The sequence below is a fragment of the Scomber scombrus genome, chromosome 7, assembly GCF_963691925.1.
Source record: "Scomber scombrus chromosome 7, fScoSco1.1, whole genome shotgun sequence".
Taxonomy (NCBI): Eukaryota; Metazoa; Chordata; class Actinopteri; order Scombriformes; family Scombridae; genus Scomber; species Scomber scombrus.
The window spans coordinates 1340499-1412587 of NC_084976.1; the positions used below are offsets into that span (position 1 = coordinate 1340499).

Consider the following 72089-nt stretch of genomic DNA (forward strand, 5'->3'; position numbering starts at 1 on the left):
TGCAGCTGTTTCACAAATGATTTCCTTTTTTGGACATATTTGTGGAACACTTGCAGCCCCTGAGTGGGTGTTTCCCCTTCACGCTGATTGAGTGACAGCCAGTCCACATAGCATTAGCAATCACACATAACACATTTATGCTGTCTGTCCCTTTACAACATTCAATATTTGCAAGGACCCACCAATATTTCCAAGTAGAAGCTAGTTTACTGATGTGTAATGTTGTATAGCACTGTACTGTTCATGCTGATTCCCATGAGACATCACTTTGTGGTCATGTTTGTTTCTGCTGAGTCATCAGTTTGTCTCTCGCATTAGCTGTTTGTCTTTCATGGGTCCAGACGATAGACTGTATATATATATCTATATATATCTTTATATGCAGTCAGTGATCCAGATGTGCTGATGTCATATACAGACCAAACTTATAGACATAGTTCATTCTGTGACCTCATCACACTCCATATGTTAGTCCGTGATGTCTCCCTTTGTTTCTTTATGATACTAGCTTGTTTTTGTTGTTTTTTTTAGAAAATGTATTCATAATATTCAAATTTTAAATATTAAAATATAAAATGCCACAGAATATGAAATAAATGTTATAAGAGCAAAATGAAGACAATGTAGTAAATGAGTGAATGGAAGAACAAAACAAAAAAAAAGTCAAATTATAATTTATAAAAACTTGACCAAACCTTACCTCCACTGGAGAACACACACTCACATTGGTGCCGTTATTACTGCAGAAAAATGATTACAATTTAAATGTCTACTTTTGTGGTAATTACAAATTTGACCGAATAAAATGTTTGACTTTAATATATGTAAGATGTTTCCAGATGTGGTGGAACAGCTGTAATGGAACATGTGCCAGAGGAGAAAGTGTGGACTAAATGTGTTATTAAATGTGTAGGTGTTGGACATACAGCATGGCCAGGCTGTTTTCTTCATGTGTCTACAAAGCTGCCTGAACATATTGGACCATCCCTGGAGCATAAACAGCATGTCCTGTAGTTTACTGTGTGAAATTCTTTGTCATTTTTTGAAGTGAGTATTTCGCTGTCATCTGTAGCTGTGCTTCTGCATCTGTTGTCATAAATAGCAATCTTTTTTTTAGTGATGGCATCCTGTTTGTATTTCTGTTTATTGATTTCTGGAGCAATATGAGATATCTACATGACAAATGTTTGGCTCGCTGTGCCAAAAAAGTAAAAGCTGGAATCCTTTTTAAATACCTTTTTGTATTTTTGCCTACACAAGCATATTTTTATTCAAAAAGGGACGGGGATCGTGTCATGAATGTATCACAGAAACAGCTACTTTGGGTTTCTTTCCATTTGTAAAGGAGTGTACATAATCATTAAATATTTCATATTATCTATCAGTATTGTTTTGAATGCCTCGCCTGGAATGCTTTTGTAAACAGATGTTAATGTTTATTGACAACAGAGCCTTTATACATATTTCTGTAAATGTCATATGTATCAAATGATGTATTTTACCATAAATACCATATGTTGTGCTTTGAGATTTTACCCAATAAATCTTGTTTTGACAATCCAACCTTGTTTTGCCAGTGAGCTGCTGAGGAAAAAATGGATCCAAAAACAAGAGACATTCAGAGAGAAGAGAGGGTATGAGCAGCCCGTGTGTGTTTGTGTTACCTAATTGGGACCTGTTCCATAAACACTGACCTTGGTGGGACCAGTAGTCTTCGTAGAGGCCAAAGCCCGGGTCCTAATGTGGCAAAACATCATTTCTGAGGTCCTGGGTGAGGTCAGTTTTGGGTTTGCATTAGGCTGTCAACAATGAATGGAATGTCCCAGCGAGGATAGCTGCACAAATGTGTGTGTGTGGGTCTGTCATTGGCTACTATCAGAGGCAACTTTCAGACTAAAGACCAGTTAATTGGGAACTGCTTGTCCTATTAGGGACAAAAGTCATATCTCCAATAGGGTAAAAAGCTGAATTTTGTGTCAGTGTTATGTTAGGGTGGTAGGTTGTTTTGGTTAGGATTAGTTTAAGTCTCCAGGAAATGAATGCGAGTCTATGTCTATGAGAGTCCCCAAAAGTGACCTAAGACCACTTGTCGTGTGTGTGTGTGTCCACAGCATGAGCACTGTGTTGGGTCACCAGTTCAGAGCAGCAGGTCTACTGCTGCTAAATGGCCCCTAACCAGCATTCATGGAGTCCAACATCTGCTGCAGCTCTGTGCTAACAGCACATTACACTGACTGCAACCTCTGCCTCTCTCCTTCACCCTGTTCATGATTAGACCAGTGTGGCTTTGTGAGGCCTGATCCTGACACCAAGCACGAAATATCATCACCAAGTCACAGAAATGTGCAAGACAAAATATTATTATCGTTTATTTTGGAATGCTTAACAGGAAATGGAGTAAATTATAATTTTAGTAGGAAAATTGAAGCAGACATACTGTCTATCGCTTTAAATGGATGAAGCATCAAGGAACTTATAATATGATTTTTGAACCCTTACATGCTACTGTTACATACATACATATTCTGACTCATAATTAGTCTCCACCAATTAAAACAAAATGTTTGATTAATCTTATGGAAAAAAGACATTCACAATCACTATTTTATGGTCCAGGAGAATAATTAATAAAATATGATGAACACAGCCACATGTTTAAATGCTGATTTTTGAATTTTGTTATAAATACAGATCAAATTTGTACATTTGCATATAGACAACAAAACAATGAATGCATTTTATTTCCATTGTTGTATATTCGGGGTCACTAGGTCTGATTAAAAGAAATGTGTAGTGTTTTTACAGCTCTTAAATTTATAAATGGGCCAAATTAGACTCCCTGACCAGTATGTAAGGGTTAAAATCATGACAGCTGTTTAAATACTGTTTCTAAACTTTACTTATTTATGCTGCTTTTATCAGCTTTTGACTGATGTGCTTGTTTAGTTGTGTGTGCTGGTACATGTCTTCATGAAAGAAGTTCCTATCAGAAAAATGAGCTCAAATGATTAGAACTAGAATCTGTAGACTTTATAAAACTGCAGTTTTGAAAGAAGGTGAAAAGGTTAATCTTAATTCCTTTATAATTGCATTGATTAAACATGTTGCCTTCTACAGTATACCTAGTAAGTTAGAAATGGTTCATTTCATATAAAATAGATAAGGAGAGACATTTTTTCACAATCTCAAGTCAGGGTCATATAGTACTATTTACTACTGGGTTTGTTAATAGCTGCAGGGACTGTGTTGCTACCTCCTAAGGACTCTTCAGCAGGATGAAAGTGGAAGCATACCAACCTTCACAGCTATTATTGTTTTCCAGGAACTAATTAAGACTTTATTGAGTCAGACTCTGGCATAGTTTTCCCCACTATAAAACAAAATATTCTATTAATGTGATGGTAATTTAAAGGTAATTGCAGTACTGTACATTCCGGTCTGATTTTCATGCAAGAAAATTCAAAATATGACCAAAATTGCACTGTACCCCCCCCCCCCCCCCTAACAGAAAAATCTCTCTGGAGCCTCATTTAAACACAACACTGAAGTTCTTTGAAAACCATTTAGTTTGTGCAATAAACTACCAAGCATCCTCGGGAAGGTTATTATTGGTGGTAGGTTTCATTCTACAGCCTATCTCCCTCAAAGCAGTTAAGTAAAAGAAAAAAGCATTGATGCATGCTTGTTTGGAATAGAATCTGATCATATTACTAGACTTCAAATGTAGGATCAACATGGTGATGGACACAGAAAAATCACCATGGACAATATTTGATTTCTATTCGAAGGCTGTTCTACTGGCAAACCCATCCACTGTATCTGTCTAACCTTATTCTTCAACACAGTACCTGGTCCCCATGGCAACCCTTCCCCCTCACCAATAATGGACTGCACTCTACTTTAAACACAGGATGCTTGCCATGGCAACAACTTCCTCACAACATTAGTCTGGTATTGCCATGGTCACAGCTTTTCAAGTGCTACCTGTTTCCTGCTGGCAGGCCTGAAAGGAGAGACAAAACACACAGAAGTCAGGTTTCACTGAGGTCTGATCTTTAATATCAGCTTTGTGGCTCTCTCTAATAGTACACTACAATTTTATACATATGATTCTAATATTCTACTGTATAATCTATTACCTATGTTCTATATATGATTCAATGTACAGTACACAGTATACACATTACACAGTACATTGGTTTGTTTGTAAGGTTTAAGATAAGAGTTAACCCTTACATACTGTTCATATTCTACACCCCCGCAGTATGTTCTTGGTCAGTTTTGACCCGGTCTAAGAATCCTCTCATAAAAAGTGTTTATACCAAATGTTGAACCACAGATGTGTTTAGAAAGCATCAATAGTGGATCTGACTGATCAATAAATGTGTGATTAACCTTGATTCATGTTTCAGAGAGCAGAGAGAGTTTTAGGTTTTACATCACTCATTTTTGGAGAAAAAAAAGCTACTATCACGCAATATCATGTCCTATTTTACCTAAGACATGAAAATATAACATAGCAATAATGATGTAAATGTATTTTATGTAAAGTGAAAAAAACAAGAACTTTATGGAAGTGTGGGGTTTATTGTATAACCATTAGAGCCATCAGTCTTCACTGCTACATCATAAAAACTACTATCTTATTAAAACTATTAACTATTTATTTAACTAAAAGACATATCAATAGATTAGAAAAAAATGTGTAGCACCTGTACAAAAGTATAACATTTTAAAATATTTCATTTTTGTGCATTTTGAGCCACTTTAGGAAAAGACATTTGGAGGGGTTTTTACAGCTGTCAAATGTCAGATGACCTAGACAGTCTGTAAGGGTTAAGTGGTTGCATTTGATGATGGTTGGTAATGTGAGTGGGAAGGATGGATCAGCAAGCAGGTGTTTATTTTTCAGAATAAAATACTGTATTCAGACCAGCCATACAAATAAGAGACATAAATGAATTTGGTGTGTAGTGGTTTTAGGGGTTGATTGTGCTATCATCCCCTTTGTAGGGCTGTGGTTGTTTATACATTTTAAATATTCAGATGAAGACTCTGACTGGCAGCCCAGCTCAGCAGCCATTGACCAAGCTACAAACGTTTGTGTTTTGAAATGAAACCTCTCTGGTCTTAAAATGTTTGCTTTTCATCAGTTGTAGGTTTATGTAGGTAGTACACTGTATTAAATGTGTGTAGTAGTGTTAGTTTCAAGTCACTTAATTCAATTTGAAATGTAAAAAGACTTACTTTCTGACGATAGAGCATAGATTATCAGTTATTTACTTACTGGCTGGATAGGACAACCTCAGGCCTCCATCACTACATACCCTTTCCACTGGTGCACTGGTGGCAGGAACCACGAACACTCTCTCAGAAATCCAGGAAATCCACTTCTTCTTCATCAGAGGTTACCTGGACGTATTGAATGAGCTCAGCCTTGACAGATGAGCCAGGGTTTACATTGCTCTTGTTGTTTTTCTTCCAATAGCCAGAGAACAGGTGTGAAGTTTTAACAAGTGGCTCCTCCTGACCGTTTTCTCCATTGCTGCTCTCAGCATGACTTTCCAAGATCTGAAAAAGTTTGACAAAAATCCTGGTCAGTTACAATATTGTGACATTGATAAAGACTACACACAGTGGTGGTGAAGTTAATGAATCAGTGCCTAACTAAGATTATTATTATTATGATAAAATTATGTTATTTAGTGATGTAAGTTAGTGATGCATAATGTGATTAGAAGTTTGGAAATAAGGTGTACATCTACCTATCATCATCTCCTTCACCTCACTCTTCACTTCATCTGGTGTGAGGACATCTTGCTCTAGCCAAAAGAGGCAGAGTGACGTTTATTTCTGTGTAGAGTCTAACTCTTATTAATGTTGAGAAAGGACCTTTCATCAGTCTTCCTTCAAATGAGGACTAATGGTCATGTTAACACTGAAGTAAATGCTATGTTTTGTTGAAGGTAGAACAAATATCACCATACATTGATTAGGATCTACTATTTTGTTGCTATGTGATATATGAAGTATGAGTACACTTTAAATATTAAAGTCCAGAAATTGTTAATTCACTGTATGACCAGAACATATGGCCCTTTGTCACTGGTGACAGGTAACATCTAGGGCAATTGTTTTGTTCCAGATAAAAGGGGGTATCATTTTATCCAGTATTTGTTGGATCTTGTCTGGTCTGATCAATTAAAGGATTAAAATTAGGTTTAAACAATGCTTTGAAAGTATGTGTAATCTGCACCCCAAACACACTGAAAACACACTCTACTTTATCTATAACTAATATCCATGGCTAGTTGGTTAACAGGAAAAGGCAAGCTTTTTGTCAGGTGCAATTTATAGCCTGGAAAACTGCCAAATGTTTGTAGCACTTCAAAGAGTTTAGGGAGGGACTCCTCTGAATTAGAGATACATAAAAGGAGGTCATCTGCAAACAACAACAATTTTTGGGTGATGCCATCTCTCAATTAATCAATCAATCTTTATTTATATAGCGCCAAATCACAACAAAGTCATCTCAAGGCACTTTACACATAGAGCAGGTCTAAACCGTACTCTTCAGGTTTTCAGCAAGCACTTAGCGACAATGGCAAGAAAAAACTCCCTTTTAACAGGAAGAAACCTCAGACAGAACCAGGCTCAAAGTGGGAGAACATCTGCCTCGACCGGTTGGGGTAGAGAGGAGAGAGAGGAAGAATAGGAGAGAGAGAGAAGCACATAGAAAATAAACATTGAAGCTAGAAGGTCCGGGACTGGAATCTGTCATCCAGACGTCTACAGGCCCAGATTGCCTGTGAGATGAGAAAGCACAGACAACTCCGGGGAAGAAGTTTAGGTTATTGAATGCATTAATAGTACATGAATGTTAATGGATATAGATGGATGGATAGAGAGAGAGGAGGAGGAGAGAGGAGCTCAGTGCATCATGGGAGTAGGAGTCCCCCGGCAGTCTAAGCCTATAGCAGCATAAACTAAGAGCTGGTCCAGGACAAGCCTGGCCGGCTCTAACTATAAGCTTTATCAAAAAGGAAAGTTTTAAGCCTACTCTTAAAAGTAGAGAGGGTGTCTGTACTCTGGACCGAGTCTGGGAGATGGTTCCACAGGAGAGGAGCCTGATAACTGAAGGCTCTGCCTCCCATTCTACTTTTAGAGATACTAGGAACCACAAGTAGGCCTGCGTTCTGGGAGCGCAGTGTTCTAGTAGGTACATAAGGTACTATAAGCTCTTTAAGGTATGATGGAGCCTGACCATTAAGAGCTTTAAAAGTGAGGAGAAGGATTTTAAATTCTATTCTAGATTTTACAGGAAGTCAATGCAGTGAAGCTAAAATAGGAGTAATGTGATCTCTCTTTCTAGTTTTTGTCAGAACGCGTGCAGCTGCATTCTGGACCAGCTGGAGAGTCTTTAGAGACTTGTTAGGACAGCCTGATAATAATGAATTACAATAATCCAGTCTAGAACTAACAAATGAATGGATTAGTTTTTCAGCATCATTTTGAGACAGAATGTGTCTGATTTTTGAAATGTTACGCAGATGAAAAAAGGCAGACCTTGAAATTAGTTTTATATGGGAATTAAAGGACAGATCCTGGTCAAATATAACTCCTAGGTTCCTTACAGTAGTGCTGGAGGCCAAAGTAATGCCATCCAGAGTAGTTATGTCAGTTATGTACCTTGGTCACAGAGTGGGTAGGGCAAGCATCTACCTCAAAATGTTCCTTCATCCCTAGAATTCAGATGTTGCACCGGCACTGCCTTCCTTCCAGGTCTTCAGTTTTCTGGTTGAGCTCAGTTACTTCTTCCAGTCAGCAGACAGAGAGTCAAGCCGTTCAGACTCTGAAACAACCTTTTGAAGTGATTCATGTAAAAATCAAAAGTTTATTTAGAAAGATGTAGGAGTCTCAGCAGCTTGCACCATGATAACTGTTCTGCACTATCTTTGTGAACATCCTTTAGTGAATTGTTGGAACATTTTTTTACATCCTGGTCACATTTTGAAACAATACACAGAGTATGATCAGCCCCGACTGTGAATCCAACTCAGGTGATCCTCTTCCTGAAACATGCAGTGCCTGAAGTCTAAACTCCTGCTTCTCTATCTGCTGGCTGAGTTTTTTCCTGATTGCTCCATGTCTTCATGACAGAGATAGATTCACTTCTGTGACTTTCCCCTGTGGAGTTATTACCTCTGCATCCACACGCGCCGATTACATCTGTTCAACCCCGTGCTCTCTCACACACCGGAACATACTCAGGCTGCTCCTCTCCTGTACAACAACACCCAGTTTCATTCAAACCCCCCCCCCCCCCTTTCCCTATCATTTTAGTATCTCTTTCCTCCTCTCCTCATCATTTTACAGGACACACACACACACACACACACTCGATATTCAGCCCACATGCTCAGAGTCTCACTCACACCAGCTACTCATTGCACACATATGTTCCCTTTGCTGGGAACAGTACAGGGCAATGAGGCTGAAAATGTGCTTGTGTACAATGTAGCTCCCCTGTCCCAGTGGCAAGACCGTGGCATATTTCACAAAGACCTAACAGCAGGAGAGCAGTTTGACTAGAGCTGTGTTAAGGGTGTAATAGATAAATGTATGAAGCTGCATGTAGTCAATATATAGTATTCTATTCATTCATATACTATATATTATATATCATATATCATATATCTTAAAAAAACACATTTCATATTGACTTCCAGAAGTATTCAGAGTTTTGGCCAAAATGTTATTCTTGGTGTTGTTATATTCATTTTAGTATGATTTTTTTGTATTACTAGATTTACTAGACTACTTTTGTAGTCTAAAATCACAACTTTACCTTGGACCTGTTCACACAGATGGAAAAGAGACAAGACACAATACACACAAAGGGAGAAGAGACAATATGCACATGGAAGAAGACACATGGACACTGTTCACACAAATGGAAACAAGGATACAATACACAAAAGGAGAGGAGACCAGAACACCAATCACACAGAAGAAGAAGAGATAAGGACACTGCTCACATAGACGGAAAGAGTCAAGGACACCGTTCACAGAAAAGGAGAGGGCACAAGGACACAATACACAAAAGGAAAAGAGACATGGACACTGTTCACACAGAAGAAGAAGAGATATGTCGTTCACACAGATGAAGAAGAGACATGGACACCATTCACACAGAAGAAGAGATATGCCGTTCACACAGAAGGAGAAGAGACATGGACACTGTTCACACAGAAGCAGAAGAGACATGGACACCGTTCACACAGAAGAAAAAGAGATATGTCGTTCACACAGAAGAAGAAGAGACATGGACACTCTTCACACAGAAGAAGAAGAGATATGCCGTTCACACAGAAGAAGAAGAGACATGGACACCGTTCACACAGAAGAAAAAGAGACATGGACACTGTTCACACAGAAGAAGAAGAGACATGGACACACCGTTCACACAGAAGAAGAAGTCACATGGACACTCTTCACACAGAAGAAGAGATATGATGTTCACACAGAAGCAGAAGAGACATGGACACCGTTCACACAGAAGAAAAAGAGATATGTCGTTCACACAGAAGAAGAAGAGACATGGACACTCTTCACACAGAAGAAGAAGAGATATGCCGTTCACACAGAAGAAGAAGAGACATGGACACCGTTCACACAGAAGAAGAAGAGACATGGACACTCTTCACACAGAAGAAGAAGAGATATGCCGTTCACACAGAAGAAGAAGAGACATGGACACCGTTCACACAGAAGAAGAAGAGACATGGACACTCTTCACACAGAAGAAGAAGAGATATGATGTTCACACAGAAGAAGAAGAGACATGGACAATGTTCACACAGAAGAAGAAGAAGAGACATGGATACCGTTCACACAGAAGAAGAAGAGACATGGACAATGTTCACACAGAAGAAGAAGTCACATGGACACTCTTCACACAGAAGAAGAAGAGATATGATGTTCACACAGAAGAAGAAGAGACATGGACAATGTTCACACAGAAGAAGAAGAAGAGACATGGATACCGTTCACACAGAAGAAGAAGAGACATGGACAATGTTCACACAGAAGAAGAAAAAGAGACATGGATACCGTTCACACAGAAGAAGAAGAGACATGGACAATGTTCACACAGAAGAAGAAGAGACATGGACACCGTTCACACAGAAGGAGACGAGACAACCGGTACAGACTTTGGTGATTTTGACAACATTGATGTGAAGCACATTCATGAAGTATAGACCCATATGAAGGAGACTATCCTCCTAAGAAAAAAACATGTACCCTAAAAACCTTTAGTGGGCATGGTTATCATTGTAACCATGACAACAAAGACACACTAACTAGTTAAGCCAGAAGGTGGTTGACTCCATGGACATCCAGTAGAAGATGGTGGAGATGGGAGGAGGGTAAATTGAGTAAATAACAATTATCAATTATCGCCTATAAATGTGATTCCTTTATCCTATCCTACTGCTATAATTGGAGAGCAGGAAGTTTGTCGTTCCGTCCGTCTGTCTGTCCGTCCACCTTTCTGCAACCCTCTCCAACTGTTCCTGAACAAGCCTCTGCCTGCTCGGTGAACTGAGCAGGCTCCTCCTCAGGTGCTTGCTCCTGAGAGTCTGGAGAGAAGCGAGGTCTCAGCTGGTCTCCATGACGTCTGTATATTTGGTAAGTTTTTTCACCTTGCACCTTGTATGAGACCGGGCCAGTCTGATGCTTTACTACTCCTGGAATCCACCTTGGATTTTCTCCTGCAGTATTGCGCAGATAAACTTGCTCATCCACCTCAATCTGCCTCTCTGAATCTTTGTTGTCGTGTTCTTCCATCTGTCGATACTGCTTCCTCCTCACTGCTTCCGTAATGCTTGGTTTCAGGAAGTCCAATCTAGTTCGCACATGCCTCTTTAAGAACAGATCAGCCGGTGACTCACCAGTCATGCTGTTGGGAGTCGTGCAATATCGTAGCAGGAAGTGTGAGACTTTATCATCAATGCTCAGGTCGTCCTTTGCCAGCTTTTTCATGCCTGCCTTAAAAGTTGCAACATATCTCTCGGCTAGGCTGTTGGTAGCCGGGTGTCTCGGAGCACCAGTTGTGTGCAGGATTCCATTCCTTTTCACAAACTGCTGGAACTCGTCTGATGTGAAAGTTGTTGCATTGTCAGTGACTATTTGCTCTGGAACTCTGTATGATGCAAACAGTCTCTTTAGCCTGGTGATGGTTGCTGCAGAAGTTATTTGTGTCATCTTGTAAACTTCCAGCCATTTTAAATATGCATCGACCACGATCATGAACATGTTACTCATGAAGTCAATGTGAAGTCTTTTCCAAACATCCCCAGGAAACTTCCAGGGGTGTAGTGGGACTTGGCGTGGCATGTGTTGATCCAGCTGGCAACCGTGAAGTACTTGGTACTTCATACACAGTCTCTGAGATTATGCTGACAGCGGCTCCCGTGTCTATTTCCATCAGTACATGTACCCTATTTATTTCAAAGTCAGCACTGAATGGCCGCCTGCCTGTGTCACCTGCACTGAACACTGGGAACATATCCACTTCTGCCCCTTCTGCATGAACATAGCCCGTGGGTGACTTTTTGTGTGCGTTTCTTCTGCGCTCCCCTCTTCTCGCGTACGGGCCAGCTGGCCCTGCACGCTTTCTGGATGTGCCCCACTTTGTTACATTTATGGCATTTACTGTCCTTGAAGTAGCAGTCACTAGCGCTATGGTTTTTGCCTTTGCATCTATAGCACTCTTTTTGTGCCGAAAGAGAGTGTCGCTGTTTTTCGTTTCCCTTGTGAACAGAAGCGGTAGCGCCGTCTCCTTTTCTCAACTGCTGCACATCCCGGTGGGCTGTTTCCATGTTCATTGCAAGTTCAAGGGCTTTTGCAAAAGTCAGTCCGTCCTCTGAGAGCAATTTTCGCTGGCAAGCTTCATTATTAATCCCACTGAAGAAACCATCTCGCAGGGCTTCATCCAGCCAGTCCGCAAAGTCACATTTGGCGGCTAGTAGCCGACTCGTTACTTTTCTGGACACACTTACGAAACCTGAAGGGCTTGGCGATGACCAACGGTTTTGTCTCGTAATATCCCTTCAGAACGGCCACAATTTGGTCAAAACTTTTGTCCTTTGGCTTTTCTGGCTGAACCAGATTGCGCAAAAATCACAGATTTGGCGTAACACTGGTTAAAACAAGGGAAAATATATTTTTTCAGACAATACTTGCATATAAAATTTTTCGGAGTTAATGAGTATTCACATTTTCCTCTACCATCACCCATCCTTATAGAAAGTATTACTTAGCCTAACCTTTTCATGCATTGGGTCCACTATATTACAATTTAGTCTGTGTGTCAAAGCCTATATAAACATTTTTCAGAAATCCCATTATTAATATATATTGACTTTGTTAACCAGTGGTGTGTCATCATGCATTATCTCATTTAAAAAAACTGTATTGACTTTTCAGCAGTGTGCTGTGAGGACAATTGTCACAGAATGAGACAGCAGAGGTCATCGGAGCCGCCTGAGGCTACAGGTACTCATACCTTCTGATTAACCCTGTCATGCCTATATATGCATATATTTCAATTAATGTACAAATAAACAAACATATTGCTGCTTTACTTTCTTACTTACCTGCTAGCATTACCATGCTAATTAAATACCTACCTATCTAACTAATTTATCCCACAGCAAGTGTGTTTGGGACACACTTTGACCTTCATATACAAATAAACATTCTTCTCATTGCTTTAATCTATGAGCGTGCTCAGACTGAGCAGACAGGACTGCAGTAATAGTAAAGGGGGAGGATTTAAAACAGCACAGTGGATTGTAGGAACTGAGTCACTGTGTATGCCGCTACATTAACAAGGACTCAACCCATCATGGCCACAGTCTGTTTGCCCCCTGCTATCTGAGAAGAGATAGAGGGTCATCAAGTTCTGCACAAACAGACTGGAGAACAGCTTCTTTCCCAGAGCTGTAGCTTCCATCACATCCCCACATCCATCCCCACTGCTACCAGAGCACTCAGCACACCTGCTATAAACATACATATAATTAATGCACATTTACAGACTACCTCATTGTAGGAATGTGCAATACAAGTGTATGTATGTATATCTTAATCTAAATATTCCTTTTCTTTTTTTTTACAAAAATATTCTATTCCTTTTCATTCCCTTTGTGTTCTTAGTGCTGCTGTTTTCTGAGGACTGCCACACTAAATTTAGTTGCATTGGTTACAATGACAAAGTGTCTCTCACGTTATCTCTCACGTGGAAGTGAGGGTTCTTCATCTTTGCCACTCAGTGCTCTTAGCTTTGGCGTTTCTGTGCTGCACTTACCACTAATCAATTGTCAGTCAATCCATGAGGCCACTCCTGACATCTGGAAGTCTGATGAAGTGTTCGCTCATGGTGTCTGCTACCGCTTATCCTGACTACTCACTTCTTCTCTTCATTTCATTTCAAACACAGGATGTAAAACTAATTACTTTCTGTGCACCAGTGGACTTTTCTCTACAAACAACTGCAGAGTGAGATGTTAGATCTGCAAAAATTACAGTTCTTCTTCTTCTTCTTCTTCTTCTTCTTCTTAACATTATTAATCATTATTATTATTTGTAACATACTTTATATTTGAAAACAAATCTCAAAGTGCTACAAGACATCGTCAAACAATAATCAAAAGGTTGTGATAAGTCTTTCTCCAAAACTCTCAGCAGTCTGAGGCGCCCCCTGCTTGTCAGAAAAGGTGTTCCAAAGACGAGGGGCAGTAGGACAGAAAACCTGATCACCCATGGTCAAGGCCGCTTTAATGCACGGGCTTACCTGGGCTGCACAGGGGCCTCCGAAGTTCAGGGGCCTGAACGCACGTTACGTGGCTGCTGATTGATCCAAATTAGGGGTGACCCACGTGGCCCCATAGCCAATGGCTATGGTGTGTCCCTCTATGATTGAGTGACATTAAGTGGAAAATGTCGGGGAGGACGTTTGAGATTGGTGCCCTTAAAAGAAAAAATCTTATTAAGAAAAGTTGCGCGAAAAAGAATGACTAAAGAGCATCCCAAAGCTCACCGGATTTATTAAGAGCTGCTGCTGAAGATGGACCCAGCACCGGGGGAAGCTTTAAAGACTGAAATTAAAGACTATTTGGTCATTTCTATACAAAAACATAATTTCAGAAGACTTTCACTAGAAGACAATAAGAGGATAAAGCAGTTTAGACCGGATTGGCTTCAGCAGCAGCAGGTGATGGAGGACGAGATGAGACCCGGAGCTTCTCCCGCTGCTGTTATGATAAGCGGAGATTATTGCTTTATCTGTTTGCTGTTTCAAAGTGTCAGCACCGAAACGTTGTGGACAAGGACAGGGGAACGAGACCTAAAACATCTCTCTGAAAAAATGCAAACACTAAAGTAGCTTCAGCCATCAAGACAATAGCATGATGCTAAGTTGTTTTTACTTAGCATTCCTGAGCTCTGTCTGCAGCTGGCCACATGTGGACCTCCGCTATGCCAAGCTCCAGAAGAGGAACGTAGATTCAGTCCATATCAGTGGCTGCATCCAGCAGCTCCAACAGGACATATAAAAGATCAGGTTGTAGCTGCCTTCCTGTTATTAATATTGCAAAGTTTTAACGGGGCGGCTGTGGCTCAGGAGGTAGAGCGGTCGTCCACCAATTGGAAGATTGGCGGTTCGATTCCCGGCTCTTCCAGTCCACATGTCGATGTGTCCTTGGGCAAGACACTTAACCCCAAATTGCTCCCGTTGTTGTGCCAACGGTGTATGAATGTGTATGAATGATTAGCTTCCCCTGATGTGCAGGTTGGCACCCTGCGTGGTAGCTCCTGCCATCAGTGTATGAATGTGTGTGAATGGGGTGAATGAAATGTATTGTAAAGCGCTTTGATTGGTCGAAAAGACTAGAAAGGCGCTATATAAGTACAGTCCATTTACTTTATAAAAGACACAACTATGAAGTGTAAAAAATTAAAATGCATAAATGCAGGATAAGAAAAGATGGAAGTAATTTTGACTATTACAGTTGATTTGGGGTAAATTTCATTATTATAGTAATAAGTTACATAAATTATGCTTAATCACAGCAGTGCATATTGCTTAATGCGCCATCTAGTGTCCTGTTTAGGTATTGCAACAACTAACAGATTACAGTGAAATCAGGACTGAAGACACAATAACTAAAATATAGGTGGTGTCTCTTTTTAAGCATATTACCTTATTGTTAACTCTCCTTAAATGCTGGTATCTTTAGGTGATGTGAGTGAAATGGGCATTTTATCATGTCTGGTTATAATGTTTTATTCCTCTCTCTGTGGGTCTGAGATACCACACTGGGACACACCAGGGAACATTATAGTGTGTTGTGTTGTTTTGAGATTGGTTTTCCTTACTTGTTTTATTTTTTTTGCTGCGGTATGAAGTGGTGCTACGGTTTGTTTGACACTATCCCTAGGACCATCAAACTGCGCCCCCCCCCCAAACATTTTTGTCACCAGCCGCCACTGGATGTAGATTACCTAGATATTACACTTTTTAAAAATGAGACTCTATAAATCGAGGGGATGGAGGGCCTACAAAACCTCTCAGCCCCGGGGCCTAACATTAGGTTAAGGCGGCCCTGCCCATGGTGCTGAGTTTAGTCCAGTGGAGGTGGATGCAACTAAAGTTTGTATGGTGGCGGGATTGTGTTGAGGCCAGTGGGGTGAGCAGTTCCCCCCAGGCGGGGGCGCCATAGATGCACTGGTGAGCCAGGAGGGAGATCTTGTATTCCATCCTGACATCTTGGTAAGTGATGAAAATAGTATAGTATAGTTGACGTTATATACTATTGTAAACTGTTATCTCAGATGGAGAAGCAGCGAACAAACAACACCAGAGTCCACTCCACTCTTCTGTTGCCATGGAGTCTCAAAAACACAGCAGTTGGGTAGACAGAATCTGCACAAACATATTCAAACATCCCAAAAAATGTCTGAAATGGTTACTGGCAGGCGCTTACAATAGTATAGTTGACGTTATACTATTGTAGAAAGTTAAACTCAGATGGACAAAAACAGTTTATCTCTATGTAAACCCATAGCTGGAGCTTACTCACTTCAGAGTATTCCCACACTTCACAGATCAGCAGTCCAGATGGCAGCCATGTTTGATAGCAGGAGACAATCTCAGAAAATCCCACTCTAGCTGCACCAGTAATTATTACTGCTGGCAGCTCTGGCCTCACTGGGGAGGAATGAATCACCTTGTCCCTTTGGTACCTTTGATTGGATTATGGGTGAAAGACACAGGGTTGCGTGCATTCACTGGAGCTTAGTAAGCATTTAGGAGGCTAAGATGCACTTAGAAAGTCAGCAGGAAACTGCCAGCTGATTTAAATTTGCATGCATTGATCATGGTCACAGGCCTCAGGGTCATCCTGTGGCTGCAGTGGCCTGATGTATGATGGGAAACACTGAACAATGAAAGAAGCTGTGTAATATGAAGAGAGATGTGAAAAATAGTTCTCTTTATCTTACAGTAAAAGTAAAGCTGGATTCATGAGCAATAAAACACACCCTTCAATTCAATGTCTTTAGCAGAATTAAATGTTGAATGATAAATCCATGTGACTTCAGGACCCTGGCTAGAAGTTCTGATCTTCCAGCCACATAAGTTAGTCCCACTGCAGTACTTCTGGTGGTCCCCGCGTCCTTTCTGGTCTTAAGACATGGTGGGTTCTCATCATCCTCTTGTATCTGCTGGTCCTCACTGACCAACCAACTCGCTGCACCCTCCTCCTTCTACCCTCCTCCTCAATGTTAACATGTAACATGAAGATTTTGGCCATGTACACAGGTGTCTAGAAACAGCAGCTCACCATCTTCTTCCTGCTCTCTAGTGAACTTAATGTGTGGGTTTGATACTGAAGCAATGCAGTTTGATGAATGAGTGTAAACTGAGCAGAGCACATGAAACCTACCTACCCACATAACCTACGTTATTTGAATGGTGAATTTAAAAAGAACCCACAGTACCTCTCAGATATCACAATCTTTCAAAACGTCTCCTTAAAAATGAGCTCAAACTTCTGCAATTACGTGCAGCGAGGACAAACTTCCAGAAGCACACAGCACTGTTGTTTACGTACACAAAGAATTCTCTCTGTTTTTTTTTCGGTACTTTGGTGGCAGTTGTCTCTGTAAGCTCAGAGTAAGGAGCGCAAATCTCCCTGAAACATCCTCAAATCTCCTTGAAATCAGTTCTGTCAACTGGAGTGTCTGTCTCCTAGAGAAACAAATTATACAAACAGCAAGAATGGAAACATAAAACATTACTGCAGCTGCTCTCTGAGAAACAGGTACAGGCTTGAAAAGCAGTATTTAATATGCCTAGATTTTGAGAATTTTATACATTTTTTAAAAGGATCAGAACAGCTTTGATGTTGAGATCAAGTGGTTACTATTAAGGACACTGCAGTCATGTCCTCAGTGTTGTGTCTGGAAATGTAAAGGTTTTAATGACCTGAACAGGACGTTTTGATTTTTTAGAAAGTACCTTTAAATTCAATTGGTTTTTAACAGCTTAAAAAGGGGCGTTGGGTGTTTGGTTGTTCAGAGAGAGAGAGAGAGAGAGAGAGAGAGAGAGAGAGAGAGAGAGAGAGAGAGGAGAGAACTTTACATGTATTCTTTATCTCGTTTGTGAACTTTGATGATGTAAAAAAAACAATAAGAGCTACACCAACCATATGATGTTCTTGCAAATGAGCCAATGAGAATGTTTACATACATACCTGTATGTACTTCACTGACATGGTTAGATCTTTGTTCTAAATCAACGCTGCCTAATTTCTTACCCAAAGATCTCTTATTTCATTGGTCCATTTCATTTTCCCATGTGGTTGTATTTGACCGCTCGTTTTAAGCAACGCAGCTCAGGGTTCACTAACTTTTGCATTAACAAAAGTTTACAAGAAGATATATTTTTTAGTGTATCTTTTAATTTGGTTCAATTAAAAAAGTATATGGAATTGATAAACATTGTCATTTAATTTTTTTTAAATGTGCATGAAAAAAAAGAAGGTTCCCCTCTGACTTCTTTATGATCCCACACTTCTTCAAACTAAACTTTAAAACCATTTGAGGATGTGTATGAGTCAGATTTCTTTCAGAGCTCTTTATACTGCAGTAAATGAAGTGCTCAGTGTTGATCAGAGCCATTCTCTGATGTTCTCCTCAACCCTTTGTTGTCAGGATTGTACTTTGCACACAGGTGGTGTTTGCAGCAGATGCAGGTATCAGCTTTATCCTCTTCAAAACCACTCCTCCCTCATCCCCGCCCCCCTCCATCCTGCCCCCCCACTCTTGAGTGCTCCTCATTGAAGCAGACTGCAGCCCTCACCGCCGCTTACCGTGATCGGGCCGTAGCCTTAACGTGCTCTGGCATCCTCGTTACAGGAGCTGCTATCACTCATTAATTCGCTCAAAGCCACACCAGCCGGGCTGCAGAGATTGGACCAGTGGGGGGCGGAGGGGGATGGTAGAGTGGGGGGTATGGTTGAGTCACGGCCCTACAATTTAACAAGAGAAACAGTCTTTGCCAGAAGACAGCATTGTCAGTCTATTGAATATTCAGAATGCGTCAGCTGGCCTGAATAGCACTTGCCACTCTGTCTGCTCACAATCAAGACAGAGTCTCCTGTTGGTACACACAAGCCCAAACCAACATTTTAATACACACTCTCCCTCTGCCTTCATTCTTCTCAGTCCTCCTGTGTAACCAATGTCATCCTCATGTAGGAGAGACATTCATGATCTGGAAGGGTCATCTGGCTCGGATGGTGAAAAAAAGAACAAACAGTATAATATATTATTTCACTGAATACTCTGCTATTAATTGACCATTTCTATTTATTATTTCTAGGTGGAGAAGTGGTAACATATTTAAATTAGAACTGAAAATTGATGAAGAAATTGACAAAGGTTATGACAGGAACTAAACAATCGATAAAACATTGATATGTGATAGGAATTAAAACATGTAAATTCAAACAATTCTAATACTACTACTTTTTTTACTTTTCAGGCACCATGTGCAACTATAACATAAGAAGATAAGATTAAATATTAATTAAAACACTTTTTAGTCTTAGATTTCAACTGTGACTAAAGCAACATTGTAATTATCATGAGGTTCCTTTACATCAAGGTGAAAATATTTAACCCTTACATACTGTTCATATTCTGTCTCATAATTAGTTTCTACACCAATTCACATTGATAAATTCTCCATCAGTCATTAATACATATTTGATTAATCCTTAATGAAGCTGTCAGAGAGTGAACAGTGTATTATATTTATTTATGGAAACAACAACAGCATTCACAATCACTGTATTATGGTCCAGAAGAACATTTTATAGAATATGATTAGAATATTCATTTGCATATATTAAAATGTGCATCAGCTGCACAAAAAAAGAAGAAGAAGCATTGTAGTAGTAGTAGTACTTTATTTGGTTTGCAGCATTATCACAGGCATTTCAAAAAAAGAAAAGAAAAAACAACATACAATAAAGACAGCATAGGACATACAACATGAAACATTTCCACTTCACACCTTGCCGCACTATAAAAAACATAAATGACTAAGTTGGTCGCAACTGCTGCCCAAACCAGCTGGACAGTAAAGTGCACAACTGACAGCTATGGTGACTGAACGGAAAGTGCATTATTTGTTTTTATTTCCGTTTTCATATACTATAGGTCACTTTAGGAAAAGTCTGGCTAGAAGGTGTGTATAAGGTATTTGTATGGCTCTCAGATGGAAAAATAGGTCAAATTTGACCCTGAATAGTACGTAAGGGTTAATATTAGCCAGCTGTCTCGTATTGTTTCGATCACTTCCTTTTTCTTCAGTCTGATATTTACTTCTTAATAAGATCTGGAGGGTTTTTTACTGAACAGCTGATAGTATAGAGACAGACAGGTTAAGAGAGAGAGGATGACATACCACAAAGATCACCAGTCAGAACTGAACCATGGATGTTACAGTGATATACACTACCGGTCAAAAGTTTTAGAATACCCCAATTTTTCCAGTTTTTTATTGAAAATGATGCAGTTTAATGCCTCATTGTACTCTGAAATGAAAGCAAAGAACAAATAAACAATTGAAGTTAAAAAAAGAAATCATGTAATCAATTTATAAACCAAAATGTATTCTAAACTTTTGACTCCTCAGAGTAGCCACCTTAGGCAGATATAACAGGTGAACACACTCGTGGCATTCTTTCTACAATGGAAATCAAATATTCTGCAGAAAGTTCTTCTCAACTTTGTTGCAGAAGTTCCCATAAATGTGTGGCACTTGTAGGTTGCTTTGCTTTCACTCTTCTGTCCAATTCATCCCGAACCAGCTCAATGGGGTTTAACTCTGGAGACTGTGCTGGCCACTCCATGTTTCCAAGTTTACCATCTTGTTCTTTTTTCCTACGGTAGTTCTGGCATAGCGTGGACTTATGTTTTGGGTCATCTTGCTGTAGGATGAACCCCTGACCAACTAAGCGCATACCAGAGGGTTCTGCATGGTGCTGCAGAATGCTGTGATAGCCGTTTTGGTTCAGGGTGCCTCTCACTCTGTACAAGTCACCGACCCTGGATCCAGCAAAACAGCCCTAGACCATCATGCTTCCTCCTCCATGTTTGACAGTTAATGTCACACACTGAGGAACCATCCTTTCGCCTACTCGACGGCGTACAAAAATTCTGCGTGATGAACAGAAGATTTCAAATTTTGATTCATCAGTCCATAACAGCTTCTTCCAGTCTTCAGTAGTCTATTGGTGGTGTTTCATGGCCCAGGCAAGCCTCTTCTTCTTATTCTGACGTCTTAGCAATGGCTTTCTAGCTGCAACTGGAAGTCTTCTCTTCACAGTTGAAACTGAGACTTGCTTACTACGACCACTATGAAGCTGTGCTTGAAGCTGTTGTCCTGTGAGCCGCCTATCAGGCAAGCTGTTGACCCTCAGAAACTTGTCTCCTGACTCTGTTGTTGCTTTGGGTCTGCCAGACCTCTTCCTTTCAGAGTTTCCTCCAGTTTCTGAGTGAAACTGTACTCACTGACACCTTGACTTTCTTTTCAATTTCTCTGTAGGAAAGCCCTACATTTTTAAGTGTTATGAAGGTCTGTCTCTCTTCTATTGTTATTTGCCTTTTTCTTGCCATTTTTATAGCAACACACTACTTTCTGCAGTACAATACTGTTCAAATAATGCTCACAAGGGTATGACACCACAGTGTGTTCCAACACTACTTTTATGCAGACAGAGGGGGTTGTAAGTAATCAAGAAGAGTTGGGACATCTGTAGGAATTGATAGCACCAACGTTCAAGGTTTGATCAACCTCCATTGCTGCAGAACAGCTTTAAGTTGTTAACCCATTTCTTGTTCCCTGAAAAAGGCCATTTTGTATCATTCTGAAATGTACATTATTTTTTAGATTTGGGTAACCTTACCTTTTTTTTTTTAACCTTTCGGAGTTCACCACTTACCTTTGTATCATTTCAAGCTATTCATTGGATTTGAACTGCTTGATTTTCAATAAAAAACTGGAAAAATTGGGGTGTTCTAAAACGTTTGACCAGTAGTGTATATCTTAACCATTGAGGACAGCCTATTTATTATATTTAGTTTTTCCTACATACAGTAAGACACTTAAGTGCACACATAGCCTACAGTTGGACTGCTTTAAGATGAGTACAGCCTTTAGATGAATCTAATGGATGGATAGCTCTGCATTAAGAGAATATAACCTGTGTGGACAGTCAGCTCCAGGTAGCAGCTTTGACTCAGTGGGTCTTGTGTGAACACTGCATGGCAGAGAGAGACAGTGAATGCCTCAATGTGTTTATTTTCAATGTATGGATCCTCTTCCTCCTCTTCCTCTGCTTCAGGTCTCAAAGGAGAGGTCAGGGTTATAGTCAGGGTCACACTCCTTGTGTGTTTTTTTTCCCTTTGCCTCACAGCACTATGAAAGGGTCAGCCCATCAAAGTGCAGATTAACTACTAATACATAATATGTATGTGTGTGTATGTGTGTGTGTGTGCGTGTATTCTCCCACACCCTGGCCTTGCCTCTTTTTGCTTGGCAGTCATGAATACACATCAGCGCTGCAGAGCGATCGAGGGGTCGGCGGTTCAAAGCAGTAATCGTGTTTCTGTGTTTGAACTCTCTCCACCTCTGTTTGACATTGGCTCTGATGTTGCCACTCGTGAAGTGAGCTGAGCTGCTGTTTTCGCACCGCCACGCTCTTCCCACCCCTCATCTGTGGAACTGGGCCTTAGGGTGTCTTCGTCAGGCCTCCGGGCCACTGACATGCCATATTGATCTTCCAGCCCCCTCTTTCCAACTTTATGTCAAACACTTGCATATTGCCTTTGAGGGCACATTTTTACTTCCTCCCATGTGATTGGCAGAGATCCAGCTCAAATATGATTACTGATAGCTGCTTGATTTTCTTTCATCATTTAACATTCTTTTCCTAGAGATTCTTTATGAAACTTTTACAACTTAAATGCAGCTTGAGGAAGGATTTTCTCAAAAGAAAAGTCAGAAATAAAGACACAGTAAGGACATGGATTGTCATTAACATAAGATTGAGAAAATGAAGAGAAATGACTGAGTCTCTGCGCTCAGGGAAAGCCTTGACACTTGTTTCCAAGCATTGAAAAGATGTATGGAACTCTTTCCTTTCTTGTTTTCTGCAGAGAAATATGCTTACTCCTGGAGAACACCGGGAGACGTATTGTCCCGTGCCAAGTGGCGATATCTGGCGGAGCGCTTTTGATCCATCGAGATTGTTACAGACTTTCTGATTAATCTCCCCACCGGCCACTGTCCTTGGCCGCGGTGAAAACTCCGGATTAAAACATCGCTACTCCTCCTCTCACCAAGGTGATGAGTGGATGGAGGGTGTAATTGGGCTTTAGACACGAGTGGCAGCCTTGTTCCTGCAGCCACACTTTCCCTCCCCCTCCTCCTCTTTCTCCTCCTCTTTCTCCTCCTCCTGGGCTTTGGGCAAGATAAAAACAAAATGGATGGCTGCAATAGTAATGAAACAACTGGCTGCAATGGCTGAAGATGGGCTCAAGATGGACATGAGTAATGAGAATAAATGAGTGACGAAATAAGTTAATTTTGTTTTTCTGTTAAATCGCCTTTGCTTTTCTTATTTACACTTTCTCCTAGGTGGGTTTTTTTTTTCAGTGTATTTTTGCTCATTACCTTATCATCAGTTTCCCTGAGAGGAAGAGTAAAATATGCTGATGGCTTCTCGGAAGTCTGAGGAGGATTTGGCCGTCTCAGGAGTTTCGGGCCGATCGTTTACCATGTGAAGTGATTGTGCTGCAACCGGCCCTTTTGTTATCTTGGCGAGGCAGTCAGTTGTAAATAGCTCTGAAGTTATCTGGGCAGCACAGTCACTCGGAAAGGAGTAATTGGATAATTAATTTAGTCCTGGACAGGTCAAACGGATTTTCGTCTCGTCTGCCTTTTTTGTGGCTCACAAGGTCTCGCAGACACATGATTGATGTGTGCCACCACTGGATAATTAAAGCTCCTCATCCTCTACACAAAGCTTACTGTGTAATGAGAGCACATGAGAGGTGTCTCAGGTTAGTCCAATATACACACCGAACATGTACCAGGATGATACTGGCCTTTTTATTAAAAACCTGATCAGTGCTGACCACCTCTGATATGATGCAGTTTCATTGATAATTGATTGACATGTTTAGTGTAGAATTGATCAGCACTTCACTGGATGTCTTTACGAGGCTCTTAATGTGTAGAAAGGATTCCACACAAGCACAAATCAATTGCAGTATGATTATAAATAGTACTGTTATTGTCAGACCCTGTAATGACGTAATAAATGCTAATTCACTCTTAAAGGCACAGTGTGTAAGATTTAGTGGCATGTAGTGGTGAGGTTGCAGATTGCAACAAACTGATTACCCCACCACTCTCCCTCTCCTTCCAAGTCTGTACAGGAAAATATTAAAGGTCCTCTCTAGAGCCAGTGTTTGGTTTGTCCATTCTGGGCTACTGTAGAAACATGATGGTGCAACATGGCAGGCTCTGTGGAAGAGGACCCTCTCCCTATGTAGATATAACGGGCTCATTCTAAGGTAATGACCTTCTAATTAAAACATATTGTAGCCTGGTGGAATTAAACTGGCACAGGATACAGAACTATCATTTAGGGTTCTTTATTCTGAACAGAAGTTTGTTTTTGTTGTTCAGATGAAAAAATAAAATAGAATAAAACCTTTAAAACAAAAATACATGTTTTCTGCTGTGTGTACGTACCTGTAAATAAACAAACTCAGTACCCCTGTAAGGCTCTTTTACTCACTACAGAGTCCAAACAATTACACTTTCACAAATATTAAACTTTTACAAAAAAATATGTAAACTTAAATACATACATACATACATACATCCAGCAACACAACATAATAATGGCTGGACACATCATCAGTTTCTCGTGACGCTACGCTCTTGACACTGTCTGCAGATTGGTAAACACTGTACATATACCTACACATTAGGGTCTACCATATTCTGCACTAAGGTAACCATTTCTTTTAAATGAACATTACTTTTTTATTCTTACCAACAGTCACACAGCAGGATATTTCCCTTCAAAACACCATATGCTCTCTCCTAAACATGGTCACGTCGCCGCAAAAACAAGAGATTGTCTGTTTTGCTTCCTCCCAGAGCCATTCCCAACATCTCTTGCCTTCACAGGGGGTCTTCACTATTCAGATAATGCCATTTAGTGGTGTTAAGTATCATGACATTATCCCACCCGGCTACAATTATCAATATTATATTCTATTTCCGTCAAGTCCGTTCTGCTAGATGCTGCTAAAGGGCTGAAGGGAATGGTCTTTATTATTTGAATGTGAAACAATAACCAAAGGTTCAAAGCTGGACAAACTGGATGAAAAAACTGAACTAGACAAGACTTAACAGAGGATCCAACAGAGACTGAACAGAAAACCGAGGCTTAAATACACAAGGGGTAATTATGAATGAGACACTGGTTAGTAAAAAAAGACACCGATGAAGTACATCAGGAAATCAACTAAGGTGGGAAACCACGGGAAGTAAAGTTAACAAGGAGAAACACAAGACAAAGATATTTCAAAATAAAACAGGAACTAAAACACAAACAGAAAGTCTAGGCAGGATTTTCAGCTAAATCCTAAACACTTCTTATTGGTTGAAATGTACACGCTGCTTCCTGTTGACAAGCTAGCTAGCAGAGAGAGGGTTTGATTGGTTTGGAATATACTCGCGATAAAATCGTCACGCTGCATATCAGGACAGTTTCACGTGAGATTTCGTCGCCGGTTCGCTCGCTCGCTGTATGTCAGGATGTGGTGTAAGACAGTGATGAGTCAGTTCTGTGTGTCTGCTAGCTTGTCCTGGCATTATTCTGCCACCATATGGGGTGCTGATTGTAAAATTGCAGTTACAGTTTTATAGCTGATATGTTTTGAATATTTAGCTCACTTTTCTCACATTTTACTCATTTTTCTTTCAGACAGAAATTATGTAAAACAACATGTTAATTGTTAAAAATGCGTATACATAAAAAATAAATCCAAATATTAATGTTAAATATAAATGTTAAATATAAATATAGATTTTAAATTTATATTTTGATTTCAGAATAAGAAAAATAAGTGAATTCCCACTACAGCTGATTTTTTTCATAGTCCAGTCAGAACAGAGTGGGCTCATTTGAGACAGGCTTGTTTTTGACAGAGGCTGAACTGAGGGGCTGCATACATGGCTAGTATAAGAGCAGTTTCGAATCTAAATCATGTAAATATATTCTAGTAGAGCTCTAGAATACACATCTAGACTTGGGAATGCAGAATATTTCCTTTTTTTGGCCCCTTTAGTCACAACATGTGTTTTATTTCTCAGCATCAACATGTCACCTTCTAAAAAGCAACAATTTGAACACATTCAGTCCACTCAGCTGTGTGTCATGTCATGTCAGGTGAGCACAATTTAGGTGACACTTTGTGACCCAGGCGATGTGTGATGCACTTTAGATTCCACTTTTCTACATAAAGGGTACAGCCTGTACGAGCACTAAACACTGGCACTCGATGGTCTAATATGACTGGAATAATAGGAACACAGGGCTGGTATGGTTCATGTGGTGACCTGTGACTGTTAAGAATCTGCACACCTTTGTCTTTATTTCCTATTCTGAAATGAAAACGGGATATGAAAAAGAGTGTGTATTTAGTTTTTTAAATGATTTTGTCACCAATATGAAAAAAAGCGGATATCAAAGTACTTTCTGAATTTACAAGAGAATTTATAGAAATAGACTTAAAATGTTTTTTCATTTGTAAGTTTCATTTTTCTTGACAAATAACCCTGTATCTAGGTTAATAGTAACACTATTACTTAACCCTTACATACTGTTCATGTTCTACAGCCTCGCCTATTTTGACCCAGCCTAAGAATCCTCTCATAAAAAGTGTCTATACCAAATGTTGAACCACAGATGTGTTTAGAAAGCATCAATAGTCGATCTGACTGATCAATAATAATAATAATAATAATAATAATAATAATGCATTTTATTTAAAGGCGCCTTTCAAAGCACTCAAGGACACCTTACAAGGCACATAAAACACGACAACAGTACATCAAACAATATAAATCAGAATATAACATAACAATAATGATGTAAATGTATTTTATGTAAAGTGAAAAAAACAAGAACTTTATAGAAGTGTGGGGTTTATTGTATAACCATTAGAGCCATCAGTCTTCACTGCTACATCATAAAAACTACTATCTTATTAAAACTATTAACTATTCATTTACCTAAAACACATGTCAATAGATACGGCTCAAACTTGACCCAGAACAGCCTCAATGGACAAACATTTGTAGCACCTATACAAAAGTATAACATTTAAAATATTTTCATTTTCGTGCATTTTTAGCCGCTTTAGTTAAATCATCAATTTTCAGAGTAAAAGACATTTGGGGTGTTTTTACAGCTGTCAAATGTCAAAATGGGTCAAATGTGACCTGAACAGAAAGTATTTTATTATTAACAGCAGCTACAACACTGACAGTGAAGCTATACGTAGGTGGTGTCCAGTCTATAAAAAAGCACGATGACCCACTTAGAAAAAATGTAAGACAGTAGTGGTATGTCTGCAATATGAAGGCTCATTTCCTATGGAATCAGATTTGTGTCAGAATGATCAAGCAACACTTTCTAAACATCTGAGAGAGAATAAATATCATCCAAGCATCATCTCAAAAATAAAACATAACTTGCAAACAAATGATCTGTTTAATCGCTTAAATTATTGGTCTTTTGCTATTTTCATAACATGTCCTTTTGTTTATGGTTCTCCCAGCTCTCTGTGACAGTGAGCTGTCACTCAAAACTCATTAGCCATGCATGCACTAATCTGTCACCAGATTAATAATAGTTCAAAGCTTCACTAACATTTGACCACTGGTTGGTAAGTATCTTAGCTATATTTTATCACAGATAATTGAGAGTTAGACCACTTTGAGCATTATCAGAATTACTTTGTGAAATATACTGCCACTACCAGTATGTCTCTGTGTAATTGTAATTGTGTATATTGCTATTCAACCATGTAGCACTATGTGCTCATAACAAATTTCCCTTAGGGAACTAATAAAGTTTATCTTATCTTATCTTATAATAAATAGGTTACAAGATGGTAAACAGTCTTTCCTTTTTTTTCAGGGAAAACTCTTATAATCCAGTGTTTTCTGAGACTTGAGGAGTTGAATGTAACTATTATTTTAGTCTGTCATAAATTCCACACAGTTATGGGGTCTGGAGATAGAAAGGGAGGGGATTGTCCTGTGGAGAGTCAAAACCGACACTTTAAAGTTGAGAAACGACTCTCAGTTTACATTTGAAGGAATTCCGAAACCGAAGTTGAATATACATACATGTTCTTGTGGTTAAACGTTATCATTGATTAAGCCCAGACCTTCTCTGAGCTTTCACAGACAGTGGGTCTCCTACATTTGTTTATATTGTTTGTATAGTTCATGTTAGATTGTTCAAGGGAACTATAACACCTACTGACATTAACTACTGTAGGTCAGTCCCACACAGGGCGACTGCACTAACATTTAACACTTAACATTCTTCTTTGCCTTTTTGGGTCTTAAGGAAAATTCAATTTGTGGGCCCCCAACACATCAGCACTGCCAGTACTATTGACTACTGTCAATTGTTGATCATTTGCACACCTACTGTAAATCTAACACACCCATTTTCAGTTTTAGTAGTTGTAGCAGTGTTGCTTATATCATACCAATGTCAGCCTGGTTCATTTTTACCCCTCTTTGGTTTTTAATCTTTAATTAAAGGTAGCAAACTCACAAGAGTACTGTAGGCGGGAAGTGCAAAACAAATAAAAAACTGAAACTCTTTTACAAAGCTTGAGAAAAATTGACATTTTTGAAAACACTTTTACATATCACATAACAAAATGACACAAACAAAACACTTTAACCAATGACTGACTAAACTAATTTACACTTTAGAAACTTAGAATTTACAAGTGGCCAAACACTCTTACGAGCACTGAGACAAGTTTACAAATGACGCAATCTTCGTGGAAAGGGAAAGTACCAAATACTAGAAGTGACAAGCAGCAACAGTCCACCGGTTTGTTTCCTCAGCTGCTACATTAACTAGCTGCTACTCTCATGCTGTGTACAACCATAGACATATGTACATGTATATGTCTATGTGTGTGTTCATCTCTCGACGCTATCACAACTCGTTTCTTACCGACTCTACAGCATCACCTGGTGGCGGAATTTATACAACGCTTAACTCGTGAATGAACCAACTGCAATGCAAATGAAACCATTAAATGAACTAAATTACACACAAAATACAAAGATAGATGATTGTTCTTTGACATTTAAAACATCATAGATCTTAACATACTATCATTGTAAAAAATAGTTTTCCAAAATGTAAATTTGTCTCAAGCTTTGTAAAAGTGTTTCATACTTTGTGATGTTGTTTTGCACTTTCCTGCCACTGTAATTGCACTTACTGTACCGTGTGTCTCACTTACTGTACTAAGTAGTATACTGGGTTTTAGTTTAAGACAATTGTGATGTGCAAAAGTAGAGAACATCAATCAAATACAACTAAACTCAAATAACAATAACAATTATCAGGCACTTAATTCACCTGTGTGTCAGGACGGCCCTGCTCCTTTACCAAACCTTTAAACAATGTAAATAAGTCAAGATAACTTCAATCTTGTCTGTGTATTGTCTTGTTATTTTCCAGCACATATAACAGGATCACTGATCTGCTGCAACAGCTGCTGGCTGCAAAACTTGTTGACCATTGGACGATTGCATCGGACCAGTGCCTCCAGTGCAGGACGAGATAACTTCTCTGTCAATGTACACAAGGTGACCGGTCCTGACAATGTTCTCTCTGCACTGGGGGACATCATTAAAATTGATTGAGGGAGTTTTATCACGTTCTTTGTCACCTTCTCTGTTTAATATTTCATTTTCTCTGCGGCACAAAATTGAGGTTAATTGCAAGTCGTTTCCAATGTTCAATTCCACGTGCTGTTGGAATTTTACAGTCGGTCAATATATGTGTGTTAAGAAGAAGATACAAAACATATCCAGTGCTCTCATTAGTGATTATTACCATTAGTCTATCATTCTTATTTTGTAGTGTTATTTCATGCTCTCCCATTTTAATATGACTACACTATATAATAAAAAATCCATTAAAAAAAGTTAATAACAAAAAATGAAATGTACCTGGACGGTTCAGTGCCATGTACAGTTTTTGGTTTTGATCATTATGTTCAGTAGTTTATAGTGCAATTAAAGGCTCAATTTGTAATTTTACTTGATCATATACATTTTAGGTAGAGTCACATACAAAATAAAAATACAACTCTCAGCTCTTGATCCCACATGCTGTCAGTGACAACAGCGTGTGTGAGAACACATGATACAGACAATAGTTACCAGTTCTGGACATGTTACTATGTTACAAATGTATTAGAAAGGGATTACTTTGACACCTGCTTAAAAAATATTTACATCAGAGCTCAGCTTCTTCTCTCTACATCCTATTCCAACTAACACTACTATTACAACTATTCCAAATTCTGACATTCCGAGTACTACCACAAATCGACAATCATCTGTCACCATCTAATATAAAGGCATTGGATCACTGAGGCGGTTTGAATGGGGAAATGTGTAATACTAAAAATGATGGCAACAACTAACAGTACTGTGATTTTATGCTAATTTACTGCATCTAGGTATAATGTGAGTTTTTTGAAGTTGTTTCAAATTAATAATGAACTTTACTAAAGAAACCATGGAATGGTGCATCCTTAGAGTCATTTCTCATTGGAAAATACATTTTTCATCACAAAATTGTCCTTTTTGATGAAATTCACCATTCTGTGTTGTCAGCATTTTATCAGCGACTTCATAAAAGACAGAAGACATGTATCACAGGTTTTTAGGATGACTCCCCATTGAAGAAGATAGGTGTCTAGTCTAGACCCCATTACCAAGATGGCATCAGTGAACTCATTTCTCTATAGGCAGACTGTGGTACTATTACTTTAGTCCTAGATTTCCAGAGAGAAATATATAATGCACTATACCTGAACAAAGCTTCAGAAATGATGATATTTTTCTTTACAGGCATTGTCTTTATCCACAGCCAGACCCCAACCTTCCTGAACTTCTCATTCTGATGAATATGAGTCTTGTGACCCATGTACTCTGCATGATGTGGGATAGGATTCACATCATGGTTGCCCTGAAAATGACAAGGTGAGCAATAAAATGGTTGTGTCAATTCCATCTCATACATTTGTGATATCTTGCTAAAGCCAGGCCACCAATGACGCAAGTCCAGGTTATGCTTTGATCAGCAATTTTAATGATTTGACTGAGATTTGTAGTAAATGGTAAATGGACTGTACTTATATAGCACTCTTCTAGTCATCATGACCACTCAAAGAGCTTTTACACTACATGTCACATTCATCCATTCACACACATTCATATACTGATGACAGGAGCTACCACACAGGGTACCAACCTGCTCATCAGGAGGAGACTAACCATCCACATTCATACACCGTTGGCACAGCAACGGGAGCAATTTGGGGTTAAGTGTCTTACCCAAGGACACATGGACATGTGGACTGGAGGAGCCGGGAATCGAAGTGCCAATCTTTCAATTGGTGGACGACCGCTCTACCTCCTGAGCCACAGCTGCCCCAAACAATACTTTAAATGTCTAGTCTTAGCCTAAATGACTTTGTTTGCAGTATATTGCTTTGGTTAATAGTGAGTGCATTTGATGATTGTATCTCCTCTCCTTCACTCTCAGCCTATGACATACAAGCTCTTAAAAAAGGGAGGGTTTTGAAATCAGGTTGAAGCACATGCATTGCCTTCCTAGTTTAACTTCAATGACCTTTGGTTATATTAATCTGTCCATTGTTGGATTCTGAGCTATCTCTACTTGCTAAATCTTACACTATGTGTGAGCTCAGTCCACGTGTTCGTTTAATGAAGAAATAGGAGAAGATATTCGGTCTCAACACATTGAATATGTTATTGAATATGTGAGGCGTCGTCTCCTGGTTGGCTGTTGATCCGACTCCATCCTTCATCTTCTCACTCCAGGATATGTGACCTCCCTGTGAAATCCTTACACAGGTGTAATAATGTGTGATTCCCATGTAACCCCTGTTCTCTGACACTACACAATCACAATACATCCTATGTGGGTTTTTAAGGTTTAGTTCTGCATTGTCTAACAAAGGTTAAAAGTTAGCCATAAAAGACAGGTCATAAAAGACAGGCCAGATGTTATCTCTTCCAACTGACCATTTGTTGCCAGCTGATCATAGATGGAAGCTCAGGGCTATGCTAATTCAGACTGAATGTTTGACCCCGATCCCTGTTAATCATAAACCTTTCAATCACACTTCAGTGTAACCTGCCTCCCGTACTTTTCCCCTGTCTCCTTGGGTGCATTCCTCTTATATGACACACATAATGCTTTCAAACTATCATACATTGTACCACATTATCAAATGAAACAAACAATAAAGTAATACATCCCATTATCTGATATTTTAGCATTTGCCAATTCATAGCATATATCTACACCATATAGCCAATATGGTCTGAATGTGGACTGATTAAAGGCTTTTTGTGTTTTGTTTTGTTTTTGTGGATGACACACAAATTATGCCTATTGATTCAATATACTATCATGACTTGTCTGAGTTTAAAATGTTCAGTTAATCAAAAGATAATTTAATTTTAAGTTCTGTTAATGTAAAATACAATTGGATGACGTGTAAACGGCCCACAGTTTCCCTCTCCTGCATGCGTGCACGGGCATGTTCAAGGCCAGACAAGTGACCACAATACATGATGACCACAGCTGAAACTCATCGAAGCATTGTGGTGAATGGTAAGTCATTTTATGCTTAATAAGATATATGTGCATTGGCTCAGGATTATGTTGGTGATAGCCTACTGTAACTGAATACCGAAATCTGGAAGTCCTTAGGCCTACTCTGAAACTTGAGCAGTGTTGATAGTATAACGGTAGCCGACAGTCTGTGTGCCGAGGTAACGTTAGCTAGTAGCTGTAGCCTGTCACTGATTGAGTAGGCTTAAATGCGGGAGTAATAGGTGGCCAGGTAGCCAGGGATAATGTCCTGGCAAGCTAACTTAATATGGGATTACCCATTAGCCATTTTTGTTGACCAAATGTTTTATTTTTTAAAGTGTACATGTGGGAGAAAGTTATATTTTTGATTCATGGGAATACTTTGGACAATAATTTCTTAGTAGAGAGCCAACCTGTCTTCTATCTAAATAATAGGGTTTATTGATGTTCTTCTTCAGTGCTGCACCGACTCAGCATGAATCCTCTTAGTCGATAGGTATCCCTTTATCATTGTGCAGCTATACGTTGGTTCAGTCTGTGTACCAGAATGTATCAATGCACACAAATTCTATACCAGAGACATTTCAGTATCTTTGACTAAAACACACACGCACACACACCAAAGCTGCATTAGTACCCCCAGGGGTCCCTGGGCACAGAAGCTCATGTCCCCCAAACAACTTCTGATTGGATAACACTGCTGTCGGGTGGAATCCTTATAAATCCGAATTTTGTTGAGAATGGGTCATGCTGCGTGTCGTATTTCTGTAGAGCACAACAAAAAAACAAACAAACAAAAAAACAAACAAAAATGCACACATTTTTTTATGTGGTAGAAACTGTGTTGCATCCTCATATAATGGCAGCAATGCCAATGATTTTAAATTAATGCCTTCAGTTCAGCTTTTGATAATAAAGATCATTTAAAATAATGATAATTTAAAAATAAACCCCTGTTCTGTTCCAACTTTTGTTTCAGCACTGGAAATTGATTGAGATGAAGGTACACAGATTGTTAAGCATTACCAGAAAAATACAGATTCAGAGAACAGCCAGAGGTACAGACTTGGCATTGATCAGCAGCACTTGTACACCCCTGCTAATATTGTCTGCTCATATTTTTTTTTCAAAGACACATTATACTACTCCTCATTCCATCTTTAAGTCATTTTTCAAATGTGAGTTTTGCTGCACAGTGGTGTCATGAAACTCTTGTGGCATGTCTGGGTTTCATCCCACTCTCATCTCATTAGGCAGAATAAAACTGGACCACACAGGAAGTCATGAGGCTCCCCGGTGCTCCGTGGTGTGGTTTGGAAAGAGGCCTCATTAAAGTGATTATTCTGATTAGTCTCTGAATGCATCCTGGAGAGAGAAGCTCTAATCATCACACACTGCTACATCCAACCCTGATTGACATCTAACCCTTTCAGTTTACACAGGAATAATACCTGCGTCAATGTTGAAATTGGGAAATCAGCCAAGTGGGTTGGTCATTAAGGCCTCCATTGAAAGCGATACAATACAGAGGGACTGCAGGTCCAGCACATCAAAGCAGGCCTGTCTCAATACCTTATTAGTCATGTTGTGGTAATGATCTCACATGGCTTATCCTGCAGGAATCTGAGCTCTACTGTTGCTGCCTGTTTTATCTTTGGAGAGAAGGAGGAATTACAACATGGTCCCACATTAATTCACACAGTAATACTGAACACAGATACAAACTTTCTCTGTCACTTTGAGTTTTTTGTCATGTTCTAATAGCACCCATCAGCCATACAAGGATGGAGATAGTTGGCTGCAAGGGTCCTTCATCCATATCACTGACAATGTTTACATGTACAGAGTATTCCAGTTTTTTCCTACTAATCTGTTTACTCAGCTAACAGTCCATGGACCAGAGACAGTGGCGTGCACAGACATTTTGGGGGGAAGGTGCTCAGTGAAAAATAAGGGCACTTTGTGCAGCATGTGGAACTGCTGGCTGCCTTATTATGGCAGTGTGAGATTTTTAAAAAAACAACAAATTATTAAAGGCACATGTTGAACGTAATTGCATATTTATTTATGTCAATATGTTAATAAGATACTTGACCTTTCAATTGGACTATAGAATCACTGTTGTCTTATTTCTCTGGAATATACACACATGGAGGTTTTTAGCAAGTTAGGCTACAATGATAGATCAGTGTACCGGTTGCAAAACAAACGCATATTGGGGCATTATTATCACACGCTTTCAATCGTCGAGCTTTTATAGATGATCATGTCAACATGGGCCACATACAGTACATTGTAAAAAAAAAAAAAAAAAAGAGAAAAAAAAAAGGACTTTCAAAAGGGCACTTGCTTAGTCCATAGGGCAAAGGGCAGGTGCTATAGCACCACCTAGTGTCTATCTGTGCACGCCACTAACCAGAGACCAACATTTCACTTGTCAGTTTTATTTAAGTTATGAACCCTTCCTGAGTCACAGCTGTGTTACAGTTATCAGCTGCTGAAGTTAACTTCCCCGTTAGAAAAAATGCATTTAGACGCTGGTGCTGGTTTTCTATGTTTAAAAATATGTGTTTGGTATTATTTTAATGGGGGCAGTCTAGGCTTTCATTAAGCCCTTTTATGAGTCTTTATGACAAGTACAGTGGTCACTGGAACTCTTCAAACATTTAATCATACACATTTCTCCAAAATTTCAGAGACACAAAACTCAAAAATTGGAATTCTCACAAGACTTGAAGGATTCAGGAAATATATAAAGTAACCAGACCAAAGTCAGTTAGGTCACAAATGTGTCTTTATACATTTCTTCCAATAGACAATGAAAATCCAGCATAATAAGTTATACCACAGTGATTTAACAAATATAAACAACTATAAACAACATTCACATATGCATATAATATAATATATAATGAAAATATTCCCATGTACATGCAGAGGGTTTTCAGGAATTTCCTCTGCATCAAGTAGGATTGTATCCAGTGAAGTAAACCAGTGAGGTAAAAAACATTAGTGAGCTGCTGCTTGATATTTATAAGTGATATTGATATGACTGATTATATAAATGTATAGTTACAGACACATCCAGTACCTAGTTTGTCCCATGATGTTTACTACACTGCAGAGTGTTTTTGGTGCATGACACCGGGTCGTTACCATCAGTCCGTGGCTGCATGTGAGGATAATAACCAATCCCCTCCGTCCCTCCAGCCTGCTTTGAACAGTTCTCCACCCTCCTCTCATTTCTCTCCTCTGTCCACATTTCTGCTCCAGCATATGTCATTTTGTCTGTACAGGCGTGTGTAATACAAGCAGCCGTCATGCATCTCTCTCCAAGCCTGTAGTTTAAAATGCACAGATCTGACTATAAACAGGCAATATGCAGTGTGTCGCAAACTGCGCTAAAATCCGACTGAGACGCATATTCCAAATGTGCTGTATACATGTCTAAATATCCCTCGTCTTAATCAGAACTTTCTGAATAAGGCCTATTCAAATGGAATAAAATGTTTACATGACCCATATCAAATTCAGAATATTATCATATTCTGAATAATAGTGGAACATTTGTGTGAGTGTGAATGTCAGCACTGATAACACCCAGGGTTTAATTCAGCTTGCAACTAACTACTTACACTCTGTATATTAGCTGTTAAGAGAGAGAATCAACATGTTCTACATCTTACTGTAGACAACAAATATACAGGAATTTATTCACAGGTTAATTGTGTATGACACTCTATGTTATTGAATCTATTAGGTGCTTTAGTTGTAACATGTCCTCTTCATTGCATTGTTCATGTTCCTTCATTTAGAGGGAATTTACCCTGCAGTGATTTTCAATGGCTCAACAGCACAGTATGAAGAAATTTGTGGAAATACGGCAATAGCTGGGAAGCACTGAAAAAACGTTAAATCGTGTTGTGGCAGGAAACGTTAGCCTGTAGCCAAGTGCCCTTAAACCTGGGATTTATGAATGGAGTCTGGCTGTATGCACATTTAGATTGTATGATTGGTGGACAGCTACTATACCTTGCAGATTAAATGGCAGACCAGTCAGCTGCATGCTGAGAGTTTAAATGTATAACCAAGACAAAATATTCATACATTTGTCCTCTCTCTTGCTCTCTGCTGTAAACACACGTAGCTGTTGGTGAGCAGCTGCTCTCATGTCGTCCTGGGTCTCTGTGCTTGTGTGCTTATTTGGTGATATTTTTGGCATTGCCTGCCAGGCCCACACAATGATAGGGGAAACAGTGCTATTCAAGGAGGGGATGTGATTACTTCTACATTTTTAAAAGCCACACTCATTGTACCATGAAGTAATATCCTACATATAATAAGAACAGTTGTTTGGCCACAGCTATACAATTTTGGTTTCACCACAGCCACACACTAGTCTGTTATAGGCTGGTTTGGGTTTTACAGCTTCATTGTAATCATCTTTTCCAATTAGCTGAAAATTGTATTTTCGAAAAATCACATTGACTTAAGTTTGATTATTGTGAAGGTGTAAACAATAGAAAGGATAGAAATGCAGCAGTAGTGGTAGGGTAGTGTGTAGCCTAAGTCAAATTGTGTTCATTGGTAAGCCATGTTTAGGCAGGTGACAGACAAAGGGACACACATGCATACATGACCAACTAACAGTATTGGCATCTGCAGATATTTGTGTAAATTATCATGATATTGATATCAATAATTTTCATATCACTGCATCCCTCTCTTTGTATCTGTTTGACTGCTACATGTATGCTAATGATGTACTGTAATGGGTATATATGCAAATTATGTACAAAGTGATTTTCATCTGATGCAGCTATAGGTCGCTGAGGTGGGACTCAAAGAAATAAAAAAAATGTGTCCAGAGTTGGAAGGATAGACTTAATGAGTTCCCACAATGTGACTGTGTAAACAGATTTATGTCCCCACAGCATGAGGAATATCTGGTGCACATACAGCAACACACACACAAACACACACACCCATACACACGCACAAACACACACACAAACACACACACACACACACACACACACACACACACACACACACACAGAAGGCCATACATTTACATTCCAGGTCTAAAAGCCTGTGCCTTTCTCTTTGGCTTCGATGGAGGGAAAATGACCCTCCTTCAGAGAGTAGCCTTGATGTGGAGCTGGACTTGAAGGCTTTTAGTGTTTCTGTTGGTCAGAAGTAAAAACAGTAGAGGTGAATGCAGGTAAGGCCGAACCATGCAGCACTGATGCTGAGAGCTTTTAATCTCCATTAATGCCACATTTCAGATGTGATTTGATTTGACGTCTCTCGCCTTGGCCGTAATCACTCGCCCACGGCCGCCACTGAGCACGCCAACATTACTCCCTACCAGGCCTGTAGAGGCAGCTAGAATGGCTTTCTATTCAACCACACTGACTTTACTCTAGAAAATGTTGCAAGCAAGAAAGACTTTTAAAGAAATCATATGTGTGTGTGTGTGTGTGTATATATATATATATATATATATATATATACATGCAGTATACACATGAATGAATATATAAACAAGTCAAACAATAAAACCCAGAATGAATGAACAAATGAATCTGCTGGTTTATAGTGTAAGTAGAAAAGTATGTAAATTACATTCATGAATAAATGAAGACATGCATAAATGAATGAATTATGAAAAGAATGAAAACTAAGCAATTTAGTAAGGCAAGTCATTCATTAATAAATAATACGCTCAAAACTGACAACAATACACAAAACTAACACATGTATGAATAATTTCTTGAATCAATAAAACAATCAGTGAGGAGATAACTAGACCCCCACCATGCCTGTCAAAAGAAAGCAGCTTTCACCTCACATAATATTATTTACTTTTCACAATTGGCTTAACCTTCTGCCTAAACTAAATATAAATTCAATTTATAATGATATGATATGAAACATTCTATTATTAATAGCCATACATAGTGCTGTCTGTGTGGACATCACAAGCATGCAAGCTGCAGCAAGTCAGTGACGCCACACACACTGCTGCTAGAAGTCACAGTGTGTTGAAGTTAAGAGAACCGCGTCATCTGCTAAACACAGAAAAGCAATTCTGAAGTCCCCAAACCAGACACTCTCCTTCCTCCGAGTGCGTCTTGAGAAGAGTCCCTGGGAGTCTAAGGAGTGTGATCCCCAGATAGTTTCAAACCCCTCCGGTCCCATTTTTTGAAAATGGCAACCGCTACCATAGTCTGCCAGTCCACAGACACTGTCCCCTCTGATACCAGCCATCTCAGGTTAAATCTCATCCACACATGGCAACCTGCTACTGAGTCGCTTTTTGACATATCTCAGAGACCTATGCGAGGGACATGAGTGAGGCTTCAACTGAATCATCCAACTCTGCCTCCTCCATAGGGATGTTGGTCGGGTTTAAGAGATCCTCAAAGTGTTCCTTGCACCATCCTGTGTCCCTAATCAAAGTCAGCAGTTCTCCACTCCTGCTGAAAACAGCCTGGTCTGAGCCCTGCTTCCCCTTCTTTGAGGTTACTCCACACCCACATCTTTTTTCTCTTTTGGCCCTTCAGTACCCATCTTCTTCTTCAGGAGACCCTTGGGCCAGCCAGACCCAAAAGGCCAGGTAGGCCGTTCCTCCCAATGACCCCCTCCATCATCGCCCATATGAACACTGCAGTCATTGTTTGTAGCACTATGTGTGTAGCACCATCATTAATCAAAGCAATAAATAATAAAACAAATGAATGATTGATAGAATAAGTCTTTGTCTTATTGTGTATGTGGTTAGTAACACAAAATAAATAACCCAAAATGTACAAATCAATAAATGAAAGAATACATGCAAGTGAGTGAATGAAAAATAAAAAAGTAAATAAAATATTGAATAATGAATGAGTGAAAATAATCTATGAATAGTAGAACAAAGCAATGATAGGGACTAAATGATTACATTAATCAATGATGATGATAAATGATTAATGGACTCCTGCTACGTACTATTGTTCAAGCTGATTGAATCTAACAACAGCAGACCAAAAATACAAAAAAAAGAAAAAAGCAACACTAGAACAGTGTTGGGAGAGCAGCGTGCTGTTTGGAGCAGAGTGGTATTGAAACGTGATGCCTTGCAGGTTGAGTCCAGAGAGAAGATGTGTTTTACCCTGCACACTGACTACTGTGCTTGTTAACAATCAAACCCAGAGATTAGATACACAGCAAAACATAAGACTGTCTCTGTGAAGCAAGCCAGTCTGAGAGGAGGAGGAGGAGGAGGAGGAGGAGGAGATGGAAAGAGGAGGAGAGGAGGTCCTTGTCCTTGAGAGAATAAACACAATGACTACATCTGAGGAAGCAATATTGCTCTGGTAAACAGGAGTTTGAATAAAGGAAACATGCTTCTGCCTCATCTCACCCTGCCGCTCAGAGACATGAGACAAGGAGGAGACAGATAGAGAGAGAGAGAGGTAGAGAACGCTGTAAACATGCTCAGCTCTGTGCACTAGATTGAATATATTCAAAAACACAATTGTATCTTTGGAGTTGACAACAGAGACGAAGAAAAACATGACAATGGATCAAAGCGGAGCAGTGTAAAACATTAGCGAGGAATATTTCAGTAGGGACAACTACTGTTGTGTCTCATTCTGAAATTAAATATATATATCCATCTTATTTAACTTAAAGCAATACTGCAACTAAAATCTATCTTTTGAGCATCACATATTTACCCTCTGTACATGCTGTGGGGTTACAGTGGATTTCAGCAGTGACACACTTTCATGGTAGAGGAAAGTATCAAAACATCCACAGAAACTTCTTCTCAAACAATACATCTATAAAACAATACATACCTCTATTTCACACCTCAAGTTTGGAGTTCATGGGCACATGTTTTGATTTTTGGACATTAAAGCACAGCCCAACATGTCTAGGAATTATCTTTATATTGAAATTCCACAGCTGAAGATTCAAATACTGTGTTTTTGCAGGAAGTAGTTTGCTTTTTACATAGTGAGGCAGACATATATTAAGACACATAAAACAGTCTGATTGGAGCAGCAATGTGCATCTCTGGATTTTCCACAAAAAGTCTAATTATTACTTTAAAATCCTTAAAATGGCATGTTAGCAGTAATCATTCTAGTATTCCTGATGATGCTGAGGACACTGAGAGAGAGACTATGGGATGTTGGGAGGGATAGTAGGATTTGCTGGGGTTTTCTTTCTGTTTCAGTTTTTTCTTACTGCAAAGTCTAAGTTGAATATTGGACCAGAATTGGCTCGAAACTAGTTGTGATGTCACACATTGAGCTTGTAACCACTGCAAATCAGATTTTCATTGAGAAACTTTCCACTTTCAGCAGATAAACGTGAAAACAGCTTTCAAGTGTCAAACTCTGCACATACATCATCTGCACAGTGGAAACATATTTTTGAGTGGAGGGGTACTCGTGTTACCTGAGGATGAAGCATATTTATTTTTCAACATTTTTAATTATGGATGTCCGATATTATCGGCCCTCCGATATTATCGGCCGATATTCACTTAAAAATGTAATATCGGGAAGTATCGGTATCGGGTTTTTATAACCGATATTTGTTCTGTAGGCTTCAGCATTTCCGAGCCTGCATGAACGCAGCATGGGACGTTTATCGGCGCGCACTTGATGACGTTTAACAACAACAACATGCTAGACTCGTGGGTCTCTAACCGTGGCTAACAAGTTCATAGCGTCCATCGCCATGTACACAAACACACAAACAGAAACAAGGTTTACCTCCTCGTTGTCATTTTCTCTGTTATGTTTTCGGCGAGTCGCCTCTGTGACGTCACCGTCAAAGTCCGGTGGGTCCTATCTGGGTCCTATCTGGGTCCTACTCTGCTGGAGACACAACAGCTGAGAGGAGCGACTGAGAGGACGCTCCTATAAAAGGTCCCGCCTCCAGAAAGGGGGCTTATGTCTGTGGTTTGGAACTATTTCCAAATGTTCCCTACGGATAGTAAATTTGTAATTTGCAATTACAGCAAAGCAGCATAATAAATATGGCAGTGATATATTGGCACTTTTTTCCGTAACTTAAATTGAAGTTGTTCTCTTATTTTGCACAGACAGTGTTTACATGTGGAAAGCCATGTTGCATAGTTTTGGTGTAAAAAGCCTGCAAATATCGGTATCGGGTGATATCGGTAACGGAAATTAAGAGTTGGACAATATCGGAATATTGGATATCGGCAGAAAAGTCAATATCGAGCATCCCTATTTTTAATACTTTTGGAATGTCGTCCTGTTCATAACTGATACACCTCTACGTGTCCTTCTGGAGTGCACTGACCAGTAGTGTATTTGGTCATTTGATTTGGAGGACATATATCACAGTTATCTTAGGCATAATGCTGTAGAATGCATGAATCCAACAAATGTTGCCAATGAATTTTTAAAAAAAAAACAGCAACAAAATATTGTCAGTGGGATTTTGTTGTAGAGCTGTTGCGGTTTGAGTGTCACATTAACCTGTCACCTTCAGTACCCTGGACAGTGCCGCGGAGAGGCCGCATGCTGAGTGCGTCTGCGCTCAGAGCTTATTAGGACCTGATGTGCTTCACCTGGTAGACGCCACTGAGAGAAAGCCACTCTCGCCACACAGAACTTTTCCCCCTACCCTTTCCCCTGATTTTATAGTTGTTAAAGTATAGTAAATAAAGTAACGAATTTTGTACCTGCAACTTCGACTCCTCCTATATCCGCACCTTACAAGAGCACCCACCTTTTATTCTTGCAGTGTTTAGGAAAACTACTGTACTCTGTCTGAGACTGCAGCTATAGTACAATGAATCTGTAATGTAGAGTGTTTTATGCCACATGCATCTATATGTCATCGCCACAAAGTGAAATTCACACATTCTAACTTTTTTTTTTTAGACAAAAAACACAGAAAAAAAGAAGTTGGAACATAACCACACGCACAAATGGAAATTGACTTTTATCAGCGCTGCAACAGTAGCGACGTGATACCAAACAGTGTTTTGTTGGTGTGAAAGGTTCAGTACAGGCTATCAGGTGCTTGGTGTTTGCCCAGCCCGGATATGAACTCTCCGTCCAACTGAGCTCTTTGTTCAACTAAGCAGATAAACGATCCTTTGACAAATCACCCCAACCTTCCTTACACCTTTCCAACACTGTTACCCCTCCACACACACACACACACACACACACACACACACACACACACACACACACACACACACACACACACACAGTCACACACACACACACACACACACACACACACACACACACACACACACACACACACACACACACACACACACACACCTACCTGCTTCCCCCACCTCAATCACCATGAGTAGACGCCACCGGAGGACACGTTCAATCACCAGCACAGATATTCTCTTTCTCTTTACTCTGTCCCCCTGTTTCTACCTCACAACCTGAATCTAATAGCATTTGATTGAGAGACAATTAGCTTGCAGTTAAAGATCTTTGATATTAAAACTGATCAGTGCTTCTATGATTATTGGAAGCCTTCATCTTAGTTAATTCTACGGGTAAAAAAAAAAAAGTTTAAAGTTGTGTTCATTGATTTTGTTGGCCACGACAGGCAGTGCAACAAGCCTTATGACCATGTAAAGCTTATTAAATTGAATTGAAAGGTAAGTGAACTGAATATTCAACACAATAACTATAAACCTAATACAAGTGACCACAAAGCAATGACAAAAACATATTTCATGTGAAAAAGTGAAAGACTTCAGCACCGGACAGCGCCCATGCATCCAAAATTAATAACAACAACAACAACAACTGTATTTTTTGCATTCAAGATGCAAAATCAGACAACTGTGAATTGGTAATAATGTTTTGGATGCAGTGGCTATAACAACATCAGAAATGAAATAAATGAATAATATTCAAAGTGCAGCCACAACAAGAAGTGCAGTGTATTTATCCTGCACCTGTTAACTGTACACACACAGTACCTATCATCACAATCTTAATGATTATATTTCTATTGCAAACAAAAATAACTTGTAGGCTCAAAATATACATCTTACTGTGATTTGGTTATAATGTTATGGATTAAATGTCTATCACTGTGTGAGCTGTGGTTCAGGAGGTAGAGCAGATCGTCCACCAATTGGAAGTTTGGGTGCTTGATTCCTGGCTCCTCCAGTCCACATGTCAATGTGTTCTTGGGCAAAGTATTAACCCCAAATTGCTCCTAATGGCTGTGCCAGTGGTGTATGAATGTGTGTGAATGGGTGAATGTGACCAGTAGTGTAAAAGCACTTTGAGTGGTCAAAAAGACTAGAAAAGGGCTATATAAATACAGCCCAGTCACAAAGTCAGAAATGAAAGGAGTAATGTCCACATTGCAGTGGCTTAACTGGGGCTACGTAGATTTAGCCCCAGTTTATTACTATGCTTCAGTCCAGCTACTGTAATCTAGATGAGAGAGAAAATAATTAATAACATTCTCCAGAGTCACCTTTAAATATTACTGTATACTGTTCGCAATTTGCTTTATGAGCAGTGGTGAATGATTTGTGTACTTGATTTTTTGTCCCCTTATATCCTCTCAGGCTACATACATGCTGACATACTCTATTGGTGGAGCTTTTTTTGGGTATCTGTCACCAGTTGTTTGCCTCAGTTGTTTTTATTTTGCTCAGTCTGACTATCTGCTCCTGTCTTCAGCCACTTCTCACTTCTCTCGGGCCTTCGCATTTCCAGATCTGACATTCACCACCTGACCATCAGATGCCCTCAGACTTTCCATCTGAGCCCAGTTACCTGACTCCTGCATCCACCTTCTCACCTGGTCACATTCCCCAAATCATCCCCACCTGCCTACATGCCTGCCTCTATCCCATCAGTCCCTCAGTATATAACCAGTTCACCAAGTCCTGTCGCTTTGCCAGTTCGTCAACAATGCTGTGTGCCTTTGAATCCCACTCCAGCCGTACCTCAACCTGACTCTGTTTCTACACCTTATTCCTGTTATAAGAATTAAATGGTTTACCCTTAATAAAGTAGGCTGGATTCGAAATAACAAAGTTTAAGTTGAATTTATTTAGCTTGGGAGCGTTTACCAATGCAACAGACAGAGTTACAATAGAAAAGGCTTCCTGTGGAGCGTTGTATCATCATCACTTCCATTTAAGTCACAAAATTCTACCTGCCTGTGTGCATTTAGGTCTCCCATCCTGTCCCATCTCCATACTCAAATCTTGACACTAAAACAACAAAAATGTATATCTATACATAATACTTTCCTGAAAAGATGTTTATCAAGTATATAGGACGGAAACTAAACATGATTATTTATTATTTCCCAGAGAAATATATTTGCAGGAAACAGCCACCTACAGCAGAGGAGGTTTAAGAAACTCTGACTGTATAAAAACATTAACAGTAGGAAAAGATGAGAGTTTGGTTGGTATTGAGAAGCAGCAGCATGTATTAACTGACACACTGTAGCCTGTACTGCACATTTACTGCCAAGTTGACAACTTACTGCTAACTTTCTCCTCTGCTCTGCTCATTTTTTTGCTCACTTAATCAACCACACACTCACTACACACACACAAATGATCCACTGTCCTATTCCTTAAAGCAGTTATGCTACTCTTATAACATAAGACATCCTTTGAAGAATGAGGAGAGGGATGATTCTGGGACTTAAAACAATATCAGGGTAATGAAGGGTGTCATCGTCATAACCCTTACATACTGTTTTTACATGTGACAGCTGTAAAAACAACACAAATGTTGCCTTGAAATGTGATGACTTTTCCTAAAGTGGCCAAAAATGCTCAAAATTGAAAATATTTTAAATGTTATACTTTTGTATAGGTGCTACACATTTTTGTCCATTAAGGCTGCTCTGGTTCAAATTTGAGCCGTATCTATTGACATGTGTTTTAGGTAAATGAATAGTTAATAGTTTTAATAAGATAGTAGTTTTTATGATGTAGCAGTGAAGACTGATGGCTCTAATGGTTATACAATAAACCCCACACTTCCATAAAGTTCTCTTCAACTTTTTATGAGGGGATTCTTTGCAAGGGTGTAGAAAATGAAGAGTATGTAAGGGTTAAATCATTATGTGAATTTTTAGCATTGGCACTCTGCTGCAGATTTAATATAGAGGAAACACTGGACAGGTGGACACATGAACCAACTGACAGACCAGCAATTATCACCATGTGATGTGATGTTGCTACCATGACAAAAGATTTTGAAGAAAGTGCTGAGTACCTCAAATCTTTTGAAGTAAAAGTGATTGGTACTGTTGCACTATCAGCCTTCAATAGCTGTCTTTTCATTTAATGGCAGTATATTCTGTTTGATCTCAATACGGTCCATGCATACTGAGCTGTGTGTGGTGTTTAATGAAATGAGTCAGACAAAGAGTGGCAGCATTGCTGTGGAAACCAGCAGTAAGAGCTGTACATTTATGTGCAAATGCATTGTATTTTCAGATGTGAATTCCCTTTGTGATTTTATTCATGGAAAATCCAATCCTCTGAGGCTTGTGACAGCTGTCGTCAGTGCCTACCCTCTGAGTTATTCATAGGCCCTTTAGAAGGCTGGCCGCTATCAGAAAACAGTTTGTTCATAACTCGCCTCAACATCAGATGGCTGGCTACCTTCATCCTCTCCTCTCTGTCTCTTCCTCCTATCTTTGCTGTGCTTACAGTGTGCAGGCTTGAAGCTTAAGGGGCTGTCAATAAGCGACCTTGTAGAGCAATTAATGTGAATAGTTTAACCTTTCATTTCAGCTTCCTAGAGGAATCATTGTGACTTCATAACCCAGGTCATCAATAAAGACTCAGCTCATGAGCCATTTCAGAAAGGTTAATAAGTATAACCCTCTTTTCGCCGACTCTCCCTGGTTGAAATCATGAGCCCATCTGATCCCTCTTGCACTTTAGTGAATGCCTTCCTCCATGTACATGTATTTGTATTTTCATTAAACACGTCTTTTATGAGCCTGTCGTGGTTCGTACAAAATTGATCGATCCAGTCAGACACTAAGTAAGGACTGTCTGACTGGATCAAATAAACTGCTTTTAATGAGGCTACAGGGGACCAAATAGGGTGATTGGCAGTCAGTGATGTCCTCTAGCTGCTGAACTGCATTGACTGCACCTCTTCACATGTGCTGTCTTCTGCTGACACAGATCAGAGGAGACATGTGAAGCTTTTTGACCAAACAACGTAGTCCTAGGAACTAACTTTCATGCAGGGACTTGCACATATAGTAGCCATGGCAGGTAAGTATACCTAGGAATTATGTCCACATTGGACACCCCTCAATTTTACGCTCAGTACCAACATTCAGTACAATGAGGACGAAAGTATGGCTGGGGTGGTGAATGGCTAAATAGTGTATTAAACTGTAATGCAGAGTTTGAGTCTTGTCACGGACTTGCAACATTTGCCTTTTTATTAAAAAAAACCACAATACCTCCCACATGTTTTAGTTCCTTACCATACCTTAACCATAACCACTGATTTACCATAACCAAAATCTTTCACTGACCTTATCTGTATTGTTGTTGCTAAGTGCATGTATTATAGAGAGTGACAATTGGATTAAATTCAGAGTTTTGAAGAATCATTAAATTTAAATGTATTACAGTGGTAGTGAAACTTTTACATTAGGTCAACTCAATACATTTTAATTGGTTTTAATTTTATTTATATAGCACCAAATCACAACAGAAGTTAGCTCAAGGCACTTCTCACACAGAGCATGTCTAGATCGTACTCTTTAATTTAAGGTCACAAGTTCGTGACAACACCAGCACAACATAAAAAAGACACATTGCCAAGAAAAGAAATTCCCCATAATATAATTTAACTAAAACTTTCTCTATCTCTCTCTCTCTGCATTGCGCCAGCGTTATGAACAGTACACAGCAGTACAGTGGACAGTGGTGGTAGGACGGATCTCCAAAATTCAAACATTTGTAATAATCAAACTGGTTTTATTTGACATGTCATTTTGTGACAAAACAGAGTCATCGTGTCGTGCCTACAAACAGTGAGTAATTCATGAAAATGTACATATATTCTTGCCTGAAAGCAGACAGAAGTGTGGTTGAGGAGGTAGAGCGGTCGTTTACCAATCGGAAGATTGGCAGTTTGATTCCTGGCTCATCCAGTCCACATGTCAATGTGTCCTTGGGCAAGATAGTTAACCCCAAATTGCTCCTGATGGCTGCACCAACAGTGTGTGAATGTTAGTCTCCTCTTTATGAGCAGGTTGGTACCCTGTGTGGTAGCTCCTGTCATCAGTGTATGAATGTGTGTGAATGGTTGAATCTGACATGTAGTGTAAAAGTGCTTTGAGTGGTCAAAAAGACAAGAAAGGTGCTATATAAGTACAGTCCATTTACCATTTAACTTGTAATACTCTTGTAATTTGAATTAAAAGAGTGACATTGCCTGCAAGTGCAAGCTGACATTGCCTCCACTTGAATAGATTTCCATGGGGGGATTGGAGTCAAGTCATCACCAAGGTTTGCTAGTAGTGATGTGGTGGTTGATAAACTGCGGGGTGGACGGTGTTTTTCATATTTCATATTATATACCCTCATGGGTAACACTTTCTATGAAGACCACATCTATAGTTCATTATGAACGCATTCATAGTGAATTATAATGCTCATAATCAATCATAATGCCTTATGACTACACTCATAATGCTTTATGATGCACTATATCAACAGTTATGAATAACTTTAAATATAGCTTATAATGACTTATAAATCCAGGGTCTTATGAGTGCTCTTGACTGGTTATAAACTACAGGCTGACTGATGGGGCTTATAATACATTATGACTACTTATACCACTCTATACACACACCTCAACAATCAACTGTTATAAGGACTCATAGGATGCTATAATACTCCATGAAGGATCATACATTATCAATGTATGCTTTAAGTAAAGTGAAGTTCATATGGATGCATCTATAATGCAGCATTCCTCATCATAATGTTTCATTGTTGGTGTTAAGTAAAGTGTAACACATTTGCATGTATTTAAAATAATCTATGCTGCATCATAAGCCATTATGTCAGATACCAAAATATAGAGAATTACATTAAGATTAGTCAGCTTTAGGAATATAACATTAAGGTATAAAACATGAGTGATACACTCAAAGTAAGAACAAGACTAAATCCATTTTCTCAAGTTTATTTTCAGAATAAAAACTTTAACACTTGGGTCAGTTGAAGTTGATGAAGTGCAAACATGTGGCCCATGGAAACTAACATTTTAAACGTTCAGCCACTGCTACTGTTAAGGATTTTTTTTAAAAATCTCATTCTCATAATAAAATAATACATACTGTTCTTGTATCGGCATCAAGTGCAAACCTAACCTTAACACTTAAACAAATGAACAATTAGCGACATGGTTAGACATGGGTGGCAGCACGGCATCTGTCAATGAAGGATGACAATTTTTCCTTGCGCTCATTCCAGGGCCCCACGTTTTTGAAGATGTCAGGTGCAGCTATGCTCAGTTCAGCAATTGGCGCTGTCCTGGAGATAGTAGTTCTATCAGCACCGATGCAATCGAAAGCTGCCTTCATGGAACCCCCTCGGTTGAAGGCATCTATAGCCATCTTGTAGCGAGCGATGGTGCTCCTGGTGTTTCTGGCTGTAAATGACACATTAAAACCAGATTTTGTTTAAAAAGCTTGCTGTTGAGATGTGTGAACTTGTTAAAACTGTAATGAACAATTACCTCTTGTTCTTCCAATCAGGCATCAGTGCTAGAGGGTTTAACTTGATGGCGGGAAGAGGAGGAAGAGGTTGGAGATTTTGAAGACTCCTTCATTCGGCAGCTATCCATGGATGAATCTAGAATAGAAATCAAGGGCGGATCAAAACAGATCATGATAGTGTCAACTTTCAAAATATAAACAAATACATAGCACCCATGGAATAAGCCGCTAGAGATTGGTTTTGGCAGTACAGGCTCACGGGTGATAAAACAAATGTCATCATGATGACATGCATCTGAACTGTGTCAATTAAATGAAACAGGCAGGAGGTGAGAGAGTGATGAACATGGCCTCTCCCAACCAAACAAAACTTGTCGATAAAGCAGATGCACTAAGGGATATATGGCATTATCGCCTGCAGAACTGACAGCCCTTCTGTAAAGCTTTCAGTGGACATCAGATCACGGCATAACAAGTAAAAGCTTTTACAAAACTAAGAGTGTGACCTAATCATCAATTAATAATGTGATTATTGTTATTTGTATCAATTTCTTGTCAAAAACACACCTACATGTGTGGGAAAAACAAACATGGGAACACACTTGACCAACTTTTGTTAAACAGCTAAATACAGAAGCTGCAGCAGAGTCATTTTATTTTTATTAAAACATGTTCAATAGTTATATAGCCCTGCAACTGTGACAAGATATGTCTAAATAGTGCACATTTCTGCTCTGCCTCCTCTGATTTTTTTCTTTAAAAACTTTAACTTTCTTATTTTAAAAAAGTGAACTTAATATTCGTTGATTGTTTCAGTATCACTATCAAGATATTTAGTTAGGTATCATATAGAAGTCATCATTTTGGTATCGTGACAATACTACATCTAGAGTTTTCCTTGAGTGAGCACTGAACAGCAGCTAGCCTTGTGCTCTGATCTTGCCAATAGTACAGTAATGTAGGGAAACAGTGTATACAGTATAATGTATCAATAAAGGGTGTGCAAAGAGACAAATTCAGTGTTACTGTTTGTGAAGTTAACATTAAAAATATTTCCATACAATGAAAAGAAATGTGGGATTTGATTCTACTGAATGATTAAATTGTGCCTTTGTTACCTTCAGATGAATCAGAAAGAACAGAATTGGAGTCTTCCTCTTCCTCGTCATTAACGATGCTCTTTAATTGCTTGGCTTTCTTCAACGGGGCTTTTCTATCATTCCCATGCTTGTGTCTGACACCTGCAAATAACAAAGCAAATGTTGTTACTAGTGATCTAGTTGTGAGAAAGGAATGAATATGAAAACACATTTTGTCTGTGTGCTGGAAAAAACCTATTGGAGAATGAAAAAAGAATACTATATAGTACTGTATGAATGTGAATGGATAATTACTCACTTGACTTGCCAGACATGATTGTAGAATTATCTTCATCCTTCTCGGAGAGTAGCTGATGGATGAGCTCATCCTTTTTCCCAAGTTCTCCTTGCAGGTAGGTCTTGTCATCTTTGAGGAGGGAGATGGTTTCATCACGAATACGCCCCTTCTCTTTCTCTGCTTCGAGAAGTTTTTCAACCTCCTGAACTGCATTTGGTGAGGCTGTTGAAATAATTATGAAGTAATCCTTGAATAAGAAATTCTCTTACAATAAGAATAATAACAGGAGGTATGTATAATTGCAACACATCATTTAAGAATCCCTGATTGTGTGTCTATGTGTGCTGACACAAAGGTCTCAAAGATTCTAAGATGTAACTAATTGTGGGCTGTACTTGGTCATTGTGTCACTGTACACTCACTGTAATTGCTGTGCATGTAGAGTCTGTGTAACACCTGCCAGTTTGTGTGTTAAGCAGCAAAGAGGTTGAAGCTTGATGTCAATTTGTCTCATATCAAGTGTGATACGATATGACTATTGTGTATGTGCACATTGCGATGTTGATGCTGACACAATATATTGTACAGCCACTACATCAGCAATAGACATGGACCATACTGAGAACCATGTGCCACACATTATTAAAAACAATGCTGTTGTTAATATTTGGTAGTCAATGACCTACATGTCGACAATTATGTTACAGTTCTACCAGAAAAAAAGAATATTACAGGACCTTTTATGCTGTTCTGGGGGGATGAATCAGCCTTGGGATTGGCATTCTTGCGACAACTCATGGTTGAAGCTGGTTAGATGAATAAAAAGCAAGGCACATGTTATGAGTTTCAGGAAAATGCTATTATTGTTACAATAATGTATGCATTATATCAATTACAGATGCATTACATGTGAATCACTGCTGTTTTCAGAATGAATTATTGTGCGTAATTTGCATATTAATGCAGCAGTCAAATCAGTCAGACAGTTATATGAAAATTCTTCATACCAATAACAGATTGTTTAAAAAAATCTTAAGATGCCAATAAAATTAGTTGGCTATTTAATGCCAGTTTGTCAATTTGCTTGCATTACACTAACCTACCATAATTACTGCTACATGTATATAGCTTCTATTGTTTACATCTCTGCAATAATCACATTTTTAGCTTTTCAGCTACTTTGAAAAATAACAATAGCTATAAAATGAAATATCCTGCAACAAGCCCATCACAGGAGAAAATAATGTGCAGTGTAAATTAGCAGGTTTCCTTGTCAAAGTTAGCTTAGTCTGTTTGTGTGTCTGCAGTCTATCTTTGCGGCTGGTTTTATTTTTCGTTAATCTTGAGTCGCATAATTAATTTGTCTTGCTACTGTTTTTTTTCTCCATCTTTTACCAATTCAAAGAGTCAAGGCCCCTTTTTGAAGTTTAACACGTGCAGGAAAGTAGAAACGTGATGTGGGAGGAGGCCCGACTTCACCAATTAACTGGTGCTATGAGAAAGAAAAAAACGGAAGTTAATTGTCTTGGCTCCTTCCTAAAAGCAAACTGATTTTTGGAGTAGAACATAAGTTTATATTTAGAACGATTGAAATGTTTGGTTTTGGTGAATTTTTCTCTTAAGCTGTCAAAACATTGTATTATAATGGTAATAGCTCCATGAGATTAAAAAGTGGGACATCACCAAGATTTGAGTTACAAAGGGGTATTCGGCAGGGCTGCCCTGCTTCACCTTATTTATATATTTTATGTACTCAACTTCTTTCCACCCATATTAAAAATAGTCCATTGAAAGGGATTTGTATAGCAGATAGAGAGGTTATTATTAGCCAATTGGCAGACGACACCACACTTTTCTTAAAAAAATGTCAGCCAAGTTCACACTGCTATCAAAGTAATAGATATATTCTCAGCAGCATCGGGTCTTTACCTTCATTTGAAAAAATGTGAACTGTTCTCACTTAAAGAATGCAACACTCCCCAAATCTGTAACATAACTATTAAAGAAAAGATAACATACCTTGGGATAACTGTCATGAGGAATGAAGAAAATAGATGTACTGAAAACTTTAATATTATTATTGATAAGACCAAAAAGAAACTTAACCAGTGGCTTCAGAGGGATTTCTCCCTAAAAGGTAGAACTCTGTTAACAAAAGCTGAAGGCTTATCTCGTATTGCATAAGCAGCCATTCCGTTATATATTAGTAAGCAGCTCTGCACATCCGTCGATAAAATACTTTTTAATTTTTTTGAGGAAAAATAAGACGCATTATGTCAAAACATCTGTAATTATGAATACATATGATTCTGGTGGATTACATTTTCTTGATTTTACTACTCTTAATAATACATTCAAAATTAATTGGATTAAACAGTTTCTAAATAACCCTACGTCAATATGGAACTTCATATGGAACTATATTTTCTCAATGCTTGGAGGGCTTCAATATGTTCTTTTGTGTGATTACAAAATAGAAAGGCTTCCACAAAATATATCTAAATTCCATAAGCAGATGATTTTAGCATGGTCACTAATATATAAACATAACTTTTCACCACACAGATGTTATATCTGGAAAAACAAATCATTATTCTTTAAAACATGGTTTGAGAATGACATAACCCTAGTGACCCAGTTACTCAATGGTAATGGAATTTTACTTAATTATTCAGAATTCCTTCAGACCTTCCATATTCCTGTGACTTCCCTCTGCCCTTTTAACGCTATTAAAAGCAGTCCTTCCAGAAAAAGAGTTTTTTTGTGATTGTTGCGGGCTAAAATCCTTGATTATGCAGCACGTTTTCTTTAAAAATGCGATTCGGGATATTTATGCAATTTTATGCGATAAAACTGCGTGAAATTGCAAAAACGTTAGTTACGTATTGTAACTCCAGATTATATGAGTATAGGCGCAGCCCTCTAAGAGCTATCGCTGTTGGGTATATCCCTCGCGCACCTGCGCTGTCCTGAGAAAAAATAGTCAACCCCCCCCCCCCACGGGGGGCCCCACCTACACGGTGTATAAATAACCGTGCTGACCTACAATCAGCTCCCAAAAAGAGGCTTTTCTTTCAGGCACAAGGAACCAGTGGGGCCCCTAGCTTAGAGGGCTGCGCCTATACTCATAGAATCTGGAATTACAACACGTAACTAATGTTCTATATCGTATAGGCTACGCCCTCTAAGAGCTATCGCTGTTGGGATAAGGGCGTAGCAGGATATAGTCCATGCCACACTGATGCCATACAGTACCACGAGCAAAGAAATACCCGCCATTTAAAATAACCACAGCTCCATCCATGCCCAACCAATACGCTGTGCGTAATGACGCAGTCCACATTCCCCAGAATGTACTGAGGAGAAAGGAAGTTGGGGAGAATCAAGCCCGCTGTGATGAATGAAGACGAGCGTTACGTACTGTAACAGTCCAATAAAGAACAGAAACAGAGCAAAAACATGAGGAATGATGAAGTCTCGCATTGCAAAAGAGGAACAAAGTAGAGATGAGAATAACACATCACCCTGAGAACACTCAGAACAGAGTGAGTCATGGAAAACTGGGACACATCCCGCAGATAAAAGCGAACAAAAGAGCAGGGGGAAGACCAAGATGCTGCCGCGCATATGTCTCCCACCGTCATTCCTCCATGTAAGGCTGTGGAGGACGCGATTCCCCTGGTGGAATGCGCCCTGATGCCCTCCGGGGGATCTGACCGGGAAGCAATATAAGCCTGTGTAACCGCCTCACACAGCCAGTGTGACAGGCGCTGTGCAGACAGAGGAAGCCCCTTAAAGTGATCTCTATAATGAACAAATAGACGCTGAGAACGGCGTGAAGAAGCCGTGTGCGCCACTTAACATGATAGCGCACGCACTGGACAGAGAAGATGAGACATGGCTTCTTCCTCTGATCTGTGAGGAGGGGGGAAGAACCCCTCCAGCGTTATCACTCGTGATCTAAACAGGTGATGCCTTTAGGAGTAAAAGCCGGGTTCGGACGCAGGACAGCTGAGCTGCCACCCCCCTGTATTCTGAGACATGATGGGGCCACAGAAAGAGCAGATAAATCACTGACTCTCTTCGCATATGTCAGTGCCAAAAGCAGGGCCGCTTTAATGGACAGAAACTTGAGCGGAACCTGATCCAATGGCTCAAAAGGAGGTTTAATCAGTGCGTAAAACCAGCGCCAAATCCCACTGAGTAGCAAAGGAGTGAGACACAGGTCGATTTCTCCGCACACCCCTCAGAAAACGCTTCAGATGACTGAAGACTGATCTGTCACCAAAACCTCCGTGACATGACGAAACAGCCGCAGCATAAGTTTTAACCTTCTTCCAGCTTGGATGCATTCTTATTACACAACAAACTTACTGCTTTCAAACTGTCACACACAGCACCACAATTTTATGTGAAACAAACAATAAAGTAATTAATCCCATTATCTGATATTTTAGCAGTTGCCAATTCATAGCATATATCTACACCTGTTAGCAGCAACATTAACACACATGTCCCTCCCATCATGTCAGCTTCTCCGGCTCTGCTTCTTCAAGGCTCAGAGGGAGAGTTGGCCCAGCCGTAGCCCGAGCGGCCGACCTTCGGGCCTTCCCGTGGAGCCTGCCGACCAGCCGAGGGCCGCCGTCCGGCTGCCGTACTGGCACGTCCAACCCCAAAAAATGGGGTGAGGTTTTCTTCTAACTGAGGTACAGCGGGGAAACCTCGGTCGCTGAAACCAGCAACTTTGGTGATGGGCACATATGTTGAAACAGGTGCCTTAAGGGCCTTTGGATCCGCCGCAGCGCCCTCTTGGTACTTCCGGATAGGCGGGAAGCAGGGCTATACAGCGTCTCGCCTGCTCGGCTGAGCGAGGGGAAAAACACTGCACATTTCGGCAGGTCCCGGCGAGTGGCAGCATGCCGAATGACATCCAGCAGCTCCTTAACCAGCCCGCCGATCGACGGCAGGGTGGTGGTGGGAAGGGAACCTTGGATCCCCATCCCCGGGGTGGCACATCCTCCCTCGGCGTGTTCCGGCTCTTCCGGCTGGAAGACGGGAGCGACAGAAGAACCGGCATGGGAGGACTCGTCCGAGTCCAAGACATCAGGCGGGTCCAGGATCTCCAAAGCTTCCTCCACGGAGTATGTCTCTCGCAGAGGCCAGACGTCGTCTGCTGCCACTGTGAAGAAATCTACCCGCCGCTGCTTCTCTGCAGGAGGAAGGAGGACCGTGGGGTCAAGGCCAAGCCAGCGTGCTGAGCTCCCAGACAGACCTTGCAGCGGGTGTGGAGGTCGAGGACGTGGCCATCCGAGCAGGATGGACACGGCCTGTCGTCCCCCGAGGAGGCTACCGTCGCCGCCGACATGGTGAGTTATGCTTTTTTGTTCCGTAGATCTTCGCGTTCTTAAGTACTTGCAGCTCGGTGGCTGAAAGAAAATGGGAGCTGATTGTAGGCCAGCACGGTTATTTATACACCGTGTAGGTGGGGCCCCCCGTGGGGGGGCGTTGACTATTTTTTCTCAGGACTGCGCAGGTGTACAAGGGATAAACCCAACAGCGATAGCTCTAAGAGGGCGTAGCCTATACGATATAGAACTGCGGTTTGATGAAAAAGAGAACAAAAAGTGATTCCCCTGTTCTCACTAGGTTACTACCTTAATGTAATCTAATTACTTCCTATGATAAGCAAGCATACTACATCACAGAAAGTGCTGGTAATATTTAAGTTCTCATCAGACCTTAATAAACACATGGCTCAAACCTACAAAACATTGATGAGTCAAACAAGTTCTGTAGCTTTACAAAAGGAATATGCTACAACTTCTGTAAAAATTAATACATAAAATATAAAAAAATAAAATGTGTGCTTCCTGTTTAACAGAGGTAGCTATACAAAACAGACATCTTCTGTTAAAATATGTGCTTCCAATGCTCAAAGTGCAATCTCTTACCTTAACGTAAATGTACATTCTACTAATATACTTACAACTGTAAGGTTTTTGAAACTAGTATGATTTAACCCCCTGGTAACAAAAAAGTGCAATCTTACAACTGTAAAGTTGCATCAACTCCTGAATGAAACTACAACAGTCCACTGTGAAAATGAAAACCTGTGGTCCAACACAGAGTGCAAAAATAATTTGCCGCCACTGTTATGATGTAATACACCGGGAAACTGCTTTGCACGGTCTTTTGCGCTTATATTTGTTGGCGAATGAAACTGATTCATCACGGGGTTTGCAGCTTCTCGAGGACATTCACATCGCGTAATTACGTCACTTCATAACGTTCCCATGGCAACAGGAGAAAACGGCTGCTCTTGTGTGAAGTAAACGCAAAATTTTTCAACTTTCTGCTAAGATATATGTATGTGACTTTTTTGCAACGAAAATGCATATTTTGCGCGGAAATCTGCGATTTATGCACCGAAAGTGCAGCGTTTTTGAAAAAATGCGGCCCTGCATAAATATGCGGACTTTGGTAGATTATGCGTTGAATTATGCGATCGCATAATCGCGTTTTTCTGGAGGGACTGTAAAAGGGACTACACTGCCCACTTGTTTACCTCTGGACCCAAAAACCACTGCAGTGGGAGAAATGTGCTTCTCTAATAAGGTGAAGAACAACAACTGTATTATTCGATCACTCTTTCAGGAAAACATAACTACTGTTCCTGCTGCTGTTCATTACTGGGCGGGGTTTGTCCCTGACTTGCAATGGCGTAACATCTGGAGTCTACCTTACAAATATCTGCTCACTAATAAAGTGAGAGAGGTGACTTTTAAGCTGATACACAGATAGTATCCTGCTAAACGGTATCTGCTCAAATTTAAAAAGGACCTGTGTGTTGACTGCTCGTTGTGTGATCTGTTTCCTGAAACTGTTGTCCATATTTTTTGAAAGCTGCTAAAACTCATGAGTTATGTACTTTGCTTTATATTTTTTAAGTGAGACCCCTACTGGCTGCTATGTTGTTATATATTAACGACTGTGTGTTTTATTGTTCTATTGTCTCTTTGTAATGTTTGGATTTTTGGATTATTGTAGAAAGTAAAGTTTGTGGCAAACAAAAAAGTATGACACTTACACGTTTTTCAGCAATGTAGTCCTCACAAACGCACACCACCACCTTTTTGAAGCCGGTGTCGTGCCAAAAAGTGATCGTCTGCCAGAATCTCACTTCTGGCCGCGGGAGCGTGCACAGCAGCCCGTTGAGCGGTAGCGCTAAAACGTTCGATTTTCTTTGGATTAAACGGTCATAATATGCATTTACACACAACTGTACATCCGCAATTATAGCAACGGTATGTGTCTTAGAAAGTTTAACGTTTGTTACGTAATTATCACAACTGTGGACAAAAGAAGTGTAGTTTGTAGCGAAATCAGGCATGGCAATTACGTGATAGACATGTCTCTACAGTATGTGCTTGGTATGTCTGATGCCTTTGTTTAGCCCTGTCTTTGGAAATTAGACTATAAGGGCCCTATGTAGTATTTGCTTCCCATGTTTGGATGTGTTTTGTATATCTAATATTATTGTTTATGCCTACTATTTGGAGACAAGACTATAAAATACATGGTTTATGGGAGGGTTACATATGCCTATAAAATAACGAACAGTTTTCACCTGCCAAAAATTGATTGAAGGCCAAATATTACGGAGCCTGTAAAGGATCATGCAATATATTTTTAATGTTGACGGAATCGAGCGCACGTTTTATTAACTTGTTCGCACGATTTAATAAAACGTGAGCACATTTAATTAACTCGTGCTAACGTTTTATTAACTCGTGTGCACGTTTTATTAATTTGTGTGCACGTTTAATTAAATTGTGTGCACGTTATTAACTCTTGTGCACGTTTTATTAACTCGTGTGCACGTTTAATTAAATTGTGGCCACAATATAGCTATAATGTGCGCACAAAATACTTATTCGTGGCCACAAAATAGGTATAACGTGCAGACGAAATACTAATTAATAATATTAATATCATTCCTGGACAGCTGGGTAAGCAAATCGAGCGCACCTTCTCTAGAACCTGCAATAGCCTCATCTGGACCAAATTCTGTTCACAGTTTCAGCTTGAAATCATCTTAAAAAGCCTTTTTCACTGATCATCTCCTTTGAAAGTAGCATCATGTGTGTCAGACTCTCAGCTGAGGGAATACATAGGTTATATGAACCGTAGTGTTTAATGATGCCACCGGACGAAGCCGTGCAGTTACAGTAGCGCTCACTGTATGTATCACGTTGCCAAGGGAACCTATAGCCTATCGGTGATCAGAATCTAGTTTGTATTGATTTGCAGGTTGTTGCACTGACTGAACTACTGAATGTGTCTGTAGTGTTCTCTGGACATTTGTCCTTCAATAAAATCCAAGAAGATTAAACGTTTACTATATTATTGATCAGTCTGACGTTTACCTGCAGATGAAATGTGCTATAATTCCTTTAAACCATTATATATATATATATATATATATATATATATATATATATATATATATATATATATATATATATATATAACACTTTGATGATGTTTTATGCTTGGTCCTGATATGCTGAAGTCCGTTTTACACTGATATATTACAGCTAATAGAATCCTGATTAGAAAATTGCGCAATCCTTTATTACCACAGATAATATCTGATCAATAAAAATCATTCCACTTTGATTTGCCAAAGACTAAAGTGATTTCATAGGACAGTGTCAGAGCTTGAGCTTAATGTTTAAATCAGCTGCATCAAGTTTAAAGTTTCAGAGCTCTACAATGTGCAGCTGTCACCAGAAATAGGCATTGAGAGTGCACTGAGCACCCAGGAATGATATTAATATTAATATTAATATTATTAATTAGTATTTCGTGCGCACGTTATAGCCATATTGTGGCCACAATTTAATTATTTTTTTCTACCATGATCCTTTATGGGCCAGGAGGAGGAGGTTGCCGTGCCCTCGGTGCAGGGCCATCTGCGACGGGTGCGCGGAGTGTGGAGGGAAGCATTGCTGAGGTCCGCTGCCAGGAACCAACGGTTGGCTGATCGTCGTCGGGTCCCAGCTCCGGACTACGAACCGGGTCAGAGAGTTTGGCTGTCCACCAAGGACCTGCCCTTGCAGGTGGAGTCCCGGAAGCTGGCTCCACGTTTCATTGGTCCTTTCCCGGTGGAAAGAGTTATCAACCCCTCTGCTGTGCGTCTCAGGTTGCCGGGCTCTCTCAAAATCCACCCTACTTTCCATGTCTCCCTGCTCAAGCCTGTCTCCTCCTGTCCCCTGAACCCTACGGCTGACCCCCCTCAACCCCCCCGGCTCGTGGATGGTCACCCTGCCTTCTCGGTCAGCCAGATTCTGGACATCCGGCACCGTGGCCGGGGTTTCCAGTTTCTGGTTGACTGGGAGGGCTATGGGCCTGAGGAGCGGTCCTGGCTCTCTCGCCGCTTGATCCTGGACCCCACCCTCATCGTGGACTTCTACAGGGATCACCCGGGCAAGCTGGGTGGGCCGCCCGGAGGCGGCCGTTGGAGGGGGGGTTACTGTCACAGCCCCAGCTGTGACCTGAGTTTCCTTGTCTGTCTTGTCCCCTCTCCTTTGTGTTTTGTCTCTCTGTGTGTGTGTGTGTGTGACCTCCTGGTTCCTCCCTTGCCTGATCTTCTCCGCACCTGGCCTCAATCTCATCATCATCGATCTCCACACCTGGCCTCAATCACCTCAACAAGCTGCTGCAGTATTTAGGACCGGTTCTTCATCACATTCATCGCCAGATAGTTCCGCTACGCATTTGGTAACGCTGGGCCGTACTTCTTGTGTGTTCTTGTGGTTTTGCTTAGTGAAGAGTATTATTGTTGTAACCCCTTTCTCCTGTCCCCTCCACAGTTTTCCCCTTCCCCACCTACTGGTGCCCTGCCTCTGTCCCCTGGATCCCTCTCCTCGTGCACTGCCTTCCTCTCCTGGACATTCCCTCACCAACCTTCCCTGGAACCCTACCTCAGACCCAGCCACTGCTCCCTCACTACCCCCACTCTGCCTGTTATTAAAACCCTTTTTGGTGTTACCTTCAGTTCGTTTTGCTAGTCTCTGGTCTGCTCTGGGGTCCTGTTGTTTCTGGACGTGACAATACTGATCCTTTTTTTTCCCCCTAGCGTGGCAGCAATACACTGCCGTAAAAACATATACAATTTCTATGTACATTTTACAGTGAAACTGATTCCAATATTATCACTTTCATTAATACATTAATGGCTTACAACTCGGATTTATTTGACTTATTCCAGATGGCCAGTTGTACTACTTGAGGTACAAAGGGACGTCTCAGTCCCTTAAGGCAAAAGTGCTATGTGGGTAAGAGGATGTAAACGAAGTGTTTGTGGACTTTCATGCAAGCAGCATAGGTGCACACTGTGAGCAGAAGACCCGAGACGCCATTTCTAAAAGATTTTACTGGCCTGGCTTGTCAGAGGACATAAATCAGTGGGTCAGTATGAACCAATGTTTCCCATCAGATTTTTGTCAGTCTCACAAAACATTCCATTTATTTTATAAAATTGTCTGTTAATGCTATACACTCTAAACATTTACATGATGTAGAAATGAAAACGTGTTTTTACGGCATTAATCACACAGATTGAGAACATTGTAATACTTTGTTCATTGGTTGTTGTTATCAGGTGAAGCAGTGTACTGCATGCCAGGCCAGCAGCGTAGTTATCAAGCAGGAGTCGGAATACACACCAATAAAGGTAAGAAAGAAAGAATTTTAAAAAAACTTATGTTTTTGTTTCATCTTTTCCTTTTAGACAAAAAATAATAATTAACAGTAATTTCACAGGAAATATGAAACACATTTAATGAGTTATATTTTCTTTGTTATAGGTCACCACACCATTTGAGCTTGTTGGGATGGACCTAATTGGAAAACTAAAAACAACCACAACAGGCAATCAGTACATCTGTGTACTGATTGACTATCTGACAACGTGGCCCCAGGCATACGCCATAAAAAACAAAACTGCAGAGGAAGTGACCCAATGCATAAACAAGTTTTTCTACCAGTTCGAATGTCCCAAGCGGATATTAACTGATCAAGGCCGGGAGTTTGTTAACGAAGTATGTATGAAGAACTACTGACATGAAATAAATATACATAACGAACATCTTTTGCAAACATAATTTTGGAAATGGCTTATTTAACTCTAAAATAAATGTTCGGATATCATAGTCACGTCTTCTATTCCATCTATGCATTTTTTCCATTTACTGTCTTTATTTATCCCTAATACAGATGAATCAAAAGGTCTGCAAAATTTTGATGATTCAAATAAGCCTTTGTTCACCCTACCATCCGCAGACCAATGGGCTGGTGGAGAGAATGAATGGGACCATCCAGAGGTATGTCTATTTTAACATGTAGAAATCATTTTGAACAAAAAAAAACATATAAAAGACTTAAATGTATTGAGAAGTGCTGTATTATTTTTTCTTTTTTTCTAGGGCACTGTCCAAATTGGTCCTGGAAAGGCCCGAAAATTGGGATAAGTATTTGGATGCAGTCATGTTTGTCCTGAGAACAAAGTGGCAAATGACCAAATACTCACCGTTCTATTTAATGTTTGGTAGAGAGGCCCCTCCGAAGTACCTGATGAGTACAGGGTGAGTTGCACTTTGTATATAGAAGAAACAAACTAAATTGTAACTATAGTCATAATGTAACATTACAACAACAATTTGTGTATAAGTGCTTTCATTTAATTGTGAATTTTGGTGGAGAGCAGTGTAGAGGAAAACCTGTCTGTTGAGGAGGTTACAGAGGGCGTCCTCAAACTGGATGATGCACTTCAGAGTGCAATCCAAAACAGTAAACCTCCAAACAAACCTACTCCTCACTTAAAGGTGGGGATGAAAGTTCTGAGGAAGAATGTGAGGAGCCAGCAGAGGAAAGGGGGGTAAATTGGATCCCACTTACCTTGGACCCTACACCATTTTGGCCATACAAGGCAAAAGTGTGGATCTTGTGGACAGCCAAGGAGTGACTGTCCCAAAAGTGAATACTGATCACTTGGTTGCTTTTACGGAGGAACAACCAAGAGTTCCACACAAACTTTCACTGAATTGTTCCACCACCTCCTCCTCTACCGTCCCATCCACCACCTCCTCCTCTACCGTCCCATCCACTACCTCCTCTACCGTCCCATCCACCACCTCCTCCTCTGCCGTCCCATCCACCACCACCTCCTCTACCGTCCCATCCACCACCTCCTCTACCGTCCCATCCACCACCTCCTCTACCGTCCCATCCACCTCCTCCTCTACCGTCCCATCCACCACCACCACCACCTCTGCTGTCCTATCCACCACCTCCTCCTCTACCGTCCCATCCACCACCTCCTCCTCTGCCGTCCCATCCACCACCTCCTCTGAAGATCCACCCGAAAGTACCACAGGGCAAAGGGCCGCTGCCCTTTCAGGTTAGCTGCGTGCGTCACCTGCATCCACAAACTCCTCAGCAAGCACCTGTTTGATAAATGTATTCACTTTTATATATATTAACTTCACTTGCAGCTTTAAATGTTTAGGGTGAACATTTTATGGGTAGGCTCCAGTCTGCTAAAGATTTATAAACAGTCATAACAACTCAGAGGATTTCGAAAATAAAGATGACAGTAAAATACAGAGATAAATTGTACATTTAGTGATGAGTTAAAAGTTCTGCTGAATATTTTTCCATCTGAAAACTTGAAATAGCCTGGAAGTCAAAATAAACATCAGAATAATCCAAATTTAAATAATTTGAATGTATGACACCCTCAATATATCATGAATAGAAAAACAACATTTTTGCGTACAAAAACAGGTTATTCAAAAAGCTTTGCATTTGAGCAAAATTATATTGTATCCCAAGTGTATTTTTAGTCCTCACAGAATGTCATTCTACAACTTTAAATCTTACTTTTATAGATGTGAAAGACGCATGGGAGGGGAAGAAGGTATATGTCCTCCTTTGGCCCATATAAAATCTTCTTTGGGGACATTTACAATACTGGACCACAAAGAGAGTTTGAAAATGAGGTGAGGTGTTAACATTTTTCTTTTCTTTTAAAATGGTTTCTGTATTGACCATACTTTTAAGTTAGGCACACAAAATTGTAATTCTTTTTTTGACATGCAAAATATGTTTTATCCTTTTATTTTTAAATGACAGGTTATCATTGCATATCTGACTCTGCTTGTCAAAAAACATAATGACGAGAACACAGACAGGGCGTATGCATTGGAGTCATTTGAAATCACCCGCATTTGGGAAGGACAGAAACCCAAAATTAAGGTATTAAACAATATTATCTCATGTTATTGTAATAATTAATACAGTAAAATATGCTATAATCACCAGACATGTTATCTTGCAGATTGTCCCAATGCTATACCATTTAATCGTGGGTATTGTCAACGAGGGTCATCACTGGATGCTGGTGGTAATTATTATTTTTAACTTGATGGTATTGTGTTTTATATGTATGTATATTTAAACATACTGTGTGTGTGTGTACATGCTGAATATGCAGTCTGCATAGTATTGCTGAAGAACTGTAACGCTACTCTTACAGTATATTTATTCATTTTTAACTCTATATTTAGGCGATCTTGCCAGCAGAGAAAAGAAACTGTTTTTCTGGATCCACTGGGTGAAAGAAAAACATCTGTCTATCACTGCAAGAATGTTACAAGGTAAATTAGTATGAATTCTTCTTTGACACTTTAAGTACAATAGGTTAAAAATCATGGACAGCAAAGTAAAATATGTGTATTATAGTGAAGTAGACATAAACGTTCAATATTTTTAATCCAACTACTGCCACATGACTTTAAAAATATAGAACTTTCCTAGACTGTTATTTCACCATTTCCTTTTTCCAAAGTCTTACTTTATTGAAACCCTGATTTTTTTTTTTTTTCATTTCTCAATCTCAATTTTTAAAGCAAATGAGGAAAAAACCAAGCTAAAGGTTATACTAATATTGTTTCCCAGTGCTGTAGTAAAAAATGATTTAGCCTTTTACAACGCTTTCTCTACTTACAAGTCAAAGTTATGTCTGTAATTACTTCATCATTCTCCATTTTCATGCTTTATTCCAATAAAAATGTGGTTTGAAACTGTAAGAAACTTTGCATATTTTGGTGTTATCAACATTTTAATGACATTGATGCAATGGACATTTAAAATGTTCATTTTATTAAAAGTCAAGTAACGTTGCACCAATTTTTACTCCATATATAGATAATATGTCTTTGTCTTTTAGATCATTCATGAGACACAGGGGGCTAAATCCCTCAAGATGGGCATGTGAGACCATTCCCCACCCAATTCAAAATGATGCAACGTCCTGTGGGGCCTATGCATTGAAGGTTTGTATTACAGTATGATTAAGCATACTATAAGAATTTGAATAAAAGTAATGTTTAATCACAAGCAGCAAAAGCTCTTGGGTCATCAAAATAGCAAGTTTAATTGATAATGTGCACACTGGCTATTGATGATTTGATGAAGTCAATCTAGAAACATTTACTAGAGACGTCTGAAAGTTGTAACATGAATAAGTTGAAGCTAATGTCAGTCACATTAACTCCATCATTGATTCAGATGATCTAAACTCTGAACTTTGCCTTAAATGTTTGACGTTACACAAAAGCATGTTTAATAACCATGCATGGATGCAAAGGCATTCAAACTAAATTCATTAAAAAATTGCACGGAACAGGTGCAATGCTCGTTTTTGTCAGTACAGCTAAGAGTATTACTCAAAAGTAGGGTTATTTGATATACAGAGGAAGAAAGAATGTAAAATAGTTAAGAATGTTCTGGCATTCCAATTTGACATGCACTGGGTTGCTTTAATTAATTAACATTACACAAAGATTAAAGCTAGTGTTGGTGTTGGGCATTGTATAGTTCAATGACATTCAAATAATTATTTTAAGATTACTGTTCCTTCCCATGATAAATCTATTCTTGCACCTCTTATTCACAGTTTGCTGAGTGCATCTTGGGTGGACCGCCCTTGGAGTTTGACAACTCCACTGCAGGTGTTAACAATATAAGAGAGTGCATTGCAGTCTCTCTTCTTGAGAACACAGGTTATTCTTTTTTCTTACTTTTTACAATTAACATATATTAGGCTCATTTGCTCTGACAAACATTGCTCATAGTTAAAGAAAATTATCTTTATTCCTTCCTGACTTGTCAAACCTGTGTCATATCTGTGGGGAGCTGGATGGGGACACCTATTGGGTAACTGCTCATGTTTTCCTTGTCCTTCTTAAGCTTTTTTTTTTTTTTTTTTTTAAATCTAAACATTATTTCAAATTTCATAAAAAAATTGAATACACAAAACAAAATACATTTTAGTGTTTAATATTATAAATGTCTAATCATTTCAGATTGGCTGTGACATGTGCCCACGGTGGTATCATAGGACGTACAAAGAAGCCACACAGAGGAAAAAAGACATTTACTTGTGCAGCATGTCAGTAGCAAGGGTAGCTAGTGGCTGGTAACCCCAATTGTATATAGTTGCATTTTGTTATATTTTTATTATCTAATGTATATAGTAGTATTTTTGTATATAATTGTTAGCATGCTGTTAAGACATTTTATGACAGTTCATAGTTCATGTATGTATGTATGTAAGTATGTAAGTAAAAAATAATTATATGAAAAAGCCCATTTTGTGTTGTAATGGTCCTTTAAAAGAGTTCCAAACTGTCCTGTGAGCTCTAGTGTTTATATTATGAAGCTCAAGAATGAGATTGTTTTATTTTTAAAGAGTTTTATTTGAGTGCACAGTCCTTTTATCTGCGTATGGAGGATAAGCAAACGTAGCTCGAATCACCTTTAGCCTGGTCTCTGCATATTTATTTAACAAACAAAAAATACAGACTGACGTGTTGTCATCTCTCTTCTTCATGGCTCATACAGAACAACTGGCGCTAAGCGGGAACGTGGTGACGTCATGTCCTTACGTACCGTAAATCTTATACAAAACAAAACAGTGCAGTATATAAGTCTACCATAATACAGGGAGTAAGGGCGCCATCAAATTACAACACTTAACAGAGATCAAGTCATATTTAGGCAGACATAACCTTTCAGTAACTGTATTTGGCCTTCAATCATTTTTTGGCAGGTGAAAATGCCTTATTATCTTTGTTAGAAGCTACCTGGCTGTAGTAGTTAGCGTTAGTGGCTTACAGACACGTTATTAAGTTAACGTTAGTAAGTTGGTCAAAATTTATCATGGATAAATTTGTTTTAAAAAGACGACCACTCGGGTCCCGCGTCTCCCATGTGCCAGGCTCGGCCGGACAAAGATGAGCAAAAAGAAGAGGAGCAGCAGGAGGAAGAGGGCGAGGAAAGGGGCTGGCATGGCCAGCCACAGCAAACCACTGCGGGCTAGGACACTGGCCATGATGCTAATGCTACCACTGACATTAGCCAACGACCTGGGGATGGACCGCAGCGCCCCATCAGGAAAAATTCCCCTTCAAGGCTAATAGGTAACCAGCAGGGATCTTTCAATGCTACCTGGTTTGACACATAAAGCTGGCTTGAATATTCAGTTGAGATGGTAACAACTTTCTGCTTCGCCTGCTGACATTTTTTGGGTGGTGGTGGGCACCGGTTCCATTCAGAGCCGGTCTTTTCTAATGGATATAAGAACTGGAAACACGCAACAGCAGCCTTTAAAAAACACAACGCAAGTGCGGCACACAAGTTCGCCATGGAGGCATGGGCTGAATTTAAACTGGCAACGACAGATGGCTCGAGATTAGGAAACATGATAAATGCGTGTCATTCAAAAATCGTAAAGGAAAACAGAGTATATGAGGGCTGTGGTTTTGTCCCTACGTTATACTGCATGCCAAGGCATTGCTCAGCAAGGTCACCGAGAGGATGCAGAGTCAGAAAATAAGGGCAACTTTGTGGAGCTGCTGAACGTAATTGGTGAATTTGACCAGATAGTAGCAAAGAAACTGAAGGATAATCCCAGAAATGCTAAATACACACATAAAGACATTAAAAACGAGATTTTTGAAATTATGGCTGACATGGTCAGAAACGAAATAAGTGAAGAAACCCGACAAGCAGAACATTTCGCCCTAATGGTTGACAAAAGCAAAGATATCCGTAAAAATGAACAGATTTCCATTGTTGTGCGGTATTTAAAATGAGACAATGTGCATGAGGAATTCCTGCACTTCACGCATGCAGATGGCCTGGATCGCTCCTGAGAAGCATACAACAGACTCTATCACAGTGTAATATTGACAAAAACATGTGTCGGACAGTATTATGATGGCGCTGCAGTTATGTCGGGCTCCAAAAGTGGCGTTCAGCAGAAATTTTAAAAGGATGTGCCACAAGCACTGTACATTCACTGTCATGCGCACAGGTTAAACCTCGTTTTGGTTGATGTGGTCCGCAACGTTGCAGCAGAGTTTTTTTGAAACTGTACAAATGTTGTACAACTTTTTCTCCAACTCTGTCGCCCATGATCTGTTCAACAAGAAACAGAGAGAGACTGAATCAGTGACACAGCCCGTTGAATTTAAGAGCCTATCCGACACACGCTGGGCATGTCAATATGCGGCGTTGGTGGCAATCTGAAAATCACTGCCTGCAATACGGGCGACACTTCTGGATATCATGTCTCAGCCTAATGCGCAGAGGAGAACTGAGGCCAGGGCTGTGAATGGACTTGTTGATGAACAGTTTGCTTTTCGAGGAGCTATTCCGGGTCACAAAATTCATGTCTGACCAGCTCCAATCTCCCACTCTTGAGCTTTCGTCCACAATAGACTTATCAGAGTCAGTCATAGCGACATTGTCAGACAAACGCGCAGAAGAGTCCTGGGTTGACATTCGGGACAGAGCAGCGGACCTGTGCACCAAGGAGGGGACATGCGAAAAGAGACAGACACAGCCTCCTCGAATTCTTCAGGAGTTTGTTGTCGAGGCCCCAGTTGAGCGCACACCTGTTACAACTCCAGATGCGCAGCGCACACATTTGTATTACCCAGTAATTGACAGACTGTTGGGTGAAATGAGAAGGTTTCTCAAACGAGGCCGGAGGTGTTTTAACTGGAGTCTCGGCACTCAGCCCCAAACATGCGTCTTTCCTAGACAAGAAATGTCTGCAGCCCATGGCGCAGTTCTATGGAGTGACTGAGGAAAACCTGACAGCAGAGCTACACCAAGTTAAGCGTCTGCTGGAAAGAAAGAAAGCACAGGGACATGTAGTGAATGACACTTTGGAATTTCTCGCTTTAATGCGACCTTACCGGGATGCTTTTATGGATTTAAACAGACTCAGCTGTATTTCACTGACCCTGCCTGTGACCTCTGCTTCGAGCGAACGCAGTTTCTCCTGCCTCCGTCGGATTAAGAACTATCTACGGAACAGCAGCGGTGATACCCGAAACAGCAACTTGTCGCTGCTGTCCATCAACAAACAAAGGACAAAGACTTTGGATGTTCAGCGCATCATCGACATCTTTGCCTCCAATCACAAAAAACGGCGGATTGTACTCATTTGAAAATCTCAACCTGGTGAGTTTTAATATTGTTTTTGGAAATTATGCTGACTTTGTTATTGCGTTTTGCGTGTTGTCTGTTCCTTCCTTGCTGCTGTCTTGTTGCTTATGTGGCAGCATAGCTGAGCCTATGCATTGCACACGATCTTGAATGCACCCCGATGGCCGGTTAGCCTATCCTAGAGCAGAGGCCCGTATTTAGGACGGCCCTCTCGCTTACTCTCCAGCTTCCGCATCACTTCCGGGTAAGAGGTCGGTCTTCCTCTTTGCTACAGTGTGTGTGTGCTGCTGCACCTAGTGATGGGCAAACGAAGCCTTGTGAAGCTTCTTCCTGATTGTGTCGCAAAATGATCCGAAGCATCAAAGCATCGAATACAACACAGTGACATCTGGTGGTCAGCAGAAATGACTACAGCTATAAACTCGACACGCCGAACGAAGCACAACATGAACATAGAATGAACGCATTCATATGGCATGACATGACTGAACAAATGAAATGACATGAACATGACATGACAGAATTAAAAATATAAAGCCTATGTTTTATATGTTTCATATAACATAATATAATAATATAAACTACTATGATCAGGATTTGTTGTTTAATTAGGCTTTATGGATTCAATAAACTGCAGCAACAATGCCACCTTCTACCGCTATGTAGAATAACGTACAGGTGTATGTAAGGCTGATTTCCATTAATAGGCTAATGAAATAAATTGCAAACCACACTCATAAACCCCGCGACGTTCCCATGAATCCTATAACAGGCCAGCACGCGCAGCGGCAAGAAGCGAGAGGAGCTTATGAATGCCTACACATGCCTTTGTAATTTCATCTCGTCTCGCAACATTGCTTGGAGGAAAGGCAACGATATGGATTGCAAATCTGATGACTGAGGTATGATTCCCACTACCGTTATGTGGAGCTGATGTACCGTGCTAATAGCTTTATCATACGCGTCTAGTTTATTCCGCTATAACTGTTGCAACAGTTATTTTACAACAATTAATGCTGAGTAACCTAGACATGTGGCAACACGTTTTGAGCAATAGGCTTAGCCTAATATACATTTGCAGCAGAAGCATAGGCTTTATACAGGCTTACTACAACTCAGAAAGCATATTGGGGTTTGTTGAAAGTGCTTGTGTTACAGGTATATGCATATACAGGTGCTTGTATACAAAGGAGGTTTGGGGAATGTGCGTTTGTTGTAGTGTTGTCCATGTTGTCTTTCTAATATAGTAAACGTGCTCTGAAATTGGCAAGTCTACTCGATGAAACACAACAAAACTTCGCTGGGTGTGTGCGTCTTTTATACACCGGGTATCGGTGCAGCGGCAATAAATTCGAATCCAGCAAACCCTTCCGGAGTTTCAGTGACGTTCGAAGCTTCGGACGTCATCAGTCACGTGCTTATTTCAATTTGATACAAGCTCCAACACAGTGTTTCGAACCAGTGTGCTTAGAGGGAGTGACACAAGCTTCGGTGCGTCAGTGTCAAACGTCCCATCACTAGCTGCACCTGTTGCTCTGTGTTGCTCCTGAGCTCTCCTTTGGCATGGTAAGTGTCCCCTCTCTCTGCATGGTGGTGTTTGTGTTCAGGCAGCTAATGCTAGTGTGGTCATAGGAAATGCTGATGTCTGGATCTGTCGCGCTCCTCCTCCTGCCTGTATGAGTGTGTGTGAGCCTCCATTTCTGCTAAAGGTATGTTTGTCTCTCCCGCAACTGTATCATTTTCAGTTAAATTGAATAGTGCTAACAGTATTTTTTTTGATCAGGTGGAACCACAGATCGGACTGCTGCTGCTTTGTCTCGACTCTTTTTGCCAGCTCGCCATACGCTTTGCCTGCTTGCTGTTGCTCTGTCTGCTTTGCTGTTGCTTTGCTACTGCTTGCAGTTGCTCCGCTGTGTTGCCTGCTTGCTGTTGCTCTGTCTGCTTTGCTGTTGCTTTGCTACTGCTTGCAGTTGCTCCGCTGTGTTGCCTGCTAGGGCGGCGTTTTGACTGCTGCCTTCTCTCAACGGACAATTAAGCTGCTGGCTCTCCACAATAAGACTCTTGCTGCAGTTTGGTTGCCACAGCAGCTTTGCATGGCATAGCCACGCATGCTTGTGATAAGTGACTTCCTTTTAATGGTTTAGTGGTATGGGTGTGGGTTGTATGAATTAACTTGGGTTATTTGTATAGGTTTATTTTTATTTTCTTTGGACTCTTTTGATAGATTCATTTTCTTTTTGTGTTCAATTAGATTGTAAATTGTGTATTTTCTTTGAATTAAGTATTGCTTTAATTTCTGGTTATTTGAAAGGGTTTAGTTATATTTGTTCATTTTTGTTCCTAAATTTAATCTTTTTTTAATCTGTGCTTTTATCTTTTTCAGTGTCGGAGGCCGGTGGTGGTGGCGGTGACTGGTGGTGGTGTCCCCATCTCGTTTGGTGTGCTGTGCTCCCTGGTGATGGTTACTTTAGTGTCTGGGTGACCCTTTTTCTATTTAGTTATTTTGGGTGAACTACTCCCCGTCTACTAACACTTATCCATCCGCTAAGCCTCTGACACAGACTAGTTTCCTTTCCCCGTTGTGAGTGACGTTGACCATTTTATTGTTTTAAGAGATTGTAATAAAAGAAACAATTTTTATACCTTGAACTACGTCTCAAAGCCGAGTGAATAGAGCGAACCTGTGTGTCTACTCTCTGGGTGAAATTCCCAGGGTGGCGTTGTCGTGCA

The 72089-nt window shown here is 40.0% G+C and overlaps 2 protein-coding genes across 2 annotated transcripts in view; one reads left to right on the forward strand and one right to left on the reverse strand.

Annotated features, from left to right (window-relative positions):
* The window catches only part of hace1 (HECT domain and ankyrin repeat containing E3 ubiquitin protein ligase 1), a 38007-nt gene extending 36449 nt beyond the window's left edge, over window positions 1-1558 (forward strand). The window contains exon 25 of the mRNA XM_062422235.1: window positions 1-1558. This exon is cut by the window's left edge and continues 1269 nt beyond it. The gene's annotated coding sequence lies outside the window, so the exon portion shown is untranslated.
* Window positions 1559-49085: 47527 nt separating this feature from the next.
* On the reverse strand, window positions 49086-51572 carry LOC133983305 (uncharacterized). The gene is made up of 4 exons (XM_062422345.1): window positions 51512-51572; window positions 50796-50996; window positions 50516-50638; window positions 49086-49330 (listed from the first exon to the last, which is right to left on the reverse strand). Exons 1-4 carry the CDS (start codon window positions 51570-51572, stop codon window positions 49086-49088), a joined length of 630 nt encoding a protein of 209 aa, XP_062278329.1.
* Between the last annotated feature and the right edge of the window lie 20517 nt (window positions 51573-72089).

Bases quoted from the DNA above. Each gene is read 5' to 3' on its own strand.
- LOC133983305 (XM_062422345.1), bottom strand. From the start codon at position 51,572: ATGAGTTGTCGCAAGAATGCCAATCCCAAGGCTGATTCATCCCCCCAG. The intron at 50,997-51,511 runs GTCCTGTAATAT...TTATTTCAACAG, and splicing joins CCCCCAGAACAGCATAAAAG to CCTCACCAAATGCAGTTCAG. The intron at 50,639-50,795 runs GTGAGTAATTAT...TGTTATTTGCAG, and splicing joins AATCATGTCTGGCAAGTCAA to GTGTCAGACACAAGCATGGG.